General features: G+C 31.7%; 3 protein-coding genes and 1 pseudogene across 5 annotated transcripts; 2 read left to right on the top strand and 2 right to left on the bottom strand.

The window, feature by feature from the left end:
• Positions 1–13,086: 13,086 nt before the first annotated feature.
• Positions 13,087–14,087, bottom strand: LOC114398669 (annotated as a pseudogene).
• A 13,012-nt stretch (positions 14,088–27,099) lies between these two features.
• On the top strand, positions 27,100–31,165 carry LOC114399262. The gene is made up of 4 exons (XM_028361413.1): positions 27,100–28,156; positions 28,245–29,449; positions 29,565–30,156; positions 30,225–31,165. The coding sequence occupies exons 1-3, from the start codon at positions 27,718–27,720 to the stop codon at positions 30,144–30,146; spliced, it is 2,226 nt and encodes a 741-aa protein (XP_028217214.1). The 5' UTR covers positions 27,100–27,717; the 3' UTR covers positions 30,147–30,156; positions 30,225–31,165.
• Positions 31,166–49,715: 18,550 nt separating this feature from the next.
• LOC114400747 lies at positions 49,716–57,310 on the top strand. 2 transcript variants are annotated; one of them, XM_028363367.1, is made up of 9 exons: positions 49,716–49,974; positions 50,733–51,553; positions 52,115–53,259; positions 53,700–53,994; positions 54,113–54,331; positions 55,069–55,242; positions 55,608–55,802; positions 55,901–56,014; positions 56,723–57,310. In XM_028363367.1, the coding sequence occupies exons 2-9, from the start codon at positions 50,867–50,869 to the stop codon at positions 57,056–57,058; spliced, it is 3,165 nt and encodes a 1,054-aa protein (XP_028219168.1). In that variant the 5' UTR covers positions 49,716–49,974; positions 50,733–50,866; the 3' UTR covers positions 57,059–57,310. The 2 variants fall into 2 exon arrangements, with proteins under 2 accessions (XP_028219168.1, XP_028219169.1); XM_028363368.1 differs by lacking the exon at positions 49,716–49,974 and adding an exon at positions 50,132–50,421.
• An 11,089-nt stretch (positions 57,311–68,399) lies between these two features.
• LOC114400744 (surfeit locus protein 6-like) lies at positions 68,400–70,088 on the bottom strand. Of its 2 annotated transcripts, none has more exons than XM_028363363.1 (2): positions 69,907–70,088; positions 68,400–69,724 (listed from the first exon to the last, which is right to left on the bottom strand). In XM_028363363.1, exon 2 carries the CDS (start codon positions 69,702–69,704, stop codon positions 68,625–68,627), a length of 1,080 nt encoding a protein of 359 aa, XP_028219164.1. In that variant the 5' UTR covers positions 69,705–69,724; positions 69,907–70,088; the 3' UTR covers positions 68,400–68,624. The 2 variants fall into 2 exon arrangements, with proteins under 2 accessions (XP_028219164.1, XP_028219165.1); XM_028363364.1 differs by having other exon boundaries at positions 68,400–69,713.
• Between the last annotated feature and the right edge of the window lie 2,001 nt (positions 70,089–72,089).

Raw genomic sequence — 72,089 nt, 5'->3', positions numbered from 1 at the left:
AATGTTTTGAGTGGTGCAACCCTCTTTTGTAAAATCACTCGTACACCTAACATCTTCATGGTGTGTGTACATAGGGACCCATTAGGTAGGTTTGTTCTTATTTTTAGTTTCAATACAAACTTAGGTACTCATATGGGACACCTTAGGTTTGTCATACTTTTTGGTAGGAATAATCAATATGAAAATATAGAAAAAGGTATGTTTTATTGCGTTACTATTCTTAATTTTTCAAATAGTGATCAACGGGTTCCCATGAACCCTAAGAGAATAAAGGTCATTCCTGAGTGGCTCACTCCACCAAGTATAAGAAAAATTTGGGGCATCCATGACTTAACAAACTTTTACAAAAGGTTTGTCCCATATTTTTCTATACTTGTAGCACCACTCATTGAGTTGGTGAGAAACCATGTTCCTTCATGGGAAGATGCCCAGGAAATGGGTTTTCAGACCTTACCTTACTTCAACATACCAAACACCACTAATACATGTGTTTTTGTTCTTTTTACAGGTGTTGAGGGAAGGAGCCCAGAGTATGAAGAACCTCGGGATTTGAGGTCAAATCCTTTCCAAGGTGGAGGGAATGATGCAATCCTACCCCGCAAGGGCATTGGCTAGAAGACTCCAAGTAGATTGGGCTAGAGATCCAAGGAAAGGCCCTAGGGTTCTCATGAGCCTTAGGGTAGATTTCGAGCCCATGGGCTAAGTATGAGCCCGCTTATCTTTGTAAATATTAAAATATGTTTTTCCTTTGTCTAGGCCTTGTATTTTGGCCATTCTAGTAGTATAGGGTTTTAGCCTTGTATTTCGGGGCATTTTGAGTTGTCTTTGTAATAAGGACTTTTTTTGTTATTTTCATGTTTTTTTGTCATGGGGGTGAGCTTAGCTATTATAGGGGGTGTGTAGCTAAGCTCTAGCTTCTCATCTCAAGGAGGTGAGCTTAGCTATTAGAGAGGTATGTGTAGCTAAGCTCTAGCTTCTTTAGGAATCTTCTTAAGGAAGTTTCTCAAGGAGGTGAGCTTAGTTATGAGAGGGGTGTGTGTAGCTAAGCTCTAGCTTCTCAAGGAAGTTTTCTCAAAGAAGCTTCTCAAGGAAGTTTTTTCAAGAAAGCTTCTCAAGGAAGCTACCTAGTCTATAAATAGAAGCATGTGTAACACTTGTTGTAACTTTGATGAATGAGAGTCTTATGAGACATACTTCAAAGTTCCACTTCTCTCCCTCTTTTATTCCTTCAATTTCGTGCTCCCCCCTCTCTCTTTCTCTCCCTCTTTCTTTTCCTCCATTAAAGCATCCTCTCCAAGCTTCTTATCCAAGGCTCATCTTGGTGGTGAAGCTCCTTCTTCCATGGCTTATTCCTTAATGGATGGCGCCTCCTCTCACCTCCTTTCCTTTGTCTTCCGCTGCATCTCCATGGTGGAAAATCACCATTAAAGGACCCCATTGAAGCTCAAAGATCCAGCCTCCATAGAAGCTCCACAAGCAAGCTTCCATCATATATCTCAATGGTTGGATCAATAAAAATTACATATATATATAAAGTTATAAAAATAATGTAATAGTTGTCAAAGTTACACTAGTATAATTTGATTCCTCCTCATATATAAATTTGTGTGTGTGTGGGCTCCTAATTTCTTTTCTTTGCAATCATTACAAAACCAATTCCCACCATAATATAGCCTTTGTGCACTAGGAAGTAACATATTTGTATCATAAAAATTTGTGTTCTAGAAAAAATGTGTTATAGCCTATGACATGCAAAATACATGTATGTGCAAAATAATGTGTTGGTTTCAAAGAATTTAGATCTAATATATATATATATATATATATATATATATATATATATATATATATATATATATCAAGAAAATAAATTCTTAAGAATTCATACCATGGAGGTATAGAAAAAAGTTATTTTACTCACCTCTTGAAGCTTATTATTCCTATTTTTTGTTTACTAGCTCAACAAGATTATTCTTTTTGTTGCTTCCTTCTTCTCAATCTTACACGCTCTACTAATTTTCTATTTTCTAGGAGAGACTGACTATAAAGTTCTAAGAAAATTGAATTGTCTATCCTTATATAAGTACAAACAAGAGTATGTGATTAAGATTGAGTCACATGAGATATATTGTTAATAATTTGGTTGGACCAAATATTTCTTTATCTTTTTCTACTCTATTATCTAGATTTATCTAACTATTAACAATATCTAATATTTTATTTTCATTCAAAATATATTAAGATAAAAATGATAATATTTTAATCGCTCTCAAAGATCTCTAATTCAAATATAACAAATATTTTATTCAAACTAGATATATAATATTATATTATGATCACTATAATAATTATCTTTACAATGGTAATAATCTTTTAATCCATTTAATTTAAATAAATTCTTATACTAATAATTTCTTATATTCATATGTCATTTCATATCTCGATCATTTCATATGTCATTTAATTTAGTATAAGAACATCATTTATGATCACCATATGTCATTTCATATCTCAGTCCACTTAAAAAAAACATCATTTAATTTAGCAACCACAAAATCAGTCACAAATTTGTCAAATTCAGTCAGTGTTGATGGATTTTTCTGACAAGTGCACTGGTAGAACAAGTAATAGAATGGATAAATCCATATATGGTTTCCCAAGAGAATCATGTAAAATAAACAAGGTAGCAAACTCTTATGTTAGGCTTAAGAACAAAACAAGAAAGCAATAAAATATGAACTTGAAGGTGGTTTTGTTGAGTAACAAATAGACCCCATTATAAAACTAGAAAGTAGACGTTTTTATGTGGTTATAAGAACAAGAAATACCATAAAGAAGTTGTCACAAAGATGGTAAAGTTGTTGCAGGGTAGATTTCACCAAATCTTCACTCTCTTCATGTATTAACATTTCATACATATTTCATTTGCATTCTCATGTTAAAATTCGTCAATAAAAGTTTCTTAGTCCTAATCCCTTAGGTAAAAAGAGTCTAAGTAACATTCCTTAAACCAAGATCCCTCGACAACTTAACAAATGCACCGACATTACGAGTTGTGACCATAAAGATTACCAAAAAAAAACTTAGTTTCATTCCTAGACACTAAGCCTCATGGACATTTTGTTCAGTTGAAGATAATAAAAGTGCTTCCCAAGGTTAGTTACATCCCAAAATCATTTTATGGTTGATCATTCCACAACACAAAATGCTAACATGGAACAAATTTTGTGAAATATATATATATATATATATATATATATATATATATATATATATATATATATATATATATATAAATATAATATTTGGAAAATCTTTTCTTAAAATCCACTGTTAGATTGAAAGTTTATTTCACTTAGATCATATATACAAAATTTCATATTAATCCAAAATTAGTTGCTACCTGATGCATATAGATTTAAATTGGCATAATACAAACTTTTCGAAATATACTAAAATATGGATCGTTTGATTACCTTCTTATTATTGTTCAATTTTGATAAAATTTCACACAAACAATCTTGGTAATATGTAGATATAATTCAATGGTTGGATAGATAAAAATCATATTCTATATCAAGTTATAAAATGGTGTAATAGTTGCTTAAGTTACACCAGTATAATTTGATCCCTCTTCATATATATATATATATATATATATATATATATATATATCGAAAGATAAATGAGAGTTCAAGATATATTGACTACATCTACCCTTACAACAATGGAAATCGGTCATTCATGGAGGTTAACAGCTTAGATTTTCTATAAATAGGTGACAAAATGAATGAAGAACATATGAACACTGGTGAGTTTTTCCTTCCTCAACAAATTAGTACAAAAACTTCTTTTGATACAATAATGATACAAAAAAGAGGGGGAATCAGAATATATTCGCAAGTCAGGCCTAAAAATTCAAAAACAACATTTCCATTTTGAGTGCAAACTTGCTCGGCCACGGATTTTGGCTTGGCCAAATGTCAATCTTCATTCTTCTTGAATTTTTGTTTGTCCAAGTTGATCCTTTTGGAGCTTCAGTACTTTAAGTTTGCTCTCCAAAATATAAATACTTCCTTCATTTCAATCCCTTTATCTACAAAAGGATGGGATAAATTAATACAAAGTAATCAAAATACCAAAAATTATATTAAAATTCATAAATTAATAAAGATAACACACTTAGAGTCAAAACAACTCTATAAGTCTAAGAAAAGTGTCTTAACTAGTACCTTAAAAGTACTTGTATTAGGCACTTAACGACTCCCCCAAACTTAGAGTTTTGCTTCTCCTCAAGCAAAAGATATAACATACTACTTAAAAACCTATACTATAAGACATACATGAACTAAGAACAATGTCATCCTAACAAATTAGCACATGCTTCTTTTTGAACATCAAAGATCAAACCAATAATTCAAACTCAAGAGTGGTGCTTTCAACCGAAACCATAGCAAAGATACAATTGATTTAATTCAAGATACAAAACAAACATACAATCCTAATTTGACAACCTAAAAATGCTTGACCCTCTTTATACATGTGTATCCCTTGAGCACAAATTGCTTTAGGTACTATCAACTCATAATCATCACACAATTGAACTGGATGTAAAATTTGAAGACAGAAAAATCTAGTTAGAAAAAACTTAACTAACAGAAAAAAGATAAGGAGAGATAAACAAATCTCACTCAAACCTTTTTGAAATGTTTATGCAATTATTGAGCTTCAACTGAAACAATATAAAAAAAACTATAAAGAACAAAATATCGGTCATCTTTTCTCATAAGAACATATAACAATGTTAAAACATGTTCAAAAGACCTCCACAAAAATACACGAATGAACTCACAGTCTTCAATAAACTCATAAAGATGAAACAATCAACTTTCTTTAGCATATATATCTCTAATAAGAATCACAATTGAATCTACAATTGCTTAGGAAATTCATCCTTAAAATAATAATAGAAAAGGAACCAGTAATTTAAATAATTTATCTAGAAAAAACATTCAAACAAAATATGTACTCATAAAGACCTATATTTTAAAGGGGATTTCAAAACTAAAAACAAAATAAAGAATGCGAAGGAAACCACTTACCCCGGTGACAAATGGGAAGATTTTCTTGAATAACCTTAGTAAGATTTTCAAAATCCATCTCATCTACACACAAATTTTAAAAGAAAAAAAAAATCCAACAACACCCACATCGTTAATCATGACATCAATGTTTCAAAGAAAGAAGAAAAAGAAATAGAAAAAGAATATCAAAACCCATTTAAAGGCATGAAGGTTGTCTTTAAACTTCCCAAGCAATTAGATTTATTGTTTTTAAGACTGTATTTATCCAAAAACTGTTAGATAAATAATTTTTAAATTACTTATCATTTATTAAAATCGTGGGTAGTTAGTCTCTCATCGGATATTTATTTATCTACTAGCGAAAATACAGGCACACGTGAAAATACAGGCACGTCAGTGCCTTGTGTGTCTGCATCTCTGTTTTGCCATCACATTTTTTCATTCATAAGGAAAACAACAAATTTTAAATTTAATTTAAAAATCTCAATTATAAAATCCCTTGTCATTTGAAATTCCTTTTATACATAAATCAATTGAGTAGAGAAAATATAAATTTACTCGTTAACATTTTAGTTATTAATTTTTGTTTCATATTGTTTTTCACATTATGTATTCCTTTTATAATTTTTTAGCTTTCATTTCATTTTTCTTTTGAAGTATTTAATTTTTTAATCTTTCTTACCCTCATATTGTTGATTACTACATAATTAAAAATTGTTGAATTTAACAATATTATTTCAAAATAATTTTAAAAGATGGGATTTTTTTTCAAATACGATGTGATAGCAAAGTTGATGTCCACTCAATTTAATTTTCTACCAACATCATTTTGATGATGGCTTAGAGGGTGGATTGTGTGAGCAAGCGTGGGAAGGAGCTTATAAAAGGGAAAGAATAAACGAACGGTTTGAGGAAATGGGTAGATTTTTTTTTTCTTCTCACGTAACAAATAAACATAGTAGTACTAGGTGGTTGCACTACAAAAGATTTGAAAAAACTACGGATAAAAGAAAATTATTTGATATAGGGTAAAAGTAAAAATATTCAGCATTAGTGTGAAATTACTATAATTGAAGGGTAATTTACACAAGTACTATCGCGCATATGTGTTTGCATTTATATTTTGTTATTGTATTCTATTATACTAAAATTTATATATTAAAATAATTTATCTTATTATTATATGTATAGCCAAACTTACAATCCTTTATTCTCTCGAAACAAATCCCTCACTCGTTTGTTTACTTCTTTTTCTATTATCTTGCTTCTCCCACTTACTCAATCACAACATATCGATATCTATTAAATACATAAACAAAATAATAAATTGAATATGTATTATTAAACTCTCTAACATAAACTTTAGACAAAATAATAATAAGTTATTCTAATATTGAATTTCAAATTTAAAATAAAACTAAATAGTGGAAGCAAAATTTAATATACACAATTAACGGTAACAAATTTCATAACAACTTTTAAAATAGGTATAACAAAACTACTTATTTTATTTATATTTACAAAACCTGTTAATAGCACTACTAGAAAACGCATATTCTACATCGGTCAAAATCACGATTTAACAACGGTGCTTAACCGTTTTTTATTATAATGATGTTGAAACTTAAAAATTTCAACAACGGTCCATAAGTGAACGTTGTAGAATTGCATTTTTTTTTCTAAATCGGTGTTTTACTAATGACCGATGTAGAAACCTTAGTTTCAAATATGTTGCTGACGTCAACAACAACTTTGAAGATGGATTTTCTACATCGTTTTTAAATTAAGCAACGATGTTGATCTCGGATTTTCTACATTGGTGCTGACGTAGGTACCGATGTAGTAAGATGCTCTTCTAAGTCGTTTTTAAATTAAGCAACGATGTTGATGTCGTATTTTCTACATCGGTGCTGACGTAGGCACCGATGTAGTAAGATGCTCTTCTAAGTCGTTTTTAAATTAAACAACGATGTTGATCTCGGATTTTCTACATCGGTGCTAACGTAAGCACCGATGTAGTAAGATGCTCTTCTAAGTCGTTTTAAATTAAGCAACGATATTGAAATATGATATTTCTTCATCGGTGGTAACTTCAACACCGATGTAAAAACATATTTGACCTGTAGAGTAATTTGAGGTTAATTAAAATAAATTATTTATAATGATAAAATTATCTATAAATAAAATTATATAAGATATTAAAAAAATTACTGTTTATAAATATGACTATAGTGATATTTGCTAGCTATAAAACAAGAATACAATCCCCACTTATGCTCAGACTTGAAAGAAATAACAAAAATAGAAGATATAACTATTAATTTGATAAAAAAAAAAAAAGATAAAGCTATTAATTCAGATGACTTTGCAAGCTAGAATAAGACTATTGAAGATCATAAAAAATACCTTTCCAAGATTAGGTGTCATTCGAGGAGTTGTGAAGCATTTGTCAACTTTGAGCTTATTTTTACCACCTATAAGTGTATATAGCTATATCAGATATGGATAATGTAGTTTATAAACTTTAATATTGTTGGGAGGAAAAATTATAGTTGCTAAGGCACCAAAGACATATTTAAAATTACAAAAAGTCCTATAAGCACTTTTTTTCATCCAATCACTTTTTTTCATTCATGACGTATATTCGAGCGGATTTGAGCTCAGCACCACCCAAACTAACTTAATATTGATAGTAATTAGTAAGCTATCCTTACTATCCTTACTGGCTACAAATATTTCAACAAAAAAGGTACAAAGACACCAGAAAGAAGTCACATATCCTCTGTTGTTGATATATATAGACAATGTAATCTTTGCTTTCAATAACAAAACACAGAAGTTAATGAAAAAGTTTCCAACTTTCCTTGTCAGCACATTTGTCATATCCTTTTGCTAGTAGAACACACCACAGTATGGGGTCCAAATATTCGAGGAGTTTCCTACCATTGGTATCACTGTCCGATTTTCCATCAGATTTACTTAAGGCCTTCTTGGGGTTGGAGCAAGGATGCCACATGGATGCAACATTCTGTGATATGCAGATCTTAGAAAGTGGACCTTGGAATACAACTAGTAGCATGGATATGAATCCTAGCATCATAAGCTCTGAATAGGACAAAGAAATTGGTTAATATTAGACTCCTAACAGAAACTGTAAAATTGGAAAAAGTGATGAGAATTCATGATATGATAGTATGATACCTCCGTTAACCTTTTCCAATGATTCATAAAGAGCACTTTTGTGTTTCTTTTTGAACCATTGCAATTTCAGCAAAAGTTATAAGGCCAATATTAGAAGCATTAATTAGAAAAAGAATATATAACACTACATGTGATGGTAATTATTCATATGAGAATTCTACTCTACTTTATGGTAATCAACAGCTTTTGTGAAATGTTTCTTTTGATTGAGCAACATAGACCTTCCTACCATATGTAATTACCTTTCCAATAGCATCAATAACATGTTCAACGATGATTGAAATAGCAAGCAGCACAAAACATACAACTGCAAATGCCCAGACTAAAAAAAGAATATATGAATGTGTGAATATTACAGACTCACTCACGCTAAATTTGATTTCACGTCTTTCTTTAAAATAAAGTAGGGACTATTAATTTTCATTTCACGTCTTGCTTTAACATAACATGACCCACTCACGTTAATGAGTAAAATTAGACAATCCTTATCCAGAAAAAGTATTAGATATCATAACAAAATTATGCTAGAACACGGTGCCATTAGTGGCATTATTACTTTCAAGCACACATAAAGGAATCATCTTATATTTCAATTTGCCAAGTCAAGAAGGATAATTGCCAATTGCACATTATTTGCAATTTAGTTGTCAAGGAGCATCATATAATGTACATACCTGTCCCTTTGAAACAATGGCAAGGTCCTTCATTGATATGATAATCTGGGTAAAACAAGCAACAATAACTTACAACGACAAAACTTGAGCTCTTTAATACTTTAAAAAGTAGAAACAAAATGAAAACCAAGACAGGCAACTAAATCAAGAGGAAAAATAAATATATAAATCCACGTGTTCAGGACATAAAAGTTGTCTTTATAATTAAAGCTTTTATAATTGAATCCATATCTATAAATCCTTCCAAACATTTATAAACAAACAGTTTAAAGAGAGGCAGTAAAATCAAGTCACAGAAAGCTTCAGATGAAGCCCCTAATCAAAATGCAAGAACATCTTATTTGAATTGTTAAAAATAGATCAATAAATCTTGAGAAAGATTCACTAATAAATCCAACCTACAGACAATTCTAGCAGTTTGAGTGCTGCTTTTCAAAAACTTAGCATTTGTCAAACACAGTTCCCTGGTTCTCCTCATTTTTGTATATCAACCCACAAAAAAAATTATAAGTGCACTACATGTCACAGAACTTCAGGTACCTCTCAGTCATCAAGAAATTGATCTTAAGTATAGTTAGGCATAACATGAAATATAATTGTAACAAAGCAATGTAAGTGCACTACATTGGTAGTCAACACTAACATTTTGGGAGCGGGGGTGCAATGAACTAGGTTCAATTCTTTCGCAAATAATAGCATAAAGAATTTTCTTCAAAAAAAAGTTTTCCTAGATATTCCTGTAAGCAAATACCTATTTGATGCAAGTTGAATGTTGGTTTCGCTTGCCAGCCCACTGACAGAGGTGAAAGATCTGCATAACAAGAAGCAATGTGGAAACAAGCATTCACCATTAGGTTGACAGTGTCTACAATCTTAAACTCCACTAATATTTTTCAAAGCTTTGTGTCCATTTAATTTAAATTCTCTTATTGGTATAGTATATTTAATCATACATACAAGACTTGCAATCATAAAAAATAAAAATAAAAAAACATAGAAGACTTGCATGCCAAATAAATATAAACTATGATAAAAGGGCAAGTGTGCACAAGTCAATATGAAAAATGTTAAAAAGTTCTCACATGTAGCTTGCTAATGCTACTTCTTGAATGTTTTTTGGGACTGGTCCATTTAATTTGTTATAGCTAAGGTCTCTCTGCAAGAGAAATTTTATCCAGCAAAATATTTATCTTCTAGATGTCATGACCACAAGAAGCATACTCATGTTATATCCATCCGAAAAAATAGCCTATGTCAGAGATACACAAATTAGTTAAAAGGTTAGTTACATTAGTTAGGAAGTTTGTTACTCTGATTAGCTTTATAAGCTCTATTGTACCCTTGTAAAATGATCTTTCTCATTTTAATACAATTCTATTTTTAAGTTCTCTAATTTTTTTCTAATTCACTCTTTTCTCTTGAGCTCAATCATGTTTACTAAATACTAACAGTATAAAATGGACAAAGCGGTATTGATCAATCTGATTATCTCACACATCATAACATGCAGAAAACTTGAAACAAAAGTATTTGGTGGAAATGATTTTCATGCATCATAGACTTCTTTAAGTGTTTTGAAACTGATTTTCATTTAGAAGGAACAATGTTATCTCAATAATCAGCAACTCTTTGATATCTACAAATGCTTGCAGTCAGATATGGGAATAACCAACCCAGTAAGGTCCCCAAGTAGTGAGAATAATCAATATTTTGCACAAGGTATCAAAATTTGTTGCCGCAGATACACGATCCCAAATAACTTGTTACCCACAAACCAATTCATGGTTTTGTACATAAACCAATGAAATATGCTTCACTCCTTACAGAAGCTTCATTTCAACCAAAGCCCATTTCTCATTAAGAAGCTAAAACATAAGGTTCTACACATGCACTTGTCCAAAAGCTAAAACTAACTTATGATAAACCTAATAAGAAAGTAGAAAATGAAACACATAAAAAAATCAAAGAGAGGAAAAAAGAAACCTTACAAGATGAGAAGGCTAGGGTTCCATTTGGCCTTCGAGGATGATTACAGGGTTTATTGTAATTGCTCGAGCCTCTCACGAATAGCGGCCAAATATGTTTCACCTTTGAGTCACGGGGTGTGCCGGCCGGCACAGAAGGGAGAGTACCGAAGAGGTGACTGAGGCGAGTGAGGTGACTGAAACGGTGATGAAAGTTGTGTAGGGCAATTGAGTGAAGAAGCTAGGTCCTCAATGAGGTCTGAAACACAAGTGAGGTCCACAATAACACGAGTGTTTGAAAGGAGTGAGGTCACTGAGTGTCATGTGACTAGCTACATGTCGCACACACCACATCGGTCTTCACGAAACACACGTTGTGGAAGTTTCAGCTTTCTTATTCGAGTACAGGTTTCTACAACACCATGCATTGTTGTTTTTTAACTGATAATTATGAAACTGCCACCGCGTGTTATACTACAACAGTTATTTTTTACCGATGTCGTTACTGTGTTGTGAAAACTACTTTTTCTAGTAGTGTAGAGAAAAATGATGTTATAAAAAATTTTAATTTTAAATTAATATTAACAGTAAAAACTGTTTATTCTTTAGTGGAAAAAAGAGTAATTTATGATTATTGTATCTTATAAGTACCTTGTCCTAGTTTTCCTATCACATACATGTTTTTTTAAAGTATATTTTAATTAACTACTATTTATAGGTTTATCATTAAGTGTTTATGTATAAAAAAATTCATCAAAAATAATATAGTCACTACTACAAATAAGGCTTTTAATGACAATTTTGTAAGGCCTTGGTACCTACCTAATTGAATGTGGACCATTTTCCACAATAGTTATAGAACCATCATAGAATATGTTGAATTTTAAAAAAAAATTACATGTATTTTTATGATGATTTTCACAAAACTGTCATAAAACTTGGACTTATATGATAGTTTTCAAGTAAACTGTTTTAGAAATTTTTTTTTTTTTAATGTTCCTTGTCCAGACCAAATTATAAATTAGGATCATTAATTAATATCCACTACAAGGAAAATGATTTATACTTACAGACAAAAATTGTCACTAGAAGTCCAAAATTCGTAGGTAGATGTATAAAGGACTTTGTCCTACAAACATTTTGAGCATCAACTTTGAGGGGGTATACAGTGACAACTAATAGTCTGTCATTATAGGCTTTATGGATATATTTTTACCTACATTCAAATTTGACTATCACTATAAGTGACACCTACAATTTCAAATGTGTCGGTAAAAGATATTAATTTATACCTATAATCTCTAACTGTAGGTAAAAGTCAATTTACTTGTACCTACGGTCTTCTATAGGTAAATGTCATATAATAATAATAAAACTAGTTCATAATTACACTCTTTGTTGATTATAATTTTTAATTAAATATACATGAGCATAGATACACGAGCTTATTATTATGCACAAAGTTAGAGATTTGCTGCAACATGGCCTTTGGAAAGTTACAACAACCTGCTACATACAATTAGATTTTTGTTAGCCTGATTTGTGATTATTGTAACTGGGTTGTGTGCTTTTTAACATATTGCAGCCCTTGATCCATTTGTCATTGTGAAATGATCTAGCATCAGTAGTGCTATAGAAAATTTTCCAATTCACTTTGCCTTGTTTTTTAGTACCATGTGCATAGTCCTTCCTAAGTGTATATTTTTGGTGCACCATGACCTTGCTCTCTTTACATGGAGGGAATCATCACTAAAATGTAACAAGTTTCTAAATTTCTAAATGTATAAAAGAGTTAATTTGAGTTGTTGGACAAATAGGCGAAGTAAAAACCAGACACTTGAACGTGTTGTCGCTGGCTCACATCTTCATTACCATCTAAATCATGTTCCTGAAATAACAAAAATGTCAACATATTAATTATTAAATGTCAACTTACTACATACATAGATAGTACGGATACACTACAAGCTATACTATATGCTAACAAAAATGGTATTGTCAACATATTAATTATTAAATTTCAACTCACCTCTAGTTGAGATTGCTTGTACTTTGATGATTTTTACTAGTAGAACCATTTGTAGGTACCTAAACTAAAAGAATGTTTTTTCTTTGTAAAGTATCATATCATAGTTAAATCGTTGAATAGGTTGAATTATAAATTCATATCTCCTGATCTATAGCTTCTAAGACTTGATTAATTTGTGGATCTTCTGCAAATCGCACTTTAAGCACAACTACAAGGTTTTCAAGCAAATTCTCCAACTTTTGAATTCTATTGTTTGCATAAGAGCTTTGACATGAACTTGCTTGATGTGGAAGCTTGCCAAGACAACACACACGTCCTCTTTTTTCAGGTCCTTTGACTTTTGAATATATATATCATTTGTCCAATTAGTAGAATCTTGGGTGCTTTGTAAATTTTGTGAACTCTCTGCTTCAACCATTTTCTTTTTTAGTTCATCCTACATAAATACACCTTGTAAATTATTATCATACATCAATATCCTCAATACTTCAATGTCACTAAACAAAACTCATCTCCACATTAGTTACTCCTCCTCACCCCATAACCTTCTATTAGAAAATTGAGCAAAACAAAGAAAAAAAATTAAAATTAAAATTAAAATTCTTACAATTACAATAGCAGCCTTTTTAGTAACAATGCTTCCATCTTTTCGAGTTTGAGTGTCAATATAAATTTTTGCCCTAGAAGGTTGCACTCCCTTAGCCTTTGTTGTCTAACATTAGTTAAAAAAATCAATCATCCTATTTGTATTAAGCAATTTAATATTAAAAAATATAGAAAAGACAAATCATCACATGAATTCGTCTTGGAAGATTCTTGGTTCCCATGCAATGCAAGTCCTCATATTTTGAGCGGTTCCTTTTGTTGATGTTGCTTATTTTCTATAACCAACAAATATAAAAAGTCAATAATAAAAATAAACATATAATATATAATTTTTATGTTAGCAAAAGGTTGGTAACATTGTCATGTATACCTGTCCTTTCTCAAAACACCAATAATGTACTAAATCACGATATTGAAAAGGATCAACCCTTGGATCTGGGATATGAGCAACCATTTCCTCCTTAGTTTTGCTCTCATCATATCCTTTTTATTTCGGTTCATATTTAAATTGTCTTCATTTCAGACTCATGTCATCAATCAATATTTCCTTTGTTTGTTCAGTTAATTCAGGAACAAATGGAAACTTACTCTATTATGAGTATCATTAACAAACACAAAATGATCATTTTTTTAGACATTAGAAGGCATAAAATTTTACAAGAAACAAGATGAAACAACACTTATAAAGTTTTATACTAGACCTGAATCAATTAAACCATGTCAGTAATATAGTCCTTAGGCATGTCTTTCCAGCTAAGAAAATTGATAGGAACACATTGGTGTTTCCTTACCAAGCTCCCAATTGCATTCAGTAGAGTTTTCCCTTCCCAACCCATAGGATTGCCTCAATGATCTACTTCAACAAGTATGAATTCTCCATCTGGCAAGTCCCACACATCTAGCATATGTGTATAACCTCTTATTCTCTTTTTACCTAAATCATTCATGGATGACATTTATCAAACACACACACAGATTTGAACTATATGGAAAAAAGAAACTCACTAGTAAATTTAATCTAATCATATTCTAAAATATACTCAACTCAAACAGAATTGTACATATAATTCTAACCCAAAAAAAGCATGGAATTGTACATATAATTCTAACCCAAAAAACACAACAATCTTCGAATTGAAGAGAGAAAGACAGAGACAGAGTAGTAGTGAACGAAATGCAGGGCGCAGGGGTAACCTTTGTAATGGTTGTGGCACAGGTCTTGAGTGTGGGTTTGAACACTATGATCAAAGCATCAGGTCCTAAAATTATGTCTGTGGCTCCAATAAGACTAGAACCTATTAAATGTTTAAAGCAATTAATTAAGAAAAGAGACACACATGAATATTAATTTTATTTTATAAAATTTACTTGGGAAAATGTCTATGTAAGTGTTGAGCATTGAACCCCTAATTTCTTGCTCGTAAGACAGTACAAAGAAGAAGTAACAACAGCTTCAGCCTACAAGAAATCATTCATTGCATCTAGAAAATGATCCTTAAATACAATAATTAAAAAATAAATTTAAGTTCCAATTTGATCATCTATAAATCGCAGAAAAACAAGCCGAAAATCAAAACCGATGCATCAGAAAATATCTCACCACAAAATTAAGCAAAAATTGAAACCTAAACACACAAGACATAGCTACGAAGTAGATCCACATCAGCAAGAGCAAATGAAGTCAAAAGAATTTCGATCCAGAAAACACAACAGAAGTTTATGGATCCAGTAACCAAAAACAACATGTAAGCACAAAAATTCATCCAACATATTAGGTGAAACACACAAATCGCAAAATCGGTGATCGAAACGCACCTTGCACAAACGAAACGCTATTTGTAGGGGAACTGGTTCGGTGGTGGAGCAAAGGCAGAAGCAGCAGCAACAACAGCTACAAAGGGAAGTGATTTGCGAAAGAGCTTTAGTGAAGAAGGAAGCTTTTATATTCAATGAAGAGAGCTAAATGAGAGTGAAATGAAACTCAAATGCAAATGAACTTTCGACTTGGACAATGCCATTTTGAGTGCGTTTGGTTTCGGGATAAACCTATCCCACGCAACGCGAGACTATTGTGGAAAATGTTGGGAAAGAAAAGAAAAAGTGGTCTCTTTAGGACATCAAACAGCGAACAGAAAAACACAGCTGTGACTTTTTTTTTACTATTTTTCACTTTTAAAATATTTATATATTATTATTTCTCTTATTGGAGTGTGGTGAATTTGACTAAAATACCCAGCCCGGTCCCTAATCCAAAGGCTTGTGGCCATTTTGGAGTTTGATTTCAAGATGAAATGAATATCATTGCTGAAACTAACAAGAAATTGCATATATAGTTATAGACCAGTGATGGCCTCATATGTTGATGTTATAGACTTATCACAACGACAAATCAATTTAGATACTATATTTAAGTTTTTCCTACACTGTGCTTTTGTAGGTAGTAATCCTTTTGAGTTTTACTTACACTAATCAACCATAGACACAAGTTTTTTAGAGTTTTACCTACACAACGTAGTTGTAGGTAGAAGTCTTTTTTTTTAATTTTAATGAATTTGCCTACACCAAATAATGGTTGGTACAAGTGATTGAGTTTTACCTACATTAGTTAGTTGTAGGTAAAAGTATTTTTGAGATTTATCTACACTAATTCATGTCTGTAGAAAAAAGGCATCTGTAAGCATAGGTTATTTTTCTTGTACTGATCAATAAATATGATATAAATTATGTACAATATTATCAAACATTATTCAAATACATGCATCTTTTTTACATTTTAAAAAGTATGTTGCTCATTCCTTGCAAATTATTGTAATCTTCTTCAATTCTAATGGTGTTTCATTACTAAACCACTGCAACATATAATAAACACAAATTAATCACTTTAAATAATAATAAAATATAATAATTAAAAATATCAAAGTAAACTAGTATATTATTAAACACAAGCTATTATACGGTTTTGATTTCACTTTAAATACTCATCCAAAAGTGAATTTACTAGATTTCTAATGATATGATGCAGACTCAAGTGAGAATTACAGAGCATGCGTACAATTAACCCAGTAACTAGCTATACAAAAGATAGGAAAGAATTTGGAAAATATTTACCTTTCTCCGAGTAATGAGCTTATTGGCATTATATTGTGCAACTACAACATTGAGAGTTTTGTGTATAATACAAGGTAGGACACAATTAAATTATAATTCTCAACAGCTTATATGATGAGAGCAATGAATAACGCAAGACATAGCTCTTATTTAATGCCAATATTCAACAACTTATATTGGAAGGAGTCGTGATTTACATATAATTAGGCCATAGAACTATGCTTATAATAGAAATGAACATCAGTACAACTACAATGGATTAAAAGAAAAGGTGGAGAAAATTCAAGAATTAGGATGGAAAACATCATAACTAGCTTTTTTTACTATTAGGAAAGCTAATTCTATTTACTATCAGGCAAGCTAATTTTGTTTACTCTCAGGTGCTTTGTGATTGTAAACATTGTTGTTGTTAGGTATAGATTTGGCATCTTCTTTCTTCCTCCCCAAAGCTTGCTAGGGGAAGTAGTTGTGGTTGTAGATTTTGTATGTATAAGTTCCTCCACTTTCTATTAGCTTTATAATAAATTTTGTATGTATAAGTTCCTCCACTTTCTATTAAGTTTATAATAAATTGGTGTTTTTCAAGAAATAAACTAAACTATTTTATTTGATTTTATGGGCGGGTTATGACTCTGTTCTTTGCCTCAAGTTAGTTTGCAATAGTTTTCGTTCTAGATATCCTAGGAAAGAAAGGAACAAAAAATGTTTTGGTCCCCATAGGAGGTTTAGTTGTGGGTTTAATGGGAACAATTATATATGCAATCTTTGTTCTTCAAATTGGCCTCAACCCACTCCTCTTAAGGAGAAATTAGGACCATCTAGATATGTTCCCAAACTTATATGATTATAGGGACTTTATTATTATGTTTTATTTCAATTCCCTAAGGTAGGAATAGGGATGATGCCACTTGAATAGTTGTTAGGTCTTGTTGTAACTAGGGGTGGAAATGAGCCGAGCTGCTTGTCGAGGGCCTTTGGCTCGGCCTATGTAAGGCTCGGCTCGGCTCGGCTTGTTTACTATAAAGGCCAAGCTCAAACTTTTTAAAAAGTCTTTTTAGATAAAAAGGCCAAACTCAAACTATAAAAAAAACTTGTTAAGCTTGACAAGCCGACTTGTTTAACTAACAATAATAATAATAATAACTTTATTTTATCAAATCTTATCTTATCCAGACTTTATTCTATCTAGATTTTATTTTATCCAGATTTTATTCCATCTAGATTTTATTTCATCCAATCTTATCTTATCTTGTCCAGATTTTATTTTATTTCGTTTATGGGCTTGGACTTAAAATAGATTTGTGAGGTTTGGGGTTGAGGACCTATATAACAACACCAAGGTTTTAGTTTAGGGAGTTTTTTTCGGAGAGGAGAATAATTCTAGGATTTTAGAATTCCAGTTTTTATTACTGTTCATGCACACTGTTCACGTAGAATAAAATTCGTTTTCTGCAATTTCATTTCGGCTTCAATCTACAGTTTCATTTCTACTGATTAATGGAAGGCTAAGTCTCCAACATTGTTTTCTCTTGAGGATCAAGCACAATTCTCTTTAATGTTTTGTTATTACTATTGAATACAAATCAGTTTTTCCACTTCACCAATTACTTTGTATTTGTTGCTATTAATCCATGCATGCTTAGTGCTTGATTAATTGTCTCTGCGCTTAATTTACATTCATGCTTAATGATCAGTTTCGTTCATGATTAATTGGTGCATGTGTTGTTTAATCACATAATGACAGTCTTATGTTAATTTTCGCTTAATAACTTAATTTAGGGTTGGATTAAGTGGTTGAACCGATTAAGAATAAATTCTCGTAACCTAGTATAAGAGACTTGCTTGTAAATCAAGGGGAAACATGTTTTAATTCTGTTATTTTCTAATTCAAATTTACTTATTTGTTATAAACGTTTGGTTGACCATTGCTCGTTGGGAGACGACCTAGGATCACTTCCTAGATAGTGCATTTTTAATGTTTATTTTATTCGGGTACGACCTCGATCAATAGTATATAAGATATGGCTTGAGTAGACTAAGATGAAATTATTGTAGATATATTTTTCTAAAAAATATTTAATATAATTATATATTCAAAAATTGGATTAAAAATTGTTTATTTAACTAATAATAATTTTTGTTTGGCTATATTAGTGTAAACCACCTCTAATCCATACGTTTTTTAATATTATACTCTTTTTATTTTCTTTTGATATACTTTGTGCTTTAACGACTTGAATTCAATATGATTTTGTTTATCAATTATTTTTGGATTTGTACATTACTTATACAAAATTTTATAAGTTTCTTTTTTTAGTTAATATTTCACTAGGTTTTAAAATAATTAATTAATCAAAGACGTCTTTAAACAAGCTTTTAAATAGGCTCGTGGGCCAAGCCAGACTTTTATGTAAGCCGAGCTGAGCCTTAAAAAAAACGCCTATGACAGGTAATGAGCCAAGCTCAAGCCGAGCTCAAGCCTAGTAAAGCTTGGCTTGGCTTGACTCATTTCCACCCCTAGTTGTAACGACCTGTCTTATCGCTACGATATCACTACTCTAAAACACATCATTTTAATTTTAAATAAAAACTCCATTATTTTGATTATGAAAATGAGGGTAAATTTTTCATGATATACACTCACCAAACAACACACAAATATGTACATACATACATACATACATACATATATATATATATATATATATATATATATATATATATATATATATATATATATATATATATATATATATATATATATTAAACCATTTTACATCATTCACATGTCAGAAGATAATTCAATTTTTTGACATGTATCTAAATCTGAGATTTACATGCCCAATCAAAAAGAATCAAGGAACCAACTAAGGGAGAGTTGATAACAAAACACAAATATCTCCCAAAATAAATTTCAACTTCGGTTTGGCAGCTCCAACAAAAGGATCTCCCTCCAACATCACTTATGTTGCTCATCTGCTTCAACGAACAAAGGTTCACGCTCATCACACACGTTACAAAATTGTAAGAGTGAGTTTATTATAAAAGATCAACAAACACCATATGACAATGATTAGTAAGAAAACAATGACAATAACCATAATCATTCTCGATAATCCATCAGTTCAACATACAATTAACAAATTAGTCATCAACTTTTTCCACAATTCAAATCAATTATGCTCAAAATGATGCATGCACCTTACTCAATTCTCAAATGTAACGTGGGACATTCGTCAGGAAATAGCCTAAGCGTGTCTACATGAAACTCAGACTTAGGAAAAATAGGCAGCAAGTGTCGAGGTCACCTTGTCGTGCGCAGGTAACTCCTCCACATGTTGATCAGCATGGGTCTCAAGAGAGTTCCAAACCGAGTGATATGCCCCCAAGTACCTGCTTTTTTTCCTCATAAAAAACCACAGGTACTTATTGACAAAGTTTATATTATTTCCATGCAATTATCCAGTATGAAACATGAGCACCATCAATGCACTAACCTTGGATAGTTAAAAATTCTAAGCAATCCCCTTCCCTCGCTAGGGATGCTTAATTATAACTCTTAAACCAATCTTTTTCCTTCTCTAGGGATATCCAACATAGTCATTGCACCCCCCATATACATACACAACATACATCCATCATAATGACATCATCAACATCAACATCATTTCATCTCAATGTCATCATCAACATCAACATCATTTCATCTCAATGTCATCATCAACATCAACATCATCGCATCTCAATGTCATCATCAACATCAATATCATCTCATCTCAATATCATCATCAACATTAACATCATCGCATCTCAATGTCATGATCAACATCAATATCATCCCATCTCAATGTCATCAATATCATCTCATCTCAATCTCATCATCAACATCAGCAATCATCTCATCTCAATATCATCATCAACATCAACAACCAATCACATTCCACATATATGCATATAGATTCATGCCTGGGATTCATATTCCCCAGGTCTTCAGACAACACAAATCTCATACAATAACAATCCATAATACCACGAGACTGATATTTTAAGGAAAATTTTAAATTAAAGAGAAGAACTATGATATACAAAACATACTTTTATGCCCATTTAAAATTTAATAAAGCAGTAAATAGAAGAACATGTATAAAATTTTGGACCGTTAATTAAGATTTTTTCCCAAATATTTCAATCATCACAACAACAACATTATTCTCAATTTCATTCATCAACAACAAATATATAACATCCCATTAGTTAAAAAAACAGTTTTTCTTGAAAACCAACATGCAACAGGGACAAACATGCATCCCTATAATTAGGTTCCCTGACCCCAACTATGGTATCAAAAGCTGTAAACAAACAATACACTCTCCTCACCTATCTATCACTTTGTTAGTTCCTCACAGCGTTTTTCTAAAATCTCTTTGGTTCGCATCCTTTGGTCCAAATGCAGAGCTCTATATACCAAATCGAAGACAATTCAATATAGATTTTCAAAGGCAAGGTTAATATTAACATTCGGGTTCAAATACCCATTCAGTTTTAAAAGGGACTAAAATGATGGTTTTGGGTTCCAAATCAAAGAGATGTCATTTTGAAATTTTGATCACCCCAATGTGATCGGGATTCAACAAAGGTCACAAAAATGAAATCTAATTTATAAAAACACAACTTTTACTATGTCTCATTTCCAATGGTTTTTCAAAGGAAACGTAGAAACATCCAATAGCAGTAACCAAATCACAAGAGATACTAAGAGAAACTCAAACTAACTAGGAGAAAGCATAGAAATCACGATTACCTTGAAGAAACCACGAAGGGAAGGTCAAGAGCTTCGTTCTCTATCGAATCTTTGAGTTGGTTTTAGAGGATTTCGCTCTAATTAATGTGATCCTCTTCGCATAGTGGTTTGACAGCAACCAACGATGGCTCGTGGCAGTCATCAATGGTTGTGGGTGGTGGAGGAGGAAATCGGGCTTGGGTGAGGGTTTAGAGAGAGAGAGGTGAAAAATCATGTTTTTCATGCTGAACAACGTATTTATAATTTACAGATCTCGCTTAGATAACTCATCTTGCTAAGAAAAATTCAACTTTTAATGTTGAGTGTGACATTTTGCACTAAGCGAAATTTCTTTTCTAGCTAGAATTGCGCTTAGCGCGTTGGTCTCGCTGAACGAATTATTTCCTTTGGTTGGAATTGTGCTTAGTATGTTGGTCGCACTAAGCAAGCTGTCCAGAGATATTATTTCACAAATCCCAATGGTCAAAACATGTAGACTTGGGTTGAGAACCTACAGTCCAAGTTTGAAAGTGATCCAACGGTTAACGATTTTGAAATCATGATTTTACCAAAATAGGTTTTGGGTTAAACTTGAAGTCACACATTTTCAACACAGATCAATCAAACTCTATATAACCTAACATCCACACCAAGTAGTTGCACAAGAATAATTCACACAACACTTCAAATAATCCAAATTAATCAAATAACACAAAAAATACATCAAACATCTATTTTCAATCATCAAAATTCCAAGGTGTTACACTTATAGGACATCTATTATTTTGTTTTATGGTTATTATTATGCCACCTAAGAGTAAAGAGAATATGCTTGCCTGGGAGTAATCACAACTCTTATACTAGTTGTTGATATCATATCACAAAGCATCTCATCCATACTCAAAGGAAGTATCATATCTAGCTTTTGTTTACTTTTATGGGTTATATCAGTTGATTAAAATTTCAATTAACACAATCTTCTCCCTAAAGTTTACCTTGATGATGACTTCTGCAGTTAAAGATTTACTAAATCTGGCTCCATTAAATAAGCTGGCAGTTTAAGCAATCTAAATGAGTGTTCACTGAGAAATGAGAATATAATTTTTCTGATAAATGTACCAGGCACTAAGAACTAGAAGAAAATATATTCATGTGATATATGTAAATAATATTAGAAGTTCACTACTGTATTTCCCCTGCTACAGTATAATGATTGCTGAGATTGAAATTTAAATAAAAATTAGTTATGCATAGGATTTGAACGCTCTAATCTTATACCAATTGATATGGCAAGTCTCAATGTCTAATTTTTAAAGTCAAAATGTAAAAAAAATTACCATTTTCTTAAAATTCCCTTATTTTTGTTTTCGGTAGAAAAGTATAGAATGTGCATGAAATGAGCCACTCTATGAAATATACTGAAATATAAAATGCACTTGTTTTTAAAAGTGCTCTTCTTGGCTGGGTACTCCCCTGTACTTTGTCCTCCTCTGGGGTGGAGTGCTCCCTAAATAACAAAATAATCACAAATTAAAACCTAATTAAAATAACATAAGCTAACAATGCAACCTACATCTGCTATGGTTGCTGCCTTGCGACCTACTTGTAGGATGATAAATATTTTGGTACACACTAAAAAATTTAATAATAAGAATAAAAAAAAGTTATCTATACACATGAATGCAAAACAACCTACTACGACACTCATACTAAAAATGGGAAATATAGTCTAATTTAATGATCCTCGCACTAATTTTTATTTTCATTTAAGCAAAAAATAAAAAACAAAATAGCAACAACAAAGTCTAAATTGTGAATAAGCTGTCATATATAACTCCATTGTGCTTGTTACAATAAAGTATGATTGAAGCTAAAAAAAAATACTACGATTGAAGCCATATAGTCTATTTTTTAGGGGAAATATAGTCTATTCTATTATTCAATCCTTTAAATACAAATACACAGCTAGATTGGAAGAAGAAGATAAATATTCTTGTTTTGATACAAATGGAAAAAAAAAAAAAAAAAAAAACAGCTACAAAAAGCTAAGTAAAACAAAAATACAACTACAAGATCACACAAGAAGACATCAAAAAATCGCTTTGGGTGCAGCATCAAAGAGTTACGTATTGTTCTCTCGAGCACCTAACTAACGGTGGCTTCAATTAAGTTTGTCCACAACATAATTGGTATGTCAAGAAGTGTGCTTAACAATGATCATTCATCCCGGAAATATTGTTACCAACGAATGAGGAAAAAACGAAGAACAGGGATTGTGAAATAGGAGTGTGTAAAAATTAGTTCAATAAAAAAATTGAATCAAATTGATTTTTATGTTTTAATCGATTCGGTTTTATATTCAAATAATTCAATTGATTTAGAAACTGATTTAAAATCGAACTACTTTTAAAAACTATTCCTGAACTAAATTAGTTTTTAATCCTTTTTAAATTAGTTCTAAGAGTCGAATCAGTTTCAAATTAATTTTTGAATTATTTTTTCTAAATAAAAAAATATTTAAATGAAAATCAATTAGATTAACCGAACTTATTAGAAATAATTCGGTTAACCTATTCGATTTTATAAAATAGTACACTCCTTTCTTTTGAACTAGTTAGAAAAAAAATTAATTAGTTTAGATTGGATTATAATTCTATTTAATCTGAACCAGTTTTTTTCACATCCTTATTGCAAAAGGATTATATTAGAAAATGGTGAAAAAAAATAATATTTTCGTCTGTGTTATAATAACAGAGCAAAATAATTGGTTAATTGAAGAACTAACCCTCTCAGAATATAGCAACATTTGGAGATTATAACATGCACAAAATAAAGAAAAGTTAAATACTTAGAGAATTTTTCTGAAAGCAAATGAAGAAATTAAGTGATACAAAAATTGCCGGAAATTGAAAAGGCTTATACGAATTGGCAGTTGTGTTTATTAAAACTAATTGATATAATTTTTTGGCAATAAACTAAGTGATATAAATTTGGTTGCCTATTTTTTATTTTTTTCTAAATAGGCATTTTTAATTTAAAAAAATGGTAGATTTTAAAAAAAAACTTAAAATGGACAATTTTAATTAACAAATTGGCAGATTCTTAAAATTTAAAATGAGTAATTTTAATTAACAAAGATCAATGCTATAATAACAATTTTTTCTCTTATAAAAGATAATCGTTTAAAAATTTGGTTTATGTTAATTGTTAGATTTTTAAAATTCAAAATTGAAATTAATTATCTTTCTTATTCTCTTTTCACATTTTGGAGTTAAGAGATAGACCTAAATAAAAAAAAAAGAAATAAATAGAAAATGATAAGCTACCAAAATAAAAAAGGAAACACTAAATCAAATGCAAAAATAAAAAGAATATGCTAGTCAAAATGTAGCAAGACAGCATCCAATTAATAAAAGAAGAAAATGAGAAAAATGTACCCTGATTATCTTAGCAAGTCAGCGTCCAATTAATCAGCACAGATCTTTAAGCAGACAGATTACTCCATGTACCACAAAGGCTTTAGATGGACTTCTCTGCATGAAGAAACATAAACAATGGTCATTGGCAAATAGCAATAAAAAAAATGAACTTGTAAAAGAAAAGAAAAGAAAAAAAAGAAAAGGTTTTTCAATAAAAAAAAATCTTACGGATCAACCTGTTTCCTTTTTTCTCTTAAATTGACATGAGCCAATGACAGGTTATCCTCTGCAACAAACAAAAAAATTAGTCAAAAATCAAACAAACAATAACCAATTAATTATTAGGTTTTGTGAGCCATTCAAGCAACCTACAATGAATTAAAAAGGGAATTAAGAAATTTTGAAAATAAAAACCTTTAAAAATGAAAGCGTCAAAATTTGAAAAATTACTTCATTGATTGGAAACCGTTGTAAGCAATAGAAATATAAATATTTAACATAATTACGAAGTGGATTATATAAAACCCCTCAAATACATACGTTTGAGAAAAACAAATTATACTGGATATATGCTTCTAAGGCACGTGACTGAAGAATGCCTCTGTTGCATCCTCAAGTTCCACAATGGTCGCCGCCTTTAAAACTTGAAAATCAATGAAATATTATCGAACTCTTCGACTATATCAACATCCAAAAATTTTAATAATAATAAGGGTTTGTGGCCTCTGAGTTTGAGGGATTGGGAGGCAAGCCTTTCACAGAAGAAACTTTTCCTCGATGATGGTCACTACCAACACCATTTTGATGATGGCTTAGAGGGTGGATTGTGTGAGCAAGTGTGAGAAGGTGCTTATAAAAGGGAAAGAATAAACAAACGGTTTGAGGAAATGAGTAGTTATTTTTTTCTTCTCACGTATAACAAATAAACATAGTAGTACTTGGTGGTTGCGCTACCAGTTGAGGACAAAAAATTTGAAAAAAATTACAGATAAAAGAAAATTATTTAACACGGGTAACGTTAAAAATATTAAGCGTGAGTGTGAAATTACTATAATTGAAGGATAATAATTGAAGGATAATTTAGTCCAACAAAATGTGTACACCAAAACATGTTATTACCTTCATATATTATTAGCGGAAACACGGGCATTGTCGAATCAGTATGTTTGCATTTTTTTTATTTCACTATCGTATTTTATTGTACTAAAATTTATATATTGAATTAATTTCTCTTAGTAAATTGGTGTTCATATTAATTTTAGGTTAATATATGTTGTAACGTGTAGTGTCCAGGGTTCACAAAATACTACATGACACTTTATCAACCTTTCATATCAGCCTTGTATTGGAACAGAGCGAGCACATACACTCGGCCCTTAACATCCAAGTCCCCTAATTCACAGGTTATACTTGAATTTCTCATCTCTTGACAGGTAGTTAATTATCTACAAAGTCATACATTATTTACACGGTATAATTATCTACTAGCTTTTATGTTTAAGCTATAGTTTATCTCTAACATTATGTACAAGCTCTCGACTATTATCTATAAGTCGAAAATTATCTCTAAGAGTCCCTGCAAGCAAGGACCCGCACCTACGCTCTACTCCTATAAATACCATGTTCCAATCGAACCCTTTATGTTGCAGGTCATCCCTCCCGTCCTCCTAACAAAGATATCTCTCAAAGTCGGACGTGTGAAGCCCAAGAGCCCACTTTGGCCACGTCCACCTTTACGTATCCTAGCTCTAGATTTTGGTAAGTACATAATATATACATAATTTTACTTCTTATGTCTCTTTGTTATGATAACATGATAAATTAATATATTATGTTTGTAAATACATGTCTATCTATACACAATTGACAAACCATTTGCTGTACATACTTAAATATCATTCTATTTGATAAATGCATTTGTGAAATATTAAAATGGTAACACTATTATGTCATATTTTGAATTTTTTTTCTTCTTATTTTGATCTTTAATTATTTTTGCTCTAAGGGTGTATATACTTCAATTCTAAGTATCGTTTTTTATATACTTCAAAGTAAGATATGTGGTGAAGAGAAAAATAAGAGAAATGGAGAAATATATAAAGTAAATATACAAAAATATGTGTAGAAAGTAAAGATTATCTGGAAAAAAAAAATTCAATTGTAATTGCAAAAAACAAAAAATCATTCAAACTATGTTCCCTTTGACATTGTATTTTGACTTTGTTATCGAGTGAATAGGCAATTTAGTCCCTGAGATTGTAACCACTTTGCATATTAGTCCCTGACTTAAATTTTAATTCATAATAGTCCCTAACTTTACCTCCGTTATGCAAATAAGTCCCTGCTGTTAAAATCTAATTTCCTCCGTTAGTCAAATGTCTATTTGGCAAATGTAAGCATCCAATGTGGCAGGTTTGAGTCCAAGTCAGCAATATTATGTGGCAAGGCAAGGACTGAATTGAAAAATTAGGTTTAAAAGAAATCAAAAATGAAGTAAACCCATTTTCTCTTTCACTGTTGCTCTTCCCTCCCCTGCATTCTCGTGATTGAGGGTTCGCGCTTTTTGTCAGGTTGGTGGTTTCATTCAATTCGTTTGCATTGTTTTGGTGGTTTGATTTGGGGTTTTACATGTTCGAGGGGTTTCATTTGCGGCATTGTCTTCGCGCTTCGTAGGGAGGTTTATGATCGTTTATTATTTTCGTTTATGATGCTCTGTTTTTATAGATGACAATGTTTTTGGTTTTTGATTGTGTCTTCGCGGTTTTTGACAATGTCAATGTCTTCGCGCTTTTTGAGGTAGGTTTTTTTATTTCCTAATATCTGACCATGTTTGCGGTTTCTGATTGTGTAGAATGAATGATAATATAACTTTAGTATTGCACCATGGAGGAAGATTCACTCCACGTGCCAGTGATGGAAAGGTTGAATATATAGGCGGAGAATTTGACGTTTGGGAGGATATATCTGCAGATTGCCTGAATGCATTTATCTTATATGATCTGGTGAAAGCTTGTAAGAAGTATAGTAATATAGGAGAATGTTTTTGGTTGATTGATAAGGACTTAGATTTTAATCATGGGTTAAGGAGTTGTACAACTGATGGAGATATATTACACTTAGTTAGGGATGCTTTTGAAAATGAGAATGAGATAAATGTTTATTTTCATCATGAAGTAGATCCAATTTTAGAAGAAGTCCCACAAATGTTGTACTTGGAATGTTATCCAATTCGAAAAGCTGTTGAGAATGAGGATGATTTAGATGATGTACCTGTTGCTGGCCATGAGGAAGGTAAGTTTTAATTCATCTGTACTTGGTCCGACATGGTTACCATAATTAATTAATATGATTAATTTTTACTTTATGACCATTGATGCAGATGTTGGTGCTGGAGAGCAGACAGATGCTGGTGAGCAGATGGATGCTGGTGAGCAGATGGATGCTGGTAAGCAGAGGGATGGTGATGAGCAGAGGGATACTGATGCTGGTGAGCAAAGAGATGGTAGTGAGCAGAGGGATGTTGAAGCTGGTGAGGAGAGAGATGCTGATGGTGAAGAGAGAGATGTTGCTGATAGTGAGGAGGAAAGGGAAGTTGACAGTGATGAGACAGATGCTGAGTGGTTTATAAATTTCTCTTGTATGTTGAATGAAGTTGAAGCTGAAGTTGAGACAGATGGTTATCATTCAGAGGAGCTTAATATCCCCATTAGTAGTGATGATGAAGATGAGGATGTTGAAGTTTATCCTCAATATAGTCAAAGTAGTGGAGTTGGTGAACAGAAGTTGGAATTAGGGATGGAGTTTGGTACTCTAGATGAATTTAAATCTGCCTTGAGGGAGTATAGCATATTGATGGGCAGGGAGTTCAAGTGGAAGAAGAATGATAAACAGAGGGCTAGAGCAAAATGCAAGAAGGCATTTTGTGATTGGGAAATCTACTGTGCAAAGAATGAAGTTAGAAACTCTTTTCAGATAAAGACATTTAAGCATAACCATAATTGCTGCAGAGAAGTGAACAACAAACAAGCAAATAGACAGTGGGTGGTCAGTAAACTTGAGGGCAAACTCAGAATGCAGCCAACCCTTAAATGTGTTGAAGCTTTGGAATATTTCAAGCAAGAGTTTGGAGTGCACATTGAAGTTACAAAGATGTGGAGAGCCATGAAAGAAGCAAAGCAATTAGTGGAAGGGAATGAGAGGAAACAATATGCCAAAGTATTTGATTATGCACATGAATTGTTGAGGAGCAATCCTGGATCAACAGTTAAGATCAACACAGTGCCAAGTCCAGAAGGTCCACCACAATTTCAGAGGCTATATATTTGTCTTGCTGGCTGTAAGAAGGGGTTTGTTGCTGGATGTAGACCATTCATAGGTCTAGATGGATGTTTCCTAAAGAGTGCATTTGGAGGAAACTTGCTCTCTGCTGTTGGGCTTGATGGCAATAACCACATCTATGTTATTGCTTATGCTGTTGTGGACATTGAGAACAAAGACAATTGGAAATGGTTTTTAACTTTGTTGCATGAAGATCTTGGGGATTACATACAGAATGGGTGGAATTTCATGTCAGACATGCAAAAGGTATGACATGGTGTGATTTGCAATTGTTATCATAAGTTAGGTATTTAATTGAAGTTAATGACATAAGTTAGGGACTAGTCCAGAAGTATTTACTACTTTGCTGCAATTTTTCCAGGGACTTATTCCAGCTTTACAGGAAGTCATGCCTGGTGCACCTCATAGATTTTGTGTCTTGCATCTTTGGAAAAATTTTACAAAGCAATGGAAAAGCAAGGAACTTAAAGGAATTGTGTGGCAATGTGCAAAATCCACTACTGTTGCTGAGTTTGAAGGCCATATGGCCCATTTGAAGACAATCAACTGCCAGGCTTGGGAGTATTTGAATAAATGGCCCAAACAAGCATGGACAAAAGCCCACTTCAGTACAACACCCAAGGTGGACAATATATGCAACAACACTTGTGAGGTATTCAATTCCAGAATTCTGCAGTATAGATGCAAGCCTATTATCACAATGCTTGAAGAAATTAGAAGTTATATCATGAGAACCATGGCTGCCCGCAAGGTTAAACTTTCTGGAAAACCTGGACCATTATGTCCAGTGCAGTATAAAAGACTAGAAAAAGAATTCCATTTTGCTAATCAATGGACTCCCATTTGGTGTGGTGATAACATGGGCCTGAGATATGAGGTCCACATGTGGGGGAATAAGGTTGAGGTCAATTTAGGTGAATGGACATGCACTTGTGGAGTATGACAACTAACAGGTTGTGTTTTTTATAGTTTTTTTTCATTCCTAACCTACATGTGTGCTGATTTTACAACTTTGATGTAGGGATGCCATGCCGACATGCCATTGCAACAATAACTCACAAAGGAGGGAAGCCTGAGGACATGTGTCATGAGTGGCTGTCAATAGAAGCTTATAATAAGACATACCAGCATTTTATTGAACCAGTCCAAGGACCACAATATTGGGCCCAGACACAGTATACACACCCTGTTCCACCACATAAAAAGGTCCAAAGAGGAAGGCCAAAGAAAAATAGAAGGAGATCTGTAGATGAGGACAATGTCACAGGACATAAGCTAAAGAGGAAATTGGCTGAGTTTACATGTGGAAGGTGTGGCCAAACCAATCATAACATTAGAAGCTGTAAAAATATTGGAGTTCCTGTTAGGCCAAAGAAATATGTTGCACCATCAACTTCCAATGAGGATGACCACCTATTATCTCAAGATGAACAAGCTTTGAATGAGGCTGAAGAAGCTGCTGCTCATGTTCAACAAGATCCGGTGGAGATTAATTTATCTCAGCCTCATTTGTCACAAGATAGTGACATGGAGGTCCCTGCAACTATTGTTCCACCAATAGCAAGGAATAAGCTAGCCATAACAAGAGCCAAAAAAAGGAAGGTTGCTGATAAAGATGATGCAGAAAACTGAAGAACCATTTTTTGTTGCATTTTGAAGGTTGCTGAAGACCCATTTTTTGTTGCGCATTTTGAAGGTTGCTGAGTTTGAAGGTTGCTGATGAAGAAAACTGAAGAAGCATTTTTTGTTGCATTTTGATATTAGGATGTGTAGTTGTATATTTTGAAAGCTTCACTGGCATGTGAAATGATGTCAAATATTAGGATGTGTAGTTGTATAGTTTGAAGGCCTACTGAACAATTGCTTCTAACTACCATGCTTTGGGATGTCAAATATTATGTGAAATTGATCTAAAGTCATGTTTCTTCTCTTTCTTTTATAAATTATACACTGTGTTGGATTTGGAGTTGGAGTAGTACAATCCATCCCAACATACATTATGAGTTGCTTCTTATTACCTAATTCTCTTTCTTTTATTAAATTATATTTAATAAACTGCAAATTTCAGCAACAAATTTCACCAACAAATTATATTTAATTGAAATGGATAATTGACAGTAGCAACAAAAGCTGCTATTACACTACAAAAGCTACTTCCTATTACAAATTCTTCAGCAAAACAACAATTGACAGTAGCAACAAAAGCTGCTATTACACTACAAAAGCTACTTCCTACTACAAATTCTTCAGCAAAACAACAATTACAATATCAAAAGCTGCTATTACACATTTTACCTAAAGTACATTCCCCCTAAAACTAACATTACAATTAAAAATGAAAAACCTAACAACACAATGTTTGTTAAATTTCTCATTTTCTTCTGCAAAGCTTCAATTTGTAGCCTCAAATCAGCCACTACCATTGTTTCTCTTGAGACAGAAGACGAATTAGAAAGTTGGTTTTCTTCTTCAACCCATTGAAAAAATTGACAGTTATCTGGGTCTGTTTGGGGTAATGCACAAGTATAGAATAATCTTCCTGGGTTTCTCCTTGTTCTTGCAGTTCGAATAGCTGCACGTCTTCCATGGTGGCATTGCCGAATGAAACTACCAGAAAATGCACAACAACTGCCACTTGCAGACATGGACAAATCAAGTGAACAAGCAGCAGGGACTGAGCCTCACAGTAGAAGAAGAAGAAGCAACTCAGCGTGGGAAGAAGAAGAAGAAGAAGAAGCATCCAGCAGCTTCGTAAACCCTAATTTTTTTGGGGAAGAAGAAGCAACCTTGCATGTGAGAGAGAATTTATAGATGCAGACCTCAGTGCCACGTTGGACAATCTACGTGGCACTGAATTACCACCTATACACCTCACTAACGCCGTCACCTGAGAAATTAACGACAGGGACTATTTTGCAAAACTTATGTAAAGTTAGGGACTATTATGAATTAAAATTTAAGTCAGGGACTAATATGCAAAGTGGTTACAATCTCAGGGACTAAATTGCCTATTCACTCCTTTGTTATCATTCTTTAAACATTTATACCCAAAATTAATAAATTATAGAAAGACACAATGGTGTTTGTTTCCCACTAGCATTTGATAAATAAGAACTTTTTAGGACAAATAAAAATAACTAATAATCTTTTTTATTTACTTTTTTAGAAAAAAAATTTAAGGATAGTATTATATATGTTGAAATCATTGTAAGAACACATTAGCTTAAAGATATTAAAATTCATGTTTTTTTTTTGTAATAGAATATTCATGTTTTAGTGCCTTACATAAATTAATTTCATAAACTCCCCTTAAGAGGAAAAGTCACCTTAAATACCTTACAAAAGATCAATAAAATTATTTCCTAACATTATCAACTATGAATTAAGTCATTTCTTCATAATTTGATGTTCATGATTCAAATATAAAATTCAGCAAAAAAAATTACCCAAATACAAATCTGAATATCAATTTTAATATAAATTTGTACGATTAAATTCTTCACAATTATGTTTCTTTCTTCTTTTTCCTTTCCTATAGGCTCATGGCATGCAAACTTCAAATATCTCAACTGCACACAAAAATGAGAGAAAGAAAATCATAGCAATAAAAAAATAAAAAGAAATGAATAAAAAGAAAATTTAATTTGAAAAGTTAATAGGAAATGTAAATAAAAATAACATATATATAAGAAGACAAATAAAAAGTCTATAAAATGTAAGAGGTTTTCTTACATTGCCTATCCCATTTCTTCTTTATTCTCTCTTCAAATCAAAGACTATCAACACAACACCATACATGCTTTCACCATCCTTGAATAATAAAAAATTATATATTCTCATGGCTTCCATTCCATAAAAGCACAAAGATAATAAAAAAATAATTAAAAAAACTTATAGCATATGAATGAGATAAGAGAAAAATTATTAGATTTTTTCTTCTTTACCTGTAAAAATACTTAAGAAGAAACAATAAAGTAAGAAAACAAAAATAATACAGAAAAATAAAACAGTTAAAAAGACTATAACATGTAAGATTTTTTTACTTTGTCTACCCCGTTTCTTTTTATTTTTCTCTTCAGGTCAAAAAGTCTTTGCCAACACACTACCATATATCTTTCTACCTCTTGGAATATTAGAAAATTATATACTCCTATGGCTTTTGTTCCCTTTTGTCAACACAACACCATACATCTTTTCACCATCCAGGAATATTACAAAATTATTTATTCCCATGACTTCCTTTCCCTAAAGACACAAAGATAAAATAAATAAATAAATAAATAAAACTTACAGCATGTGAATGAGATAAAGAAAAAACTATTTGATATAAAATGATTGGCATTATTACTTGCACACATAGGAAATTATTGATCATCAGTCTACTGGGAGAATTTGACTACAAATGTGTCACATGAAAAAATCGGAAACAATTAATCAATAACATTTTTCTTTTAAAAAAAAGAAGATAAAAAGGAAGGCTTTGAATGCTTTGGATGCAAGACAATAACATCTTTCCTATGGTGTGTGCCATGTTCAATTGCAACCTTCCAAATGTAATCAAAATGAATTTTGAAACATTACGTAAACCAAATCTATACCCGAAAGAACTATACATGGAAGAGAAAGTTAAAGAAGGAGAAGAAGAAAAAAAAGAAAACGGAAAGAGGTTATAGATAGAAATTTGACGTAATAAAAGAAATTATAAAATGGGAACATAGTATTCAATTTGAGTATTGTTATCAATTTGAAGAAAGTATATGTTAAAAAAAAATAATATACAATTACGTTTAAAGGTTGGTCGTGTGTTGTTTGAGGGAAGAGAGTGTGTAGTTAAAGGGGGTGAGCATCCAACAAAATAAAGTAACAATTACAAAATGAAAGAGGGGATATATATGAAATAGTGAAGAGTGGTTAGTGGGTGGTGTTAGGAATGAAGAAGATGAATTTGTTGAGAAAACAAAAATTGGGAACAAAAATGAGGCTATGCGTGTATTAACAGAAAAAAAAATAGAACTTATATACATGTGATAGCATGCCATTTGCTATTAACAGAATAATAGAAAAATATTTTTCTACCTAAGGCTATTAGCTAACCCCCCCTAACTAACCAACTAATATTAGACCATGTACAACAATCTTCACCTTGGTCTAATGCTTAGTTAGAATCAGTAATATTTAACAACTATAAACAATAGTTGAACTTTTCATAGGGTAAAGCTTCTCTGAGCATGTTTGCAACATTCTCATTTGTAGATATCTTCTCAATAGCAATAGCTTCACTCTTGATCATATCTCGAACGAAGTGATACTTGACATTCACATGCTTTGTTTTGTCATGATACACTTGGTTCATGCTCAAACTCACTGCATTTTGACTGTCATAGTATATTACAATGGTTTTCAGTTCTTTCACTTGGAGTAGTTCTGAAACCAAGCCTCTTAACCACAGTGCTTCCTTTGTAGCTTCACTAGCTGCTATGTATTCAGCTTTAGTAGTGGATAAGGTCACTATTGACTGCAAATAAGCCTTCTAACTAACTAAGTTTCCAAACACCTTAAAAGCATAGCCAATAGTGGACTTTCATGTATCAATGCTCCCAGCAAAATCAGAATCCACATACCCTTCAGAAATAGGAACTTCACCTCGATTAGCATACTTCAGTCCAACATCAATGGTCTCATATATGTACCTCAAAACCCATTTAGCAGCATCCCAATGCCTCTTGCCTGGATATGCCATAAATTTGTTTACCACACTCATAGAGTATGTCAAATTTGACTTGCAACACACCATGGAGTACATGATACTTCCAACAGCACTAGCCTATGGCACTTTCTACATATAGGCTATATCTTCATCAGACTTCGGTTCTTGTTCCTTAGACAACTTAAAGTGTTGTGCTAGGGGAGTGGTAACTGACTTTGCTCCCTTTAAATTGAATCTTTCCAAGACCTTTTTGAGGTAATCTACCTGAGATAGGTACAACATTTTCTCCTTCCTATTCCTGGTTATTTCTATACCAAGGATCTTCTTAGTATGTCCAAGATCTTTCATCTCAAACTCTAGATTCAATAATATCTTAACTCTAGCAATTTCAGTCATGCTTTGGCTGGCCAGTAGCATATCATCAACATAGAGCAACAAGTAAATTAGTTTCTCATTTGTGTGACATTTCCAGTACACATAGCAGTCATAAGCACTCCTAGAGAATCCAATTTTAATCATATAATTATCAAAGCGCCTATACCACATCCTAGGAGATTGTTTAAGACTGTATAAGGAACGATTAAGCAAACATACCTTTTGTTCATCACCTTTTTTGACAAAACCAGTAGGTTACTTCATATAAATGGTCTCATCCAACTTCACATGCAAAAAGGCTATTTTGACATCCATCTGCTCAAGCTCCATATCAAAATAAGCTACCATAGCAAGAGGAACTCTTATTGAACTATGTTTTACCATAGGTGAGAAGATTTCTACAAAATCTACTCCTTCCTTTTGAGTAAACCCACAGGCTACTAGCCTAGCTTTGAACCTTACACTTTGAACTCCTTCAAAACCTTCTTTCCTCTTGAATAGCCATCTGCATCCAACAATTTACTGCCCTTTAGGACAATTCTTTTCTAGAAAAGACATTTCTTCTTCCATAGCTTCAATCCATTTTGAATTGTCCTTGTTGCTTATGACCTCATCATAAGAGTGAGGTTCCTCTTGAACTTCAATCTTCTTTCCAACTATTAAAGCATAGGAGATCAGATATGCATGACCATATCTTTTATGAGGTTTAATTGTCCTCCTTTCCATGTGTCTAGCCTGAACAATAATCATGGGCTACTTCTTCATTTGCTTGTCCAGATGCAGGAACAAGCTTGTATCTTGTCACAACTGATTCCTCATGAGTTTGAGTAGTCACACTCTCTTCGGACTTCACCTAAACCTGTGAACTTTGACTTCCAACAGACTTGAATGGCATAATTAAATTTGCCAATTGTGGTTCATTAAACACTACATCTCTACTAATGATGCACTTCTTGTGTCCAGGTTCCAAACATCATAACTTGTACCCCTTCGCTCCTTGTGGATAGCCTATGAAGATACACTTCAAGGCCCTTGGTTCCAACTTATCCTACTTTAGATGAGCATAAGCAATACAACCAAGACTTTAGTTCATTGTAATCATCTTTCGTGCCACTTCAAGCTTCCTATGGGGTTTTAAAACCTATGGCAATTGATGGGCTTCTGTTTATGCAGTAGACAATAGTGTTTATAGCCTCTGCTCAGAAGGACTTTGGTAGACCCGTATGATTCAACATACACCTAACTCTTTCAAGTATGATTCTATTGAACCTCTTCATCAAGCTATTTTGTTGTGGTGTCCCTCTCACAATTGAGTGCCTAGCAATACTATTCTGTTTGCATAAGGTTTTAAACCTTTCATCATAGAATTCAAGTCCATTCTTTGTCCTTAATTTCTTCACCTTCCTGTTTGAGTTTCAACTAAAATTTTTCATTCTTCAAACACCTTGACAACTTCATTCTTGTGTTTTAGAAAGTAAACCCAAACCTTTATGGAGAAGTCATCTACTAAGGATAGAAAATATCTTGCCCCTCCATGTGACTCAATTCTTGATGATCCCCATAGATATGCATGCACATAATCAAGAGTTGCATCGCTAGAATGAGTGTTGGTGGGAAATTTTTGCCTCTTTGCCTTGCCTAGCACACAATGCTCATAAAACTTTAGTGGCTTAATCTTACCTTGCCCAAAAACATCTTGTTTTGCTAACTCTTCTTGCCCTTTTTGACTTATATATGCCAATTTGTGGTGCCATAACTTTGTGTTATCATCAATTACAATGCATGCACATAATCAAGAGTTGCATTGCTGGAATGAGTGCTGGTGGGAAATATCTGCCTCTGCCTTGCCTAGCACACAATGCTCACAAAACTTCAATGGCTTAATCTTACCTTGCCCCCAAAACACCTTGTTTTGCTAACTCTTCTAGCCCTTTTTGACCGATATGTGTCAATCTATGGTGCCATAACTTTGTGTTATCATCAATTACAAAATTTGCAGAATCAACAACAATTGTCTATCCAACCAAGGAATACAATCCATTCTTCCTTACTCCTCTCATGATCAAATTCTTCCCCTTATAGATTTCAAGGCTACCATGATCGCACTTGTCTATCCAACCAAGGAATACAATCCCTTTATAAATGTGCCAAAGGATATCAGATTTCTCTTCAATTCTGGAACATGTCTCACATCTTCCAACACCCTCTCTATTCCATTGTGCAATTTGATTCTTAATGAACCAATCCCAATAACCTTACAAGACTTATTATTTCCTAGCAGTACAGTACCACCATCTATTTGCTTGTAATTTTCAAACCAACCTTTATTGGGGCACATGTGGAATGTACACCTTGAATCCAAGATCCAATCCTTTTGAGAATCCTCTTCTAATACAACAAGAACCTCTGCATTGTCATATCCTTCTTGAGCCACACTCACATCTACATTGTGCTTGTTTCACTCATTGAACCTTGAATTACATGGGCAATCTTTCTTAAAGTGCCATTCTTTGTCAGAGGAATCATTTCTTCTTCTTAGTTTTTACACTTTGATTTCCTATTCTTGAAATATTTCTTCTAATTCTTGTTACTTGCAACGAGCCCTTCAACAATCTCTTCCTTCTTGGAGTCATTTTCCCATTGATTTTCTTTCGAATTCAACGCAACCTTGACCTCATCCATTGATAGAGTAGTCTTCCCATACAACATTGTATCAACAAAATGCTGAAATCGCTTAGGAAGAGAACTCAATAGAATGATGGCTTGATCTTCATCATCTATCTTTATGTTAATGTTCTTAAGGTCCAAGATGATCCTATTGAAATCATCCAGATGTATCTTCAAGGGCTTGTTGTCCTCCATTAGCAAAGCATACAAGCGTTTCTTGAGATATAATTTGTTTGCCATGAACTTCTTCAAGTACAAATCCTCCAGCTTATCCTAAACCGCCTTGGCAGACTTTTCTTCAATCACTTCCTGAAGCACTTCATCTCCAAGACCGAGCAAGATTGCACTGTTAGCCTTCTCCGTCATATTTGTGTGTCTCTTCTCTTCTATCTTTGCGATTGCTTCCTTTGAAAGTGCTGCATCCTAGCCTTGATAAACGAGCAATGCATTCATCTTCACCAACACATGCTACAATTATCTATTCCACCAACGAATTTTTTTATCTCCATTCTGGCGAGAGCCATGGCTTTCTCCCTTCTTTCCCTTAAGATCTCAACTCAATTGTGATACCACTAGTTATGAACGAAGAAGATGAATTTTTTGTGAAAACAAAAATTAGGAACAAAAATGGGGCTATGTGTATTAACAGAAAAAAAAAATAGAACTTATATACATATGATAGCATGTCATCTGTTATTAACTGAATAACAGAAAAATAACTACATGTGATAGCATGCCAACTAATATTAGACCACATGCAACACGTCGTTGCGTGGTTTTAGTTTTTAGTTAAGGGGTAAAATAATAAAAGGAACATATAAATCATGATTAGTTTTAATCTGCATTATGTTGTGTTGTCGCGGTAGAAACTGACTTACCCAAATGGGAGTGAGACAAAACAAAATCGTAAAAGAATTTCAAAAAGACAAGTATTAAAGAGGATTAATTATTGTTACTACTACTTTAATATTATTAAGGATAAAATGATCGAAAAAATACGGAGACCAAAAAAAATTTCGCGATGTAGTGTTGTCCCCTTTATATATTGGTATAGAACATGACATGTGAACCAATATTTAAAATGGGTAGTTTTGAAATTAACAAAATCTAAAATGAAGAGTTTTAAAATGCACGTTCTTGAGGTAAATTATTACACATGTTGGCAGTATAACATGTGCAGTTTTAATATTTAAAAACATGGATGAGACAATAAAGAGTTTTAAGATAAATAAAAAATTAGTTTGATAAATAAAAATCAGTTTTAAAATAACAAATATCTAAAATCAAAATGATTTTTTTAAAACAAATCAAAATGATTTTTAAAATTAAAAGAATGAGAATTTTTAATTAACAACTCTCAATCAAAACAGGTATTTTCAAAATAAAAATGAGTTTTAAAATTAAAATTAAAATGAGTTTTAAAATTAAAAACAAGTCAGTTTTAAAACTTTTTTTTAAAAAAAATGCCAATTTAAAAACTTAGTTTGTTATCAATTGGTAGATTATAAAAAATGTAAACGAAGGATAGATTTGAAAATAAATTACCTAAAGATGAAAACAAAATTGGAAGAAAGAAGAAAGGGGAGAATAATACCTGAGATTGATAATGTATTGTTGTAGTGCGGTGCACTCAGTTAGAAGAAATCCCTTGCTTGATGGCCACTCGGGTAGAGAGAAACAGGATTTGAAGGCACCAAATGAAAAAGGTAGAAGAGGGAGAGAGAAAAAGGTAAAAGAGGGAGATGTAACAGCATGCGAAAAAGATTAAGGAGAGCAGTAAGCAATTTGTAACATGAATAAGGGGAGTGTGCAATTGTATATGCGTAATTGAGGGGAAGGATAATACATGATAATTTCCTAATTAATTTAGGGGTAAAAATGTCAAATAAAATGTGTACACCCAAAAGAGATATTTCCTTTATATATTATTATAGATATACTCACGTTAAATTAAGTGATTCAATCACCTTTCTTTGAGCAAAAATTTGGATTTCTATTATTTAAAAAAAACATGTGAAATTGTAAATGTAAATTTCTTTATGTTATTCCATTTTATTTTGCATTGCATCTATTATTTTCATTGTGATAGGATTAATTTAAACTTTCAATACAAAAATTATAAGATCAAACTATGAAGATGCAACAAAATTTTATCCACTAAAATTATAATTTACTATTTTTTAAATTTAAACATAAATCAATCAAATAATTATTTAACAATTGTATAAAAACTTATTATTTGAATTAAAGGAAAAAAATGGAGTGCTATTTTAAAAAAAATTACATAAAATTAATCATTAATACATACAATACACCTAAAATGGATACAAGTGACAAAAATATAAAACTCATTATTTTAAATGTTTTGATACTTGTACCAAATTGTTAATTTGTTGTCGGGGTCATTTGTCATATATGTAAATCTCATTCCTAGTTATTTGTCATGTTAGTTATGCGACTTTTACTTTCTCTGTAACTTGTTTGTCTTTGTAATTCATTTATCTTTATTTTATGGTCATTTTTCGTCTTTTATCTCTTGTATTATTTTCTTCTTGTTTCTCTTTGTCTTGATTGTTGAGTATTTATTTAAATTATTCATACTTTATATCAGTTGTTAAAGAAAGAAAATTTTCATAAATTAATGCAAAAAAGAAACTATTAAAAATATATAAAAACATAAATAGAAGGTTGACAATATATTTGAAATGAATTATGTATGCATTTTAGTTGTGTCACATTTATAGGGGGTTTTGTGGTGATGGGCAGGATGAATAAGATTGAGAGAATAATATAAAATGGAAATAAAAAATAAGAGAAAAAGGGTAAGATTGAGAGAGAAATAAGATAAAATAAATAAATAAATGAATTTCTTAAAAATCAAAGTTACCCCAAAATTGATAACTTCCTTTAAATTTGATTGTTAATCAATTGCTTAAACAACCTTTTTGAAGTTATAAAATTGTGATAAACTTGAAATACAAATAAAGATATTAGAAAAAAAAAAAAAGAACGCATACATAAACAATTAAAAGAAATTGTGCCATGGAGTGTAAAAAAAAATTCTTACATCTAAAGGCCAAACAAAGAACCCGAATATAAATTAAGAAGGAAGCGAAGATAAACTAAAAATAAATTAAAAGATCACAATAAAAAAAAAAATGAATGTGATTAGATGAGATACCTAAGATTGCATGGAACCATGATAAATAAATTTGCACGTGTTAACCATTCAAAATGATAAACAAAATTGGTTCCTATCACATTAAAAAAAATGAGTTTTTCCATTAATTTGTTATAGAAAAGGGAGGCTCAAGAATATAAAATAGTATTGAGCCAAGCTACTCAAGTGAATGGGTAAGATAATTCTTACATATAGTTGACATTAAAGACATGTTCAAGTCTGCAAATTGTTGGTAAATAGTTGTGTTTTAATTTAAAATTTATAAATATATATTAATTCTATTTTATAAAATAAAATATTTATTTTAGATTTTTTTAAGATTTTATTTTAATAAGTCAACTAATTTGTTATATTTGTTTTTGACAATTGTAGGTTAGTTTACAACGGTCATATTTTATTTGTTGCTTAAGGTGACCTGTACTTATATATTCTCTTTCCTCCTTTCTGAAGAGACACAACAACGTCTAGTTTCTTCCTCCAAAAAAAAATTATCTCTTTCTATCCCTATAAAAAAACTTATTTTTGTGAGAGCAAGAGCATTGGTGTTCAGAAGGTTTGGGGATCCTTTCGCTGCACACGGTCGGAACCAACGAGTTATCGTATCTTGAGAGAGGAGCGCAATCAAATTTTCCTACCAGTGTGGGGTGTTTTCTCTCTAAGGATAGCGTTTACGCGCTTCAACCCAGGCTATATTTTTCTTTCCCTAATTTATTTTTCCTTGTGCTTATTGTATGTTATAATGCATTATTCATGTGTTGTCAATTAAATTTATTTTGCTACTGTTATTTAATTCAAGACTGTGCATCTTCTTCGTATTTATTTTCTTTCATTTTTTATTTTATTTTCCAACAGTCTTAGAGAGAAAAATGTTTGAGAGAAAATGTTTTATACTTTCTTCTTGCATAGTCTTTTCTGCAGTAGCATGATGTTTTATCAAAATATCTATAATGGATATGATTGAGTTCCTTTCTAGTAAGCATGAAAAATCAATGGATGAAAACACAATGTATTATGCTCTATTGAAAATGTTTTTATTATATTATTTTATTTCTTTAAATTTTAAATTAGGAAGATTATTGGGAAATATTTTCTTATAATTTATAATTAAAATATATTTTCTTTATCAATTATATTTTGTAAAGATAAAATGCTTTTAGAATTAGTTTATGTAAAAAACTGAAAGCATCCCACTACTTTCATTCCTATGCTCGAAAGCTATCTTTTAGTTGGTCAAATTTCCTTTGTGAATGTTACAGGTATTTAATGTTGGGAAGTTTATTCAATTTTTATTTCTTGTTTCTTAATGTTATTGTTGTAAATATTATGTTATTACCGTTAGTGACTAGTTACCTCTATATGTGTAGCTTCTTGCTAAAATAATAATAATAATAATAATAATAATAATAATAAACATGTAAAAATATAACTCACAAAGCAATAAAATGAACACTTGGGTAAAGCTTCATATTTTGTATGTCATTTTCTTGATGTGGTATCTTATAAAAAAAATTTTAAAATATATCTTTATGAGTTATGGAAAAAAAAAAATCAAATCTAAAATATCTTGAAGTGTGGGGGTAACATTCATATTAATAAGAAAAGGAAAATTGACAAAAAAATGTTAATTATATTTTTGTTGGATATTCTTTACATAATACTACTTATAGATTCTTAGTTGTTAATTCAGAAGTATCTGAAATTTCTAATGGTACTATTATGGAGTCTAGAGATGTGACTTTCTTTGAAAATATTTTTCTTGAAAAATAAATTGTTAAATCTTTGTATGGTTTGAAACAAGCTCCAAAGATTGACACAAAAGTTTGATTAAGTTATTCTTTTGTATGATTTTCAAATTAATGATAGTGATAAATGTGTGTATGTGAAACAATTTAATAATATTGAACGTGTCATTTTATGTTTGTATCTGGATGACATATTGATATTTGATAGTAATATGCATTTCATAAATGATGTGAAGTCCTTATTGTTTAGAAACTTTGACATAAAAGGCGTTGGTCAAGTAGATGTGATTTTGGAAATTAAACTTATAAAGAAAAATGATGGCATGACTTTTACCCAATCTTATTATGTTGAAAAGTTATTGAAGAAGTTTAATTATTTTGATGCGAAACATGTTTTTACTCCTTATGACTCATCCATCAAGTTAAAGAAAAATTTGAGTAAAGGAATTTCTTCACATAAATATTCTTAAAGTATCGGTTCTTTGTTGTATTTGACAAACTTCTTTAGGCCTGTCTGATATTGCACATGCAGTTGGTAGATTGGAAAGTAATTGAGGAATTTAGTGATACAAAATTGAAGTTTTGATTTTGATAAAATAAAATTGACAAGTGGTTATGACTTTGCTTTAGCTGGTTGTGCAGTATCATGAAAATCTACTAGGCAAATTATTATTTCACATGAAAGCAAAATTATTGCTTTAAATACTGCTACTAGTGAGGCTGAATTTCTTACAAATGTATTATGTGATTTGTCATTGTTGAATAAGTGTATACCTCCAATTCCAATGCATTGTGATAATCAAGTTGTTATATCTAAAGTTACTAGCAAAAATTTTAATGAAAAAAGAAGACACTTAAAAGTGAGACACAAGTCTATAAGAAATTTGATTTCTCATGATGTCATTTCTCTTGACTTTGTCAGGTCAAAAAATAATATTGCGGATTTGCTTACAAAAGGGTTGACGCGTCAACAAGTACTTGAGTCGTCGAGGAGAATGAGACTAAAGCTCATTATTTAGTTACAACAATGGACACCCGTCTCCGTGTGATTTGTGATCCCATGAATGGAGTTCAACAGGTAACAACGAAATTGTTTGTTGACTAAAGTACACCAAAATAAAATTTGGCGGAGTTGTTCCGTTTCTCATTCCTATGACGAGGTGTATTATAAATTGTGACAATATTAAGGTTGAGGTATTTATATATGTGTATTTTTGGTTAAAAAAATACCTCTTAATGAGTCCGATGACAATTATTGTAGGGGTGGGGGTCACAACTCACTCTTTGAGGATTCACCTAGTGAGTGTGGTGGTGGGGCCGCCACTGTGAGATATGGGCTAATCTCTAAGTGACACTCACGAAACAAGATACAAGCGCAAGGCCATGTAACGTGCTACCACTGATTAGAACCTAATTGAACGTTAATATTGTAGGGGTTGTGTACTAAAGTTCAATTAAAGAATATGTAGTTCAAGACAATCAAGTCACTACATTTTTCTCGGATGGAAGTTCATAAACACTAGGTATAAGGCTCAAACCCGGAAGGTTCCTTATACCGAAATACAATATCACATGCTCTTTCTCTTATGTTTTTATACAAATTATCTTTTAGAAAATATATTTTAAAATTTTAAATTATGTGGGAGAATGTTGGTAAATATTTGTATTTTAATTTAAAATTTATAAATATATATTAATTCTATTTTATAAAATAAAATATTTATTTTAGATTTTCTTTTAATGAGTAAACTAGGTTGTTATATTTGTTTTTGACAACTGTAGGTTAGTTTTCAACGGTCATATGGTTTCTTCCTCCAAAAAAAAATATCTCTTTCTATTCCTATAAAAAAACTTATTTTGTGAGAGCAAGAACATTGATGTTCAGAAGGTTCGGGGATCCTTTCGCTGCACACGATCGGAACCAACGGGTTATCATGTATCTAGAGAGAGGAGCGCAATCAAATTTTCCTACCAATGCAGTGGGACGTTTTCTCTCTAAGGATAGCGTTTACGCGCTTCAACCCAGACTATATCTTTTTTTCCCCTAATTTATTTTTCCTTGTGCTTATTGTATGTTATAATGCATTATTCATGTATTGTCAAATAAATTTATTTTACTAATGTTATTTTGTTATTTAATTCAAGTCTATGCATCTTTTTCGTATTTATTTTTTTTCATTTTTTATTTTATTTTCCAACAGTCGAGTTAGCTGCAAACAATGATACAACTAATAAACAAATTCAATACTCAAAGGATGAAAGGATGAGTTGATTAGTTAGTAGGAAGATTTTTCTAATCGAGAAGGTGCAAAGGTGAAAACAAAATGAAGGTATGAAATCAAGTAGAAGAAATAAGGAAATATGGTCATGATGAGCGAACATGCAAGAAAAATAGGTGATAATTTTGTGATCAATTTAGGAACAAAAGCATCAAATAAATTGTGCAATCAAAAAAGGATATCCTTTGTATATTGTTATACATCATAGATTATAGATTATAAATAACAATAAACAAAAGGGAAAAAATATTCTTCACCAACTATGTGGATGATAAAGTTGCCACTATATATTTATGCCGTTTGAAAATAAAAGTCCGAAAATACCTCTAACCAGTTTCCGTTTTATTGTTTTCAACGATGAAATTTTGAAAACTGATTTGAGAACAAACAGCCAAAAACTCTTACCCAGAAGGTTCAAATCATTTTTTTAAAATTACTGAAAAAAATATTTTTTAAAATATGTAATCAAACAAATCTTCATTAAAGTATTAAAAAAAGAGAGGAAACGAATATAAAAAAAAAAATCCATTTTTAAAATTGGTCGAATTTAGCACCATCATCTATACTTTTTATACGTACTATCCTTAAAATGCTATTATTTATGATATTTTCTTTTAAATTTCTTGTATTGTTCTTTCTCTTTTTTATTTTTTTTCTTTTTTCTGTTGATTCTTTTTTTATAAATGTTAAATCAAGTAATTTACTTAGTTTTAATTCAAGTTTACTTGAAGAAATTTACTGCTTATTTTTAAAAAAACTGCATATTTTAAAAAACCATCTAATCTTTTTAATTTTCAAAATTTAACAATTAACAATAAAGGTGATTTTTTTCACCTGTCAGGTTTAAATCGATCTCTCATTTTTAAAATCTAAGTTTTTTAAATTAAAATATTTAAGTTAAAGAATTTATTTTCAATTATTTATATTTTAAGAAAAATACAAAGAAAGAAATCACATAGAAGTCACATATCAAAACAAGAATGACACAAATGAAAGCTTTTTAAGATTAACTGATAAATGTATAATATATTGAATTGAATACTGATTGATTGATGTTGATATTGATTGATTTCCCCGCATCCTTGCTTCGTTATGATTTAAAGTAAGATATTAATTATTATTATTATTATTATTATTATTATTATTATTATTATTGAATTAATAAATAAAATAATATAACATTGTTTTTGAAATTTAATAAAAATTATAGTAATGACAAAAGGATATACTTAAATATGTTCAAAGTTAAAGAAAGACACTTGAATTTCTTAGAAGCAAATTCTCTATACCCCAATCTTAGTTAACATATAATTAAATTAACTAATTATAAAATTATTTTTATGGTATTTTTTTCTAACAAAATAACTTTAATTTTAACAAAACGATAGATACAAATATTTAATAAAATAGAATCTCAACTTGGTGCATCAACACAACCCGCTCCTTAACCTGTTGGGTTGGTGAGTTATATAGGTTTAGGGTTATGAAAAAATTCAATCCGTTTTAGCGGGTTAAATAGGTTCACACATTGAGTTAAATGTATTTTCTCATTCATATTTTTTTATTGATTGGCAATTAAACTTTTATACCGACTATATCTAGATTTTTTTTCTCTTTTATCTTCTAATTTTTCTTTCTTATAAAAAATCGTCGAAATTTATTGTAACAAAAAACAAAATCTCATTTTAATGGTAGTAGATATCCCAGCAGGAGTTTAGGCTAAGTGCATGTGCTGCTGATGAATCAAGGGTGCATGAAAAACCTCTATCTGTGCTACTGTTTCGGGGACAACGAATATCAGTAGATTCACTGCTCTTATTATTGTTATTAGGTTTTATAAGTAGGACAATAATATCTTAACATTTTTTTATTTTATCCGTAAGAATTAAACATATTTTTAATTTGATTTTCTTGATAAATACATATTTCTTTTAAAAGATTTTAAAACAATTCAAGCATTTTATAGAACCAATCGAGTTAGATTCTCTTACAAAACATCCATTTTTTAAAATATATAATAATAACATTCATCATTTTTTTTTTAAAATTTGTTGGAATAAATTATACTTTTAGTTCCTAAACTTTTTAAAATTTCTATTTTTAGTTCTTGAACATTTTATTTTTATTTTTAATTATTTAACTTATTTTTGTTTTTTAACTTTTTTTGTCCTTACTTTTAATTCTTTCAAGAAACTAAAAGCATCTTTCATGTAAGAACTCATTTTGAATTCTCCAAAGACTTGTTGTGGGTCTCATAATACCACATAAGATGTAAGAAAATTTGTCATTTTTTGCTAGTAAAACCCAATTTGAGTTCTTGAATTTTGCTTACATAGAAAGAAAAAAAAATCTCTATTTTCTCTCAAATGACATTAAAAAATAATATTTTTTTGAAAAAAAAATAAAGTCCTTTGAAAGTTTTCCCTGTGAAATCCAACTTTCACCATAAAAAACTCTTGAGCAAAAATAATAGTAAATTTAGTGGGCAAAAATTCTTGACTTCAAGAATTCAGCTTAATAACCCCTATTAAAGATGTTCTAAAAGTAAGGTCAGAAAAAATTTTAAGGACTAAACAAATGGTTAAAAAACTAAAAAAAAAAATTCTAAAAACTAATAACAATTTTTTTAAAAAAATTTAAGGACTAATAAAAAGATACTAATTAAACCCCCTTTTTTTATATAGGAATCAACAAGACTCTAGGTTTTATAACAACTATCCTCCTTACTTAACTAAATGATTGAGGTATATTTATTGGTTTTTTTTTCTTAATATACTATAATACCTATAATATTTATATATTACTTTTTCTCTTTCACTAAATAACACTAGATATTTTGGGTGTGTAAATATTATTTTGACTTAAATATATTTTTGGTTCTTTCAATTTAATAATTTTTTACTTTTGTCTCTAAAAAAAATTATTTTAATATAAAATGTGTTTATTTTATTTTTTGTCTTTAATGTATTTTAGATAATATTTTTTTAGTGTTCAAAGTATAAAAAATACTTTAAGAAAAAAAATATTATAAAGACTAAAATGAATTTTTTTTTACAGAAACAAAAATAAAAAAAATACTAATTTATAAAAAATAAAAATATATTTAAGCCCTGTTATTTTTCTTTTCAGTAGCATCCAATTTCCTTGAGCTTTGTAAACTATGGGCTTAGCGCACTTGTCATCAAAGACCATTACGTAGAGAGGACGCATGGGGTAGCGTGATTGCGTGGCGTATTCTTCACGCGCCTGCATATATGCATTTTTTTTGGTAGCCTAACAAACACCATTTATGTTCTGTAACTTCTCATCTGCACCCACGACACTGACAATCTGTGGATGGATCCGTTTTGGGTCACCTTGTGCTACTTGAAAGTTGAAACACACTCCTTCGATGAGTCCGAGAAAAATGTTTTCTAGTGCTTGAGATACTTACATGCCCAACTAATAACAAGATTTTAAGAAATACAGTTAAAAAATACTCTCAGTCACATTCCTGTTATAATTGTTGTTTTATATCAACTAAAAAAATATCAATAATGGTCAAGCGGTTGTCTCTTATTTAAATGATTCAAATTTTTATGAATCTTAACTATGAAATAAATCTTGTTAATAATCACACTTCTCAATAAACATTGGTTACCAGTTGGATTACTAAATATTAATATCATAGTCACCAAAAAATCATTAATTCATTTTTTAGTTTTTATTATCTATATCATTAATATTATAAGAGTTACAAATAAAAAAATAATTAATATTACATAAAAACTAAAATGATAATTATCATAATTATTATGAGATTAATATGTATACTCATAAAAAAATAAGTATGTATGGTTAACCGATCAAAAATATTTTTTATTTAATTTTTAAAATAATTATTATAAATATCAACAAATTTATTGGTGCAAATAAAATTTATTCAAAAGAGAAATATTATCAATATAATACATTCTATTATTATTGTCTAAAATTATTGAAAATAACAAATTATCGTGGATCTTACTTGATATCTAATGAATTTATTTTCTTAGTCTTCAATAAATTTCTATTAACAATATAATAATATGTTAGAGAATTTACAACTAGCAAATATCTTTTTAAAAAATATATTGTTAGTTCTATACTTAATGTTTTAAAGACATTAATTAATATATTCTCATGCATTTTATGCTGTAAAAATTGCTGTAAATTGGTAATACATCATTTACGGCAGATTTTTTCTAGTTACAATATATACGTTCCTTACATAATACATCATATACATTACAAAAAAGAAAATATGAACATTGAAAAGTCAATTAAATTTTGATCTTTTAACCAGAGAAAAAGAAATGAGGTTTATGTAGCACCATTAACTTCAACGTTTGATGTGAAAGTCACTTGATTCTGGCGAGGCATCACCATCACGGACAATGGTGTGATTTCAGTAGTTTACAACAAACAATCCCTTTGATGAGCCTTACCAAATGAATTACATATTCTTGGTAACAACACGAGCCAACCTTTTATTAATTTATTTTTTTAAAACCACTTTAACTTGGAAATTCTATCCTTTGCTTGGATGCTGCAATATTATATATATTCCAGTTAGTGTGCTTCACAAGCTGCAACTGAAAGTGAATCAGAAACAACAAGAGTGTCAGAACAAAATAGAAAAAATTTAAAAAAGGCTACACTTAGATTAAAGGGTGCTCATATTAATTAACCAAAGTCAGATATCATATGGTCTCAGAAATATGGTGATCCTATTTCAGCTATAGCCATCTCTTGCAGCTTTATGATTCTTCCAACACCTCCACCAGTCATTGTTTTTCCTGGTAAGGTCTACATTACACCACTGGCTTTTTTTAATGCATTACTTTTTTAATTTGTTATTTTATCTGTGACAAATTTAATGGCTTTTATGTTGTCATGTTGTGTATTTAACTTGTAACTGGATTCAATGGTCCACATTATTAATTTTCTTCTTGGTTTTAACTCCTTCCCATTTGTACACCCTTTTTGATTATTTGGGTGATTCTCTTTAGCACTTTGTAAATATGATCCTGCATTAGTTTATTAATTAAAGTTCACACTTCACATGGTTTTATGTGCTGCATTATACAGTTATGTGCAATTAGTTTGTGAATTCATTTGGAGTTCTCAAGCTGGATTTGCTTGAGAGGGCTTGTGATTATTCTGCACATTCAACAAAGTTGAAGTAAAAGGTTCATATGGGAGGATCCATCAGCTTAGATTAGGCATGAGAGGAAAGAACAGGAGAGGTGCCGCAGTTCAAATTAATTTCCTCATTCATATTCAGGAGATTAAGCCACTGACTCTTCTTTAATGCATTTTCCTTTTGTTATCTGTGAAAAATTGAATGACTTTTATGTTGCGTCATGTTGTGTATTTAACTTGTAACTGGATTCCATTGTAAACATTATCAATTTTCTTCTTGGTTCATTTGTACACCCTTTTCATATATTTATTTTGGGTTATCCTGAGTACTTTCACTACTTTGTAAATATGATCCTTCTAACTCGAGTTAAGAACTTCTCTCTATGTGTTTATTAATTAAGTTCAAACTTCACAGGCTGTTCTCTGTTGCATTAAAGTTATGTGCAAATAGTTTGTGAAATCATTTTGAGTTCTCAAGCTGGATTTGCTTCAGAGTGCTTGTGATTGTTCTACTCATTCAACCAAGTTAAATCCATCACTTTAGCAAGTATGGTTCTAGGCATGAGAGGAAAGAACAGGAGAGGAGTCACAGTTCAAATTGATTTCCTCATTCACATTCAGGAGATTAAGCCTTGGCCTCCTTCACAATCTCTAAGATCCCTGCGATCTGTGTTGATAGAATGGAAGAATGGTGAATGTGCATCAGGTTCTACCAATCTTGTTGCCCCTTCACTTGGTTCAGTTATAGGTGAAGGGAGAATTGAATTTAATGAGTCATTTAGGCTTCATGTAACTTTGTTGAGGGACATGTCTGTGAGAGGTGGTGATGCCGATGTGTTCCAAAAGAATTGCTTGGAGTTCAACTTGTACGAGCCGCGGAGAGATAAGACTGTTAAGGGCCAGTTGCTGGCAACTGGCGTCGTAGATTTGGCAGAATATGGGGCACTTAAAGAGTCCTTGAGCACTAGTGTTCCTATGAACTGCAAGAGGAGCTACAGGAACACAGATCAGCCACTTTTGTTCATTAAAATTCGGCCCGTTGAAAGGAATCGCGCTAGTGCCTTGTTGAAGGATAGTAATGGTGGTGACTCAGTGTCAACACTCATGAATGAAGAATATGCTGAGGAAGCCGAGATTGCCTCTTTTACTGATGATGATGTCTCGTCACATTCATCTGTGGCAGCAGTTTCTACTTCAATTGAGTCCACTGGTTTTACCCAGCCAAAATTTGGAACGGTACTCTTTTATAATTTCTGTTTATCCTGTTAGAAATGTTATATAAAACCATTCATGAGTATTCACCTAGAGCTTAAGAGTAAGGACACATGAGTGGTTTTATATTACATGCAGATATCATCAGCATGAAATTTGCATTTGTCATATCTTTGTGAATGTGCTTAGCTCTTTGCAATGATGCATGGTCCTATAAAATGTATCCATTTAGAAAGCCAGAGAGTGATTCCTACTTCATGAACAAGAATTTTGATATTTCATATGCTAGCATTGCATATTTTAAGGACAAATATAAGTGGCTCAGACAAACAACAATAGAATATATCATTGCAACTTTTGTGTGCTTTATGCTTGCTGAACAAGGTTTATAACTTGCCATCAGCAGGGTAACTGGACCTAGTGAAATCAAACTATAAATGACTCAATATTAAGTGTAAAAAGTAGTAACAGTCATATTTTCATCAATAGTGTGAAAAATTAGTGAAGTCATTTTTTTGTTTGTCATATATGAATATATTAAGAAATTCCTCATCAAGCAATATAGTAATTGCAATTCAATTACAGAACGAACCAATTAGCAACAACACTGGTGTGAATGCTAAGAAACATCCCTTGGCTTCAGAAAGAAGGCTTGAGAACATGAATATGGTGCAAGAAGATACACACAAGCTTGAGAGGAGTTCTTACGTGTCATCAACGGATGTATCTCCTGTTATCAGGAGTCTGGTAAATGGTCATGCTTCTAATTCTCCTAATCGCAATTCATTGTCAATCCAAAAGCTAGCTGCTTCACCTAGTGCCGATTCTTCATCACCATCTTCAGTTTGTGACAATTTAGACATAAATCCTAGGAGCATGACAAGAAGCAGTGGTCATGAAAGTTTGGGTCAGAGTTTTCATGAAAAGCTTGCTAATTACAGAAATATAGTTGCTGATGTCCAAAGAAACAGTAATGAAAGTACTTTTGGCATTTATTCAAAACATACATCATCTCAAGATAGAGGTCACTTCACTAGCAAAAATCCAGGCTATGAAAACTTTGATACTACTAAATGTGATGACAAATTAAATGGGAGATGTAAGGAAGCTGACAAATATTTTATGAAGGAGAGATCAAATTTGGATGGAAATGAAAGATCTAATTTGGATGGGCAAAACTACATAGAAGATGAACAATTGGTAGCACAAGAGGCCAGAGATCAAGCCTTATTGGGTAGCAATACACATTCTTATGGGGAGTCAAATACGAGTATGCAGGAAAATATTCTCAAAAGTGAAAGATTAAAGAACACGAAGTCGGTGAGGTTACCGGGAGACTCAGTTAGGAATGCTGAATTAAATGAAAATGGAATTCTTGGAGATGCACAAAACAGTTCAGGGAACAGAAGCAATGACAGAAGAGATTCTAAGATTCTTGCAAAGGAAATAAGAAGTGGTACTCTAGATGGAAAAATTGAGCATTTAGAAAAGAAGATAAAGATGCTTGAAGGAGAGTTAAGAGAAGCCGCTGCTATTGAGGCTGCTTTATATACAGTAGTTGCTGAGCATGGAAACTCCACAAGTAAAGTTCATGCCCCAGCTCGGCGCCTTTCCAGGCTCTATCTTCATGCTAGTAAAGAAAATCTTCAAGAAAGAAGGGCTGGGGCAGCTAAAAGTTCAGTTTCAGGATTAGTACTTGTTACAAAGGCATGTGGAAACGATGTCCCAAGGTACATTTGAGCCATATTACTTCTTTTTATTCTAACAATTTTCCAAATATCCTATGACTGAAAACTACACTGTGTATCATATCCATCAGATCTAAGAATCACTAGTTGCACCATCATGAAGTGTTAGTTTTATATTTTGTGCGAATTGATTGTCTTTAATTGGTTAATTCAGGAAACAAGCTGAGTCACAATGAAAGTTCCCTTATGCTGAGCATGTGATACATTGTTCCATCAAAATACTTTCTAAAATGATAATGGACTAAATCTAAATTTTCTTTTAAGATAATGATGAAGTAGATATCCTGCACAAACAATTAAATGGGTCAGGTTTTCGTTTAGAGGTTTGTCAACCGATGTTCTGATGAATTTTTCTGCACAAACAATCTAAAGTTCCATCATGAACTGTGCCTTCTGGATGACCTCTTCTTGCATGGCTACAGGTTGACTTTTTGGTTGTCTAATACTATAGTGTTGAGAACAATTATAAGCCAAACAGTCAAAGTTCCACCAAATCCTGCTGGATCTGGTAGAAGAAAGAAAACTGAGGGAGAGGAGGGGTGTGGCAAGATAACAACCTCACTAAGGGTGAAGGGGTTATACCCCAGAAAAACTGAAAATACAGCTTTAGGATATGAAGGTTTTGGTAACTGGGATGATCCCCATATATTCATATTAGCACTCGAAAAGGTTGAAGCTTGGATCTTCTCTCGCATTATAGAATCCATCTGGTGGCAGGTAATGCCTTAATCTTATCCTCCCCTTGAACAATCCTACAACTGATCTATTTGCTGATGATTAAATATCACAAAATTTCATTGTAACCTAACATGAATCCTTCTTTGTCTATGTCCAGACTCTGACTCCACATATGCAGCACACCATGGTGACCAACAAGGAAGTGATGTCTGCCACAAGAAAAGACTATAGAAGGACTTCAAGCTCATGTGATCAAAAGCAGGGTAACTTGTCTGTATATATTTGGAAGAATGCTTTTAGGGAAGCCTGTGAAAGGGTCTGTCCTATTCGAGCCCGAGGGCATGAGTGTGGCTGTCTGTCTATGCTTTCTAGATTGGTCAGTCTAATTTAATCAGTTCCCAACCTTTTTCATCATATTGTTTTTTTTTCCTCTACCTTGTTTACATTTTTATATGAGGGCGAGTGCCGAGTCCTAGCACAATGATAATAAAGTTGCACTTTGGTGACCGGTTGGTTATGTATGTTAGTTTGTTTACATTTTTATGTGGTTTGGCTGGGGTTGGTAAGGCTATAAGATTTGAAAGTTATGATTATAGGTCAATTTAAAAACAAGAGCAGGATAAACAATGAGGGAAAAACATATTTAAACCAAAGTTTAAAAATACTTGTTTGTGACTCTAAATGAATTCCATAAGGTTTTATTTTGGGTATATCATTGTTCCTAAAGGATGGAAAATTCATTTATTTTATTTTATATTTGGACATTATTATCATTGACTCTATGCCAGGAAATTTAACTATAAGGTGTGTCTGTATGGCTGATCTTGGGTCTCGTGAATTAATCATGAGGGCTGACTAGCAAGGTGTCTTCATTTTTAATATCTTTACTGTAATGGATGGCCAATAATGGTTGACAAAATTTAATAATTAGCACAAATTTCTTAATCTGAAAGTACTTCTTCTGTTTTTCTTCCCCCAAATTGATATCCCTGCAAGAGATTTTAATTCATATTATGTCTTAAGTTCATTTCTTTAGTCAATGAAATGAAAGCACTTCTTCTGTTCTTTGTATCTGTCATGACATCAGAATGCATTTCTGCTACTTAAATCTAGATAATGGAGCAGTGTGTGGCGAGGTTAGATGTGGCTATGTTCAATGCCATTCTTCGCGAATCTGCTGATGATATACCAACTGATCCTGTATCTGATGCTATTAGTGATCCCAACGTTCTCCCCATTCCACCTGGAAAATCAAGCTTCGGAGCTGGTGCACAGCTAAAAACTGTGGTAACTTCTCAATCTGAGTGTGTGTGCATCTGTAAGTTAGTATGTATGTATGTATGTATTTTTGTCTGTCTCTCTTTACACATTTGTGAACTTTCATATCTGGTCATCCACTCATGAATCTATTTCCAAACCACAAATATAAGTTCAACTTGTACCTTTCTTTCAGTTTTAGTTGATATATTTCTTTAAGTCATGAATGTGGGTTTTAAAGCAGGCCATGAACATGGTTTCTTGGCCTAGAATTAGCAGAACAGTTGTTGAATTAGAGGGTGACTGTGCATTTTGAATACAATGTTACTATAGATAATTTCCCTGTCTTTAGTGATACATTCTTCACATTTATGCCTTGAATTTGTCATTGTCAGATTGGGACCTGGTCTAGATGGTTGACTGATCTATTTGGCATGGATGATGTTGACTCAATTGAAGATAAAGCTGACCCTGATCACAATGAAGAGAGAGAAAATACATTCTTTAAGTCCTTCAGTATTCTCAATGCACTAAGTGACCTCTTGATGCTTCCTAAGGATATGCTGTTAAGTGCATCCATAAGGAATGAGGTTTGTTTGGCCACGAAATTGAACTTTTCTTCATGTTGCTAGTTGTTAACACTGTTATGTTTCACCTAATCATGCTAAAAGGATTCTTGCTTGTTAAGGTGTGCCCAATGTTTAATGCAACACTTATCAAGAAGATTCTAGACAACTTTGTCCCGGATGAGCTTTGCCCTGATCCTGTTCCCTCTAATGTTTTTGAAGCTTTGAACTCAGAGGTTAGATATCCAAATTTGTACTTAAAATTTTGTTGTCTCGTTATATAGGATCTTCTATTGGACACACCCCATATTAAATATTCTCATATGCATAAATAAAATAAAACAAACACATTATATTTGGGTAAGTTCCACCACGCATGTGAAATCCGGACACTGTCTTCCACAGAGGTCTCAATGGAAATATGAAATTGATATACTATGGTGCATAGGTATAGATATGAGTATTGGATATGATATATAAATATAATAACTTTTTTGAAAAATTAAGATACAGAAACGATATTATATACTGAGTGAAATATAATTATATTTACATTTATTAAGGTTAAACTAATGATTTAGTCCCTGCACGTTCTTATTAATACACATTGGTCCCTGCTACTATGTTTTTTAAGTTTTAGTCTCTAAAAAAGTTGAGTTTTAGTTTCTAATTTCTATACAGTAAACATCCTTATAGGGACTAAAACTTCAATTTTTTCATACAGGAACTAATTATTAAATGAGTGATACCTATAGGGATCAAATGATTAGTACAATTTTATTAATTTACTTTTTCTTCATTTCTTTAATTTTTTCTATATATAGCTAATTAGTCATCACTTGTTTTTAAAATATCCAGACAACTGTGTTGACTAATTCAAGATATGTGTAGCTTTTTTGTGTGGAATGTGATTTCTTCTAAGTTCTGTTTTGAATTTGGCACAGAATGAAATGGAAGATGGAAAGGAGTATGTCAACAACTTTCCATGCATTGCAGCTCCCATTGCCTATTCACCACCACCAGCAACTTCCATTGCAAGCATTGTTGGGGAGATAGGAAGCAAATCTCAACTAAGAAGAAACAAATCTTCTGTTGTTAGGAAGTCACACACAAGTGATGATGAGCTCGATGAATTGAAGTCCCCATTGTCTTCAATATTCTTCAGTGTTTCCTCATCCCCAAAAGTTTTAACAAAATCCAGCTTGAAGTTCAAAGAAATTCGCAACCAATCTCCTGTCAGATATGAACTCCTTAGGGATGTATGGATGAAAAGCGATTAGTCTTCTTGTAGATAGATTCTACACTCTTTTAAAGTGAGCTTGTATGTAAAATAAAATAATAAATTGTGCAGGTAAAAGTGTATTGACTTTGGGTAAAACTCATACGGTTCAGTAGGTGCTTTTAGTATTATACAGTCGAGTGGATGGATCAACCAGCATGGAGTTGTTCTAGTTTAACCAGTGATTTCTGGTCTCGAGTTCAAATCCTGATATGCAACTATGTTAAATATTCAAAAAGAGAGTTTTACAGCCCATGATGATACTATCCGGTTCAAATAGGATTGCCTTTAGTGAAGGATATCTAAAAAAAGGTGCTTTTAGTACTATTCTCTAATTAGAATTAGAGTTTTATGTTAACAATTTGTGTAATAAAAGTTGGCATTAAATGTTAATCTAGGTTATTGAAACTCTAATTTTAATTGAAGAATAATACCAAAAGTATTTGTATCAAAGTTTTATCCAAAAATTTAAAAGTAAAAACGCTTTTATTGTACACTTTAGAGACAAGCTAACTTTAGAGAAGCTTATTCACTCTAGGGATAGGAGTGCATAAGCTTCTTTTACAACATAAAGTATTGAGAGATGGAGAGAACAGTAGGCATACAAATATGTAGTACTTTATTGAGACTCTAAATGCAACTTACTACATGGCCTTAGATGAGATTGAGAGGTTAACCAGATAACAAGATGTTAATACCAAATCCCAAGGGAGGTTTTGTTGTGCACTTTGCTATTTGAATCTTAATTCAAATGACACAACAAATTCAATCACGAAAAGACAAACAAAAAATTTGAATGTAACGACATCATTAAATGGCAGCACAAATTTCTCTAAAGCATGACAAAACATTGAGGCCAGATTCCATTGAGCGAACTAAAACAACAGCATCAAATGAATATGTGACACCCTCTACCCCTCACATATATACTAATAAAGGAATAACAATTCAAATATTAATTAAAAGTATTTTTAAAATATTTTTTAATACAAGCCTTTCAAATGGGTAAAAGACTCACATTCACTTTCTTCTACATCATATTCAAACTTGTCCAAATAAATAATAAAGTCATCTTGGCTCAAACAAGGTCATCTAAGCTTCTTATAATTAATATAGAACCTATATCCTAATGTCACATCCTATCAGAGCGTTGTGTTCATGTTTCCTCTAGCATGAGGTTTTTCATAGTCATCCACCTATTCATCTGCTCCCCCGAACACAAAGTTAAAGATCATCACAGGATCCAAACACAAACAGCAAACCGAAAGTGAGTTATCACATTCCTAACTACTAGAGAGAAACAAGACAACATATAGTAACCAAATACAATTTACTTAGCATATCTCGCATTATTTCATCACTTTGTCATTCAAAATTCACTTTTCAATCATCAATCACAATACACAAGAATCACACACTCCGATCAAGACATAATAACACATCAATTTCATAATAAATAATTAGCAAGTGTATGCAACAATTATGCTAAGACTCAAGCCTATATGCAATGTGATACCATGTCAGTGAAAAACCTCGTCGGGCGCCTAGGAGTACATGACAAGACAAACTACACACTAGCAAGTCAAGTCACTCTCACTAGGTAATATCATAGGGAGACCAGTCAGGGTCACAGTGTTTTGCGAGAATGCTCCAACCATATGGGATCAACATAGGCTTAAAGGAGCACTCAAACTGTGTGACCCCCAAGGCCTATACTCCGAAGAGTCCATCAGGGTCTCTCCCTCCTGATTCAGGTCCAACCCAGAAAATATTTTAGCACACAGACTCTATCTATGAACTGTACAAAATACACGACTCCTCAATTGTTCTCAAAATACTTTTAACTCGTCGCCCTAAAAGGGACTTAACATTAACTCGTCACCCTTAAAAGGACTTAACATTAACTCGTCGCCCAAAAATGGACTTAATATTAACTCATTGCCCTTAAGGGGACTTAGCATTAACTCGTCGCCCTTAAAGGGACTTATAGTCGTGTGATTGTACAATTCATAGTTAATACTCAATGCACACAACATCTCAATCACATACATACACAATTTATCACATACACTCGATCTCAATCACAATGGTATAATCTCAAAATAGCATGTTATCACATCTCATGAATCATATTCACTTTACCTATGAACTATGCAATATACACAACTACTCAATTGTTTTCAAAATCATTTTAACTCGTCGGGTTCTCACAATGGATCTCATCACAATACTCGTCGCCCTTAAAGGGTCTTACAATTGTGTGATTACACAATTCATAGTTCACAACTCAATACACACATCTCATCTCAATACACATGTATTTCATCATCCGTCACATGTTCAATTTATCACATAATCACAGTTTGAATCATCATTTCATAACCTCAACATAAAAATTTATACAAAAGATTTTATCACAACATGGGGTGTAAAATCCCTGAAATAGTTTCTCACAATTATATCAAAATCAATTAATCAAATTCATGGGTTAAACACAAAGACATCAAGAGCACTCAAGTTTATCAATCAATTCTCATCAGGACATCAATTGGTACATAGAACACAATAATACTGTATTTATAATCATAAAGAGAAAATTATAATTCAATAAACATCCCAAAATAAACCCAAATTTAGTTCCTTATGGATCCCTACACATGTTCATTCTAACCCCCAATTGCGATAAATTCATCCCTTACCTCTGAGTGGAATCACGTGTCTTTCGACAGAGATAGCGACATCTCTAGCAGTTTCCTGATATTCCTTCAGTTATTTCTCCGACTGCTCTGATAGAATTCCCAAACATCAGAGAGACGGAGAAGAGATTAAAGCCTTCACTTCTACTGTCTTCATGCAATTCATTTTTCTCCCTCCAAAACTATTATCTCGCAAATCCCAACGGTGAAAGTTTGAAAAATTGAATTTTGGACAACATATCAAAATTTCATGAAAATCCAACGGTTAAAAACACCGGGATCATAGTTTTACTGAGACCGTTTTGGGTTTCTGCAGGAAATGAGAAAACTACGGTGCAAAGGGTATTTCTCTTATCTCTGACATGTTTTTGAAATTCCCAACGGTGAGAATTCTAAAAATTTGGTTATAAACATGGTACTCAAATTTCACGACGATCCAACGGTGAATGAATCTGAGATCATCGTTTTTCTGAGGTAGGTTTTGTGGACTACGGGAAAAAGAAAGGATTTTGGAGAGGAGAAGAGTGAAAACGAAAATGAGGGAAAGAAGAGGCATCGTTAGTCTAAAACTGACCTAACATCGCTATTTATACCTAGGGTACACACAACTTATTATTACTCTATTTATTTATTTTTAATATTTTATAAAAGAAACTCTATTTTATTCCCTATCAAATGAATAAATCAAATATCTTTTTTTTTCTTCAAACCATTATTTCTCATTATTTATTTCTTTATAAAAACATGATCATTTTTTTTAAACTCTATTTATTTATAAATAATAATTCTTTTTAAATTAGTTTATGAAAAATAGGATGTTACAGAATACCTATGGATGTAAATTTTTCTTGCTCAAAATATGACACCGGAGCATTAAACAAGAAAAAAAAATAAAAGATGTCTATAGAAAGCTGAACTAAGCTGAAACAAACACTGGCAAAGATTAATATGCAATTCTTTATTAGTTTACTTATGAGTGTGTTTGTGTTTGAGGGGTAAAAATGAGTTGTATGTGACCAAAGGAGGATCTTACTTTTTGTTTGAACAAAAGGGAACCATTTAGAAGTTCTGATGATATTTGTGACAAAATAGCCCTCTTGCGTAGCTTACACTTGTCAATTTCTTGCACACCTAGCTCTTGAAAACTACTTGTTACACAATGAAGATAAGTATAATATGGAGTAAATATGAGAAGAACTTTTTCAATTGCTTCTTTGAAGCATGGTTGCTCCAAATATCAACTTTTTTTTTCAAAGATTTGACTAAATGAATGTTGGCAATGATTTTTTGCTAGCAACATAAACTCCTAGATCCCATCGGTTGCTTTCAGGAGCCACAGAAACTGCATCTTCACAAGTTACGTAATCAGAAACAAAAATTGGAGTTTTTTTTAATTATCCAGTAGGAATTGAGTACGATATCACGAAATTTGCAACACTCACATCATGTTCAATCAACTAAGTTAAATCTCCTTATTACATTAGAGATTGATACACACATGATAAATTTTCCACAATAAAATTATTAAGTGCAGCTGCTTCTTCCTTCAGTGCGTTGATTAGTGATCTATAAGGCTTTTTTCACAAATAATGCTTATGCAAATACTTGAAAATCTGCCTATTCAACTTTGTTGGATCGAGTGGCCTCAGAATAATTAAGAAGGGGGGTTGAATTAATTATTACTAGACCTTTACTAATTAAAAATTTATGCTTCTTAGGCTTTTACTATATTGTTAAGAAAATAAAGAGTAGAAAAAAAACTTAACCAAAAGTAAAAGCGGGAATTAAAGTGCACAACAGAAATTAAAAGAGTAGGAAAGAAGGAGACAAACACACAAGAGTTTTTATACTGGTTCGGCAACAACCCGTGCCTACATCCAGTCCCCAAGTGACCTGCGATCCTTGAGATTTCTTCCAACCTTGTAAAAATCCTTTTACAAGCAAAGATCCACAAGGGATGTACCCTCCCTTGTTCTCTTTGAACCTAGTGGATGTACCTTCCACTAGAAATGATCCACAAGAGATGTACCTTCTCTTGTTCTCAGTCAAACCCAAGTAGATGTACCACAAAGGATGTACCCTCCAATGTGTTAAGACAAAGATCTCAAGCGGTTAAACCTTTGATACTTTGTGAATGGGGATACAAAATAATTCTCAGGCGGTTAGTCCTTTGAAAACTTTTGTATAAGGGAAAGGGAAGAATCAAAAGAATTCTCGGACTGTGTCGTTTTGAATTCTTTGACAAGGGAGAAGGGAAACACAAAAGAATTCAGGCGGTTAGTCCTTTGTTCTTTTGGAAAAGGGAGAAGAGATGAAAAGAATGAATAGCACAAGTTTTCAAGGTTTAGAAAACCAAAAAACTTTGGAAAGTTTTTGGCATAAGGAAGAAGAAGAAGAAGTTCAAAGAGACTCAGAAATCAATGTGGAAAAATTGCTTGTGTAAAGAATGAATTGGAAAAGATAGATTGCAAAGATTGATTGAATGGTTGATTAGAAAATGCAAAACAAAGCCTTGCTTTTATAGACTCTTCATGTCTGGTCAAGAGAACCATTTAGAAGAGTTATGACTTTTAGAAAAAATTAAAACCAATTTGAAAAAGTCAAAAACTATTTGAAGAGTTACATCTTTTGATTTATTCAGAAACAATCACTGGTAATCGATTACCAAATCAGTGTAATCGATTACACAAAGCTTTTTTTGTGAAAGAATGTGACTCTTCATATTTGAATTTGAATTTCAACGTTCAAGCACACTGGTAATCGATTACCAAAACATTGTAATCGATTATAGTTTTTTTAAATCAATTGGAACGTTGTAAATTCAGTTGAAAGCTTTTTGAAAACCATTTTGCTTACTGGTAATCGATTACAACAATCTAGTAATCGATTACCAGAGAGTAAAAACTCTTTGGTAAACATGTTTTGAGAAAAATCCATGTACTACTCAGTTTTTGAAAAAACTTTTTAATACTTATCTTGATTAATTCTTCTCTTGAGTCTTGAATCTTGATCTTGATTCTTGTTGATTCTTGATTCTTGATTCTTGAAACTTTATTCTTGAATCTTGAAACTTGAAACTTGATTCTTGAATCTTTGCTTGAAACTTTGCTTAACTCTTGATTCTTTGGCATCATCAAAATAACCTTGGAAGGCATTGCTTCCACAAACTCAACAAGCCTTCCAAGAGCCATAGATTGAAATATATAGATCAAAGGGGAAGAATCATCTAAGACAAGAGTCAGAAATAAATTGCATAAAATAAGGAGGGAAGCATTATGGTTGAACAATCCAAGGAAAAAAAAGAATGTCCATCTCTGTTAGGAACCTACTTTCAGCCCAAGGATTGATTCCCACATAATGTCTAACAGAAGCACGTAGAGAGTGATAGAGTGAAAGAAAAGAGAGAAAGAAAGAATCTATTTGTGTAAAACCAAAACTCTAACAGAACCAAGTACACAAGGTACCCTCCCCAAAGGAGCATTCTTCTTTAACATTGGTTTCCCAGCCAACAACAACAACTTGAATCAAATCAATCAATATCCCTATACACTGCCCATAGTGGCTTATTTATAAAAGCCCCTAATTTACACCTTTGCCCTTTCTCCTATAATAGACCTTCAAGGTCTGTTTGGGCATTTCCAAAGCCAGTTTTGATTCATGCCTAACAATCTCATCAATCATCTCCATCACCCCCACCTCCCACAAGAAAATGAAGTCATCCTCCAATTTGGAAATGTTGGGAACAACTTGTTTACAATGGATTACTGTTACCCTATCTCAGCAGCATTTTAAGCATTTGCAACCTGCCTCAACAGCTTCACTACCATGGTTGCTTGCTAATGATGCAATGTTTGAAGCTTTTTTGGACAAGTATTCATCCGAAAACTCAACATTCTAAAATTAGAATCTAGCTTTGACAAGAAACGGATAAAGAGAAAGCTACAGAAGCTACACAGCTATAAAGGACGGATGTCTCTTTTGTTCAAAGCATCATCATGTCGGACACATTTCTGACACTGATCCATCGGATTACTTGTTCGATACTTGTTCAACACACTTGTTCAACACTTCTTATTAAATGTATGTGTATTATTTAAAAATTATTTTTTGTTGGCTTAAACAGTTAAAGTGTCACCTTTACACAATTATACACTTAAAAAAATAGAAAGTTGATTCAAAAAATGAATATACCATCCATTTAGATATTTTATTATGTTACTCATTTCATTTAATTAAAATCTCTTTGTTTGAGTGTGTGACACCCTCTACCCCTCACATATATACTAATAAAGGAATAAAAATTCAAATATTAATCAAAAGTATTTTTAAAACATTTTTAAATACAAGCCTTTCAAAGAGGTAAAAGGCTCACATTCACTTTCTTCTACATCATATTCAAACTTGTCCAAATAAATAATAAAGTCATCTCGGCTCAAACAAGGTCATCTAAGCTTCATACAATTAATATAAAACATATATCCTAATGTCACATCCTATCAGAGTGTTGTGTTCCCATGTCCTCTAGCATGAGGTTCTTCATAGTCATCCACCTATTCATCTGCTCCCCCGAACACAAAGTTCAAGATCATTACAGGATCCAAACACAAACAACACACAGGGAGTGAGTTATCACATTCCTAACTAATGGAGAGAAACAAGATTACATGTAGCTATAAATATCATATAAACAAAATACAACTTACTTAAGTATTACTCACATTATTTCACCACTTTGTCGCACAACATTACATCACAACACCACACATTTTATTCATTTTCACAACATTCACGTACTCAATGATCAAAACACAATATCATCAAGTCAATCAATACACAAGCGTTATGCAACATATACACTAAGACTCAAACATATATGCAATGTGGTACCATGTCAGTGAAAAATCACGTCGAGCGCCTAGGAGTACATGACAAGACAAACCACACACTAGTAAGTCAGGTCACTCTTACTAGGTAAGATCATAGGAAGACCAGTTAGGGTTACAGTGTTTTGCGAGAATGCTCCAACCATATGGGATCAACATTGTCTTAAAGGAGCACTCAAACCGGGTGACTCCCAAGGCCTACACTCCGAAGAGTCCGTCAGGGCCTCTCCCTCCTGATTCAGGTCCAACCCAAAAAACATTTTAGTACACAGACTCTATCTATGAGCTGTACAAAACACACGACTCCTCAATTGTTCTCAAATATTTTTAACTCGTCGCCCTTAAAGGGTCTTATAGTCGTGTGATTGTACAATCCACAGTTTACAACTCAATGCACATAACATTTCAATCACGTGCATACTCAGTTTATCACATACACTCGATTTCAATTGCAATGGTATAATCTCAAAATAACATGTTATCATACCTCATGAATCATATTCACTTTACCTATGAACTATGCAATACACACGACTACTCAATTATTTTCAAAATCATTTTAACTCGTCGCGTTTGTGATTAAACTCGTCGGGTTCCCACAATGGATCCCATCACAATACTCGTCGCGCAAAACTCATCGCCCTTAAAGGGTCTTACAGTTGTGTGATTGCACAATTAATAGCTCACAACACAATACACATCTCAATATACATGTATTCCATCATTCATCACATTTTCAATTCACCACATACTCACAATTTGAATCATCATTTCATATCCTCAATATAATAGTTTATACAAAAGACTATCACAACCTAGGGACTAAAACCCCTCAAATAATATTACACAATTATATCAAAATCATAGGTCAAAATATAAAAATATCAAGAGCACAATTTATCAAGCAATTCCCATTAGAATATCAATATTTTATTTATAATCATAAAGGAAAAATTACAATTTAATAAACATTCCAAAATAAAACCTCAATTTAATCCTCTAAGGATCCCCACACTTGTTCTCATTAGCCCTCAATTGTGAATAACTCATCTCTTACATCTAAGCGGATTCACGTGTCTTCTGACAACGATAGTGGCATCTCTAGCGGTTTCCTGAGATTCCTTCAATTTTTCCTCCGACTGCTCCGATAGAGTTCCCAAACGTCAGAGAAACGGAGAAGGCATTGAAGCCTCCATATGTACTGTTTTCGTGCGATTCATTTTTCTCTCTCCACGAAAATTATGTCGCAAATCCCAACGGTTAAACTGTGCGCAATTGAATTTCAAACAACATATTCAAATTTCATGAAAAACCAACGGTTAATGAAACCGGTATCATAGTTTTACTGAGACTATTTTAAGTTTCTGTGGGAAAAGAAAAAGTTACGATGCGCAGGGCATTTCTCTTAGCTCTGACATGTTTTTGCAATTCCCAATGGTGAGAATTCTCAGAATTGGATTGCAAACGTGATGCTCAAATTTCACGACGATCCAACGGTAAATGACTTCAAGATCGTCGTTTTTCTGAGACAGGTTTGGTGGGCTGCGGGTAAAAGAGAGTTTTGAGAGGAAAAAACGAAAATGAGGAAAAGAATAGACACCGTCAGTGTGAAATAAAACAAACGCTATTTATAGCTAGGTTTACTCTATTTATTTATTTATTATTTTATAAAAACAAACTCTATTTTATTTTCTATCAAACAAATAAATGAAATATCCTTTTTATTTTCTCTCAAATCATTATTTTAATTAATAATTATATTTCCTTATTTATTTATTTATAAAATCTTACCATTTTTCTAAAACTCTATTTATTTATAAATAATAATTATTTTTTTAAATTAGCTTAAAAAAATGGAATGTTACAAAGTGCGTATGTAATGTCTCCATATCCTATATTTTAAACATTAACCGTGTCAAAGTGTTTATGTTTTTTGGTGTCCACGTCATAGCTGTGATTCATAGGTGGACGGTGTTTGCATGCAGTAACCTCATTGATAGCTCATTGTCCAAAATTGCAAATGTATTATAGGCACTATAGTAAGAATTAGCTTAGATTAGTTTATTAGTTTCTTTTTTTTTTCTATTAATCACATCGTTACTTTCTGTATATATGTTGGCTTCCAACTATGTTGATAACTTTTCTTAAAAGCCTTACTGAGTCCATTTAGAATACTTGACATTGATAATCACCTTTCCTTTAAAAATCAAACAAGAAATATTATTTTTCTGGCTGACGGTGTGTTGATTCTGTGCGTAGTTTTGCTGATTGTCAACTGTCATGTTTGCTTCTTCGATCATGTGGCTTTTATTCAAGCGTGGCCTTCAGCAGTATGGTGTCGTGTGATGATGACTTGATGGGAAGAATATGACGAAAACCATTTCCAAAAGGTAACGAAATTTGGATAATCATTATCTGAAGTAACATGTTTGACCATTTTCATTGCCACTAATTTTATCAAATCTTCATATCAAATTTTAATATTTTTATTAAAAAATAAGATTTAATTAAATTTTTCATACTCAAAATATATGTTATTTTCAAACTATTATTTAACATTCATTTTTTTTTATCCAAGTATCTAATTTTTTTTGTTAGTTTCACATTATTACTTGAGACGTCTTCTGTCAAGTAATGACATCATGTTATCACACCTTATTAAAAATATCTCATTGTCACATCATTAACAAAATATGATGACGTGAAATTTTTTTATGTAGTTATTTAACAAAAAATAAATTTTTGATAGTACTAGAGAAATGATTTATTTTTCATGTATAAAAAACTTAATTAAATCAATCCGAAAAATAATTTTTTAATTAATAAATGATAAGGAGAAATTTTATCAAAATAAATAATTTAATTTCAGATAAAATGATAAATAATAAATTTTATTATTTTATTAAAAATAAAAATGATAATCATAAGTTTAAATTATGTTTAAAAGCAAATCTTATAAATCAATAAGAAAAAATTATTTCTCAAACACTTATCAAATATTTATAAACTTGTTAATAATTTGATGAACATATATATAATTTACTTTATCTTATTTAACTTTTTTAAGATAATTCCTCATTTAAAATAAGAATATACAATAAATTAATAAGATATTTCTTGTTGGAAGAAATAAAAAAAATACTAGTTGAAAAAGAATAGTAAAAGAAGAGTGAGGGAACACATGACATGTTATGTGCAAAACACCAATTATTATTAAGTTTTTCATATATGAAAAATAGACTGTTTTAAGTTATTACCTGAAAAATAGACGATTTTATAGAATGTCGCATCATCATGTCTTTTCACCGAAATGTGACTGCCAAAAATGAAATAAGCCAAGAAATATATAGCAATTTGCATATCCATGAAATCAAACATAGCATAAATAGAGCAGTGCAAAATAAAATAAATAGACATTAACAATCCACCATATGATCACAAAAAGATATATATGTTTCGTTAGAGTATGCTTGCATACTTTATAAAATGAATTCACACTAAAACCAAGACTATATGTCTACACAAAACTCTGTATCAGGATGAATAGAAACTATTCAAAACCTCACAATTTCCTTACATGCAGTCCTTATTCTGAGTAAAAAAATTCTTCTTATCTTCCATTCCAACTTGGATGAATCCATAATATGGTAAATTCACACAATCAATCATAGAAGATTCTATGAGACAGATTACTATGAAGATGCAGCAAGATCAAAATATAAAGACACATTGAAGCAAAAAGATGCATAAGAAAGTCAACAACTACATGAAATCAAAAGCTATATATTAAGATTGAGATTGTTGAAATCAAAAATTGGAAACGGAGCCTGAGAAAGTTTATATTCAGTTTAAGAAATATAGTGAAACAGAGAAATTAATAGGTGCATCTTTCAAACCCTTGAATTGTCTTTCTCTAACACTAACTCTTCAAATGCAGCATAATAACAATGAAATGAAAAGCCAAAATCAATAAACTCAAAAACCCATTTTAGCTGGACCCACCATCATTCATAAAACCTTCTTTGCGACCTTCAAAGCCGGGCCGCATAAGTTTTTTCTCCCTTTTGGCAATTTTCCGCATTTTCTTCTCACGAATCCTCGAAGCTATATTCTCGGACCTTTTCTGCTGCTTCTCTGCCTTCAACTGGTCCCTAGTTTGAACTCTATCCTTCCACTTCTCCGCATTCTTCAGCTGTTTCTTCTTCTCTTTATGAATGCTTTTATGCAACAGTTTTGGATCATCATGCACCTTAACCCCTGAAGCTCTATCCATTGCTGCTTTCCATGATTGCTTTTTAGCAAAAGCTTCAGCCTTCTCAGGATCTTTCTTCTTCACTTCTTCCAATTTCTTAGCCCTTTCTAGTTCCTGATGCTTTGAAACCTTCCTCTTCTTTTTCCCTTCGTCATTCTGAAGTTTGACATGTCCAAACACAAGATCCTTGGAGGCCTCTGCAGCATCCTTCTTCACTTTCTCCTCTGCCGCCGCCAATTCACCACGCACAGGGTTGCCTTCCTCAGTTTCACCATCCCTCTTGCGTTTGTTGTCCTTATATCCTCTCCTAGCATTCCTTTCTTCCCTCTTCCTATCCGAATTCCCAGTATTACGACCTGCACGAAACTCTTCGAGCCTGCGACGAAGCCTTTGCTGAAGCTCTTCATATGTCACAGACCCATCATCTCTTTTCATCATCCCAGAAACAAGAGGCTTAGCAACCGCCACCGCACCCTGCTCTACGTCACTGTGGTCCACCTTCTCTTTTCCAAAGCTTTCCTTGAGAAGGTCAAGGGTAGTTGCAGAAGGTTTGTCAGGGTCTAAACGGTCCCTCCGAGACTTCTTGATATTCTCCTTGGTCTCTTTCTTTGCCTTAGCTTTTGCAGCCTTGTTTAGACCCTGAAACCATGGCTTCTCCTTGTCATCAGTTGGCAGATAGAACTTGGCGGGAATCAATTCAATCAACTTGTCGAAAAAAAGAGCGTGGTTGTGTATGACAGACTCCAAATCTACAACACCACCAACACCATCACCCTCTCCAACAACAACCCCATTTTGTTTCTTCTTCTTGGTCATTATGTAACCCTGAAATCTCACTGTAACAGAATCAAGAGATTAAACCAAAAAAAACCTTTCATTCTAACAAAAACTAATTCTTGAAGAGATGTCGCAATGAGTTCTTAAATTAATAGTTTCTGAGAGACAAAATAAATAGGTAAATAAATCAACGCAACGAAATTCAAAAACAAAAAAATTGCAAGCATTCAATAGAACTCACCTCTGTTAGGATCGGTATAATCGCACGATCTCACGCCGCAAGAAGCCCCTTCGTGTCGCGACCTGCACCGTCGTGGAAACTACCTCTGTCTCCGGCGTTTTATTGCTTCGACCTAGAAGGTTTTATTGCGGCGAATAGGGTTTAAGGGGGAACTGGGCCTAAGTGATTTTCCTTTATTCTGCTTGTTATCTCTTTTTAAGTTGTTTTGTTGGGCTCAGTTTGAGGGACACGGAATGAACGGTTGAGATTTATTTATATTATATTCATATAAAACTCACGTTCAGATGCTGCTTTTCTTTTACCACCAGCATCATGTCTAACTCACTTGTTGATTGAGCTGAGAATTTGAATGGGATAAATTTTTAGTACCACGTTCAATTTTTACAAAATCAGTAATAAATTAATTTTAAAAAAAATTAATGATATTTTTTAAAATAATATAATAGTAATCTAAATATTTAAGAAAGTAATTTAATTACTAAAACTTTTAAAAATCTAATAGGATATTTATTATTGTATATCTTTTCCTACTTTCATGTCTCTATTTTTAAAATAGATCACTTTAATTCTTAAGATAACATTTAATAGCACTACCTAAACTATTTTGATAATCAAAATAGTGTGTTTCAAAAATAGAGAGAATTTAAAGAGTTTTTTTTTAGGGGATGAGATCAGTTGACACTTTGTGTAAGTATGAAAGACTTACACTAAATCTACACGATTAATATATATTAATGATATGATTTATAATATCTTAATAAATAAGATAAATTTAACATATAATCAATTAATTAATCATAATCAATCAATTAGATTATTTGATTGAATTTTTTTAACTATTTATAAAAAATTATTAATAAAATAATATTTTTCTATAAATGTTTTATGTAATAAAGTCTATATTTTTTTCTAACTATCATATATATCTTTTACCATTAATATAGGTTAAAAAATACCACGTAATGTTTTACAATAGAATGCATAAAATAAAGAATACATAATAATATAATTTATAAATAAGTTTAAATCATATTACATTACATTTTTTCTATTTCTCAATAAGTGTATTTTTTTAAAGAGTCAGAAATAAATTATTATTATGAAAATAATAAATAGAGACAAATAAATGTATACTTTATTGTATGAAAAAAATTATACAAATATATTATTGTTAATAATTTTGATAAACAATTAAGACTTAATTATATATTTTACCATTGAAACGTTGGTTATTTCATAAATTTTATTATCAAATTTTAATTTTCACAAATTTTATTATTTATTTTTTGCAAAATTTACCATTCCTTTTAATGTCTAATGGAATAATGATGCCCTCTGAATGAGTTCACGCCCAAGTATTTGTCGATGAACTATTTCAACTTTGTGTTGTCGTTTTTCAGTGCAAATGTTTTTGTTCCAAATTCAGACGCGCATTTTCAGGTTTATAAAACAAAATAATTATAATTTATAAATTTCATTTTTTTTAAATTATATTTTTCATTGTTTTTTTATAAAACAAAATAACTAAAATTTATAATTTTAATTTTTTAAATTATATTTTTTATTTTTTAGTTTTATTTTTTTTATAAAACAAAATAGTTATAATTTATATTTTTCGGTATTCCAACGTGTCAGCAAGGCTCCAACTCATGCATGGTCCATCATTTTCCTTTAGACATTAAACATAAAATCAGAAGAATAGTAAAATTCTGGAAAATTAAATAATTAGATGGTAAAATTTACAAAATAAAAGTTTGGTGATAAAATTTGTAAAATAACCAAATTTGAAGGAAAAAATATACAATTAAACCAATAATTAATTTTAAAAACAAATCAGTCAAATGATATAATTTATTAATTAAAAATAACTAATTGATTATCATTAAATATATTAAAATTGTCATATTTATTAAAATATTATAAATCATAAAATTAACATATATCAATCGTATAAATTTAGTGTTAATTTTTAGACTTATAACTCGTGTAAACATATCTTTTATATATATATATGAGTTTTTCTTGAAGGGCCAACAATTTTTCAATTGGAAAAACATAGTTGATTTTGGTTTGTTTTGAGGCTCTGATTTTAAAAGATCATGTGTTAGGTAGATGTAGGGGTGTCAAACCGGGCCGAGCCCGACGAGCTGGTCTGGCCCGTTCTCCAAAAAGGGTGGACTAGG

The sequence above is a fragment of the Glycine soja genome, chromosome 19, assembly GCF_004193775.1.
Source record: "Glycine soja cultivar W05 chromosome 19, ASM419377v2, whole genome shotgun sequence".
Lineage (NCBI taxonomy): Eukaryota > Viridiplantae > Streptophyta > Magnoliopsida > Fabales > Fabaceae > Glycine > Glycine soja.
Note: the sequence above shows the minus strand (reverse complement) of the source record. Positions and strands in the feature narration are given on the sequence as shown.

Bases quoted from the DNA above. Each gene is read 5' to 3' on its own strand.
- LOC114400744 (XM_028363363.1), bottom strand. From the start codon at position 69,704: ATGACCAAGAAGAAGAAACAAAATGGGGTTGTTGTTGGAGAGGGTGAT.
- LOC114400747 (XM_028363367.1), top strand. From the start codon at position 50,867: ATGGTTCTAGGCATGAGAGGAAAGAACAGGAGAGGAGTCACAGTTCAA. The intron at 53,995-54,112 runs GTAATGCCTTAA...GTCTATGTCCAG, and splicing joins TAGAATCCATCTGGTGGCAG to ACTCTGACTCCACATATGCA. The intron at 56,015-56,722 runs GTTAGATATCCA...AATTTGGCACAG, and splicing joins TTGAAGCTTTGAACTCAGAG to AATGAAATGGAAGATGGAAA.
- LOC114399262 (XM_028361413.1), top strand. From the start codon at position 27,718: ATGAATGATAATATAACTTTAGTATTGCACCATGGAGGAAGATTCACT. The intron at 28,157-28,244 runs GTAAGTTTTAAT...CCATTGATGCAG, and splicing joins TGTTGCTGGCCATGAGGAAG to ATGTTGGTGCTGGAGAGCAG. The intron at 29,450-29,564 runs GTATGACATGGT...CAATTTTTCCAG, and splicing joins TCATGTCAGACATGCAAAAG to GGACTTATTCCAGCTTTACA.